This window comes from Melozone crissalis, unplaced genomic scaffold (genome assembly GCF_028551555.1).
Source record: "Melozone crissalis strain CALT ecotype California unplaced genomic scaffold, PUWL_Pcris_2 ptg000039l_1, whole genome shotgun sequence".
In the NCBI taxonomy this organism is placed as follows: domain Eukaryota; kingdom Metazoa; phylum Chordata; class Aves; order Passeriformes; family Passerellidae; genus Melozone; species Melozone crissalis.
In genome coordinates, this window is record NW_026535817.1 from 8,245,007 (window position 1) to 8,309,966 (window position 64,960).

A 64,960-nucleotide genomic window follows, 5' to 3' on the forward strand; every position below is an offset into this window, starting at 1 on the left:
CATGAACTTTCTTTGAAGGACACAATTTTTGCTTCAGAATAGCTCAGACTGTTCTGAGCTGCAGGTATTTTGAAAATAAAACCAGGTTTCCATACAAGGTTAAAACTATTCCCTGAGACCTCTCCCACATCAGATTGCAGGAGCTGGACACTACTGTGCTATCAATACAGTCAGTATATTTTTCAGGAGCAAAATACAAACATTGAGTTAGAACACTTAATATAAGTTTGCTAAGTACTTTTACTTCCTTTCTTGGTCATGGTTCTGAGAGTGTTTGTTTAAATGAGGAGGAAAATGAATAGATTCCCCAGACTTCCCTCCACTGCCAGCAAATACAGAGCTCACCGTCGTCCTTTGCATAACATGTGGTAAAAGGAGAAAAATTAGATTCCCCTGTTGAAATACTCGCTGTCTGTCACTACTTTGCTTTTTACTTTTCCTATAAATGGATACTTATGGCCACTTCAGTTTGTACTGACTCTTGTAGAGTCTTTGAGAAACATCTTAGGTCTAAATTCTGTGCTCTCATGAGCTGGCATTAATCCTGAGCTTTCCTAGCAGCCTGACAGCAATGCTGAGGAGGAGCAGGGACATGGCAGTGTGCTGTGGGACTGGCCTGAGGGTCCCAGCTTTTACTGGGGAGGCAGAAGTGTGCTATTGAGAAGAGAAGGATGCCACTGCAGCCTCCCCTCTCTGCTGGGCTGTGCAGCTGCCTGCATGGGCACATTAAAGGCTCTGTGAAGAGTGAACTGTGCACTGTGCTCTGTGGGTAACGATCTCGGCCCCAGCACTGACACATCAATTCCTTTCAAAGCACATTCAAACTCTTACATGCAAATAAAAAAGCTTCTTTCCTTAACTTCTGGGATATATACCTTCCAAGAAGGAATTTTAATGCAGTGTGCACATATTATTTCCTACGAGATTCATGGAGATACACTTTACAGAGATAAAAACAACAGTATTAACTATGCATTAACCTCATGTCCCTTTTGTATGAATTTCTGTGTCATCCCGGTGTGTCAGACATCTGTGAACGATTCTGCCAAAGCTCTGGAAGCTGGCTTGGAACTACCAGGCACCAGTGAAAGCATCTGTGCTCAGGACAGCAGGGTGAATGAATGGTGCTGCTCCTCTGCCTGTGGACCCCAGGCCATGCCAGCTGTTTGACAGGATGAATTGGAAGGCAGATCAATGAGATGCTCTGTGACAGAGGCCATGGCACACTCCCAAACCAGTTTTTCTCCTTTCACTCCCCAGCTTTTATGTACTGCTCATATTGCTTCAGTTATTTAACTTCTTTAATCTGATAAACATTAATAAAGAAGCAAGTTCTCCTCCCAGCACTGAATTTTTTAACAATTTCTTTAGGCAGTGAGCTTACAGTCTGTTCCTTTGGCAGGGTCAGACAGCTCAGATTACACAGCCACCTTCCTGCATTAGCACCCAGGGATTTATGGAGAAAGTTTCTATTCTGCTTTGTAGTCAGTGAAAATCAACAGGACTGGCAGCACAACCAGCTTTGTTGTAATGACCTGTTCTGAAGGGAACATTGTTGTTGATTACTCAAATGTTTTTACCTTTAATGGTTTTCTTTAAATTGCTTCATTTCATTGTGTTGTGTTTAGCTCACTGGAGCTCACTAATCTGCTCCACTGAGGAAAAAAAGTATCAGTTGTATTTTTCTCATTTTTGAAATAAAAACAGATTCAAACGACCCATTTTTCCAACAAGGAAGAACATAAATATTAACAAAGCTTATCTCATCATTTTGAAGGCATTTTCTTCTCTATTTACAGCTCCTTTTATTTGAGCTCCATGAACATTTGGGTGGGCAAAGCTGTGTTGGCATGAACAACACAGAGAGAGAATTTCAGGCCTGTAACAGAGAGTTGCTATCTCCGAATTAGATTCTTGATTAAATAAACCACATTTTGACAGCCTTAGAGTTGTCTTTTAAAGGTCAAGACATTCATCCAGAGAACAGAAACACCCTGTACAAAACACAAGGCCTGGTCCGTGTCCCAAGGACCTTTTTAAGCAGCACAGATCTGTGAACAGAAGACAGTGAGATCAAAAGGGGAGCAACAAACCAGAAGCAGCAGCATGGTCAGATAATGATGGCTGTTGCTATTGACTTGTGTCTGAGTGCTGCCAAAGAAGAGGGAGATGTGAACAGGACAGGGTATTTTGCTCTTGCACAAGAGTGTAAGGTATTTGCAAGTGCTGGTGAGAGTAAGAACAAAAGGGAATATGATGAAATGTGGTGAGGACACCAGACACACCAGAAAAGAACTTGACTCTAGAGCTGGAAGCTGCAAGGTCGACGTGCAGAGGGACATTTCTCCAATTTCTTCCAAAAGAAATTGAAACTAAGAGGGCAAAATTAGGCAAGGTAACAAAGTTATGCTGTCTCCACACTCTTCTTGCAAGTAGTGGGTAAGATGTTAGCAGGGGAAAAGGAGCAAGAGAGCAGACAGAGCCCAGCCTGAAGCAAGAGAGGTGCTTGCTCTGGGAGCATCAAAATAAACCCAGCTGCATTTTTTCTATTTGTATTTTTTGGCTGCCAAGTTTTTAATATTAATTATAAAATACCCATTTAATTTATTTCAAGGCAGCAAATAAGCACAAAACATTTTGCTTCAAATCTGCAAAAGATGTGGGATTTTCCTAAGGAAAACCAAGCCATGCAGTCCCAACACTGTTGATTAAAAGCACAACATCTTTCCTACTGAGATATGAAGGGACCAAACTGTCCTAGAGCTTTGAGCTACTTGGAATGAAAAGCAGCTGGAACGTGCAGGGACCCCTGAAGCAAGTAAGGCCTGTTAGCAAATGGAAACAATAGCACTGTGCATGTTTCAGCTCCATGCTCAGCTGGGCTGGATCTGTGGTAAAATCTACTTTCTGCAAGCTTTTGTGGCTGGAAAGCACTTGGGAGAACTTGCAGCGTTCACTTTCAATTTTACCAGCTTGTTTAAGAACAACTTGTATTTATTTCCTTTCCTTATTAGTAATGATAAACATCATAGAATTCCAGTTCCTGTTCCTTTTGTTTCTATAGACATATTTATATTCTTTTTTTGTTATACACTTTTCATTCTAAATAATTCAACCTCCAGCAAGCAATAGAATTACAAAATTACAGGAATGCTAAAATTTGTTTTACCTGGTTCCAATATTAAACTCCATGTATCAGTTAAAATGAATATTAGTCCATAGAAAATCAACATCTTTCAACCTCACAAAAAATTGAAAACCACCAAGAAGATTGATTTAGCTTTGTGTTGTTTTCTTCCTTTTGATGGTTTTCATTATGTACAGTTCTGTATTCCCTTACCTCCCCCGAGTACTTTTAAGTAGCAAAACAAGGTCAGACTTTTATTCACATACAGAGATCAAGAAATTACGAGTCAGACACGAAGTATTTAGAAGGAAGAGCTGTGATTTATCTCCTACAAACTAACAAAAATATTTTGCCTAAGACAGAAATGCTGGAAGGATAAATCAATCCACATCTGAAAGACAGAGAGCAGATTAAAAGAAGACATAAATGTATCAAAAGAGCTGCTCTGGTCAACTGGCAATGACATGTTTGGTTTCCTTTACACTGAAAGAACCTGTGGTGGCAAATGCTTCCTGATTTACTCTGGGTTTTCATGGCCTTTAAGTAAAAGCAGAGGAAAAGACGGGATTTAAGGGCCTGAAGTAGCTGTTTTCCTGTTAATACAGAATGCAGTCCTGTCAATACAAGTTTAATCAGCTGTGAGGTTTTCCTCACAAAACCCATAATTCAGCTGTCACAGAAAAAATAGATGTTGGTGGCTCTAATCAAAAGGCACACACTGCAAATTCTGATAACACAGCATGAATGAATCTGAAGTCTGTATAAATGTACTGAAGTCCAGTATTGCAATACTTCTCTGGCCATGCTTTTACCTGGTAATGTTACTATACTGGAAGTGTGTAGGCAGCATAAAATTCTCATAAAAACCAGAAACTCTTCTACATCTACTAACAAAGGAAAGCAAAATGGCAGAGATATGTCCCTCACTCACAAAATCCTGCTTTTCAGTCCATTTTGCACCTCTGTCACCCAGTCTCACATGGAAAGGAGGAAAACAGCAGGGAATATGTATGTGCTCAGTGCAGGATGAACTGAGGAGCCAGGCTGCAGCCTTCAAGCAGTCAGCTGTCCTCACAGGCTGGCCCATGCTGTGTCACTTTTCATTTCCTCAGGGGTGCTCGTATTTCTGTTTGAGCCATGAGAACACCACACAAACCTGTTTCCACATAAATATTTCACTCCGGAAATAAATAAAATTAAAATAAATTCAATAAGCTCAAATAAAAACTGGGGTTTTTTCAAGGTTCTAAAAAGAGACCAGGCTTAGAAGCCGGAAATCAGGAATGTCAGGCACAACTGGTAGTTCACAAGCAGCTGGAAGAAGTTTTAGGCTCATCAAGAGCCTCCTTAATATTGTTCCATATTGGAACACTTTAGCAAAATTATGTGCTTATTTCCATCCTGCTGCCCCCATATTCCTCACTCTTTCTGGCAGCTTTCTTCTCACACAGTTTGATTCTGCCCTGCTTTAAAATCTGCAGTGAATGCCTAAAAATGGGGTGCCACAGCAGTGCACAGGCAGGGCTGAACCAGCTACTTGTTTTTGGGGCTGAATGGCTGAGGTTCTCCTTCACCATGAACCCAGAGCAGCAGATTAGGCAGCCACCAGTGAGGTACACGCTGTTTTCAGATGCTCACAGCATCCATTTGGGAGCAGAAGTGCCAAATGAAGTCTGCCACATTGCTGACACAACTCCTCCTGCCTCTCCTAGGATCTGGTGTAAGCTGCCAGAAGTGAGTGTGTAACACTCATGGCTATAGAAAAATAGATTAAAAATCAGCTCCCTGTTGATTCAGAAGACTAAATGTAATACTAAAACCGAGGGACTCATTTGATGTCATTTCAGCTGTGACAGGGACTTTTTCTACAACCTAAGTGAAATCCCATAAACTTTCTATTTTGCTATAGCTACCTATAGTACAGTATGAGTGACAATTATTGCTATCCTCACTGATCTAATGGAGGGACAAAAATTAATAAAAAGCTCATAGATGATGCAAATGATATTTGGATTCCAACAAAAATGGATTTAATTCATCCCTTGTACTGGTTTTACAGCCTCACATGAAGTACCAACTATGCTACGGGCTGCAGAAACACATGGCCATGGAAAGCCCCTGCCTCAGAAACTTAACAGTGTGCAACCTGCCAGTGATGAAATGTAAGTAGCAATCTCAGAAATAGTGATAAGTACCACAGTTATTGTGATAAGTGATTGTGAAACCAAAAAATTCCCATAAAATTCTCATAAAACACAGAAACTCTTGTACAACATTAACAAAGGAAAGCAAAATAGCAGAGGTATGATGTCCCCCACACAATATCCTGCTTTTCAGTCTGTTTTTCACTTTTGTCACCCAGTCTCACATGGAACCAAATGTGAAAAGCTAGGTTCTTATCACAATTTGGACCCAGCAGCTCTTGTAATACTCACTAATTTCCTGAGAAATACAGCTTCACTTCTCCAGGAAGGCAGGGTGATGCTGACCCCATGCTATTTGATGGGAGAATCTAAAAATCCATTTCATTGTTTTGCTCTAATAGTTTTCTTCTTTTATTTACCAGAGAGAAACTAGTTACCACATATCAAAGGGTTTTGATAGCCCCAGGTACTCACATCAGCCAAAGCTTTAAAAAAAAAAGAGATGAGAAGGAATGAATAGGCATTTCATTTCCCCACAATGAACTGTGGGGAAAACCTCTCCATGAGCCTGCTGATGATTTGGGATCAGCAATGGTACATTGTGAATGCTCTCATTCAGATTCCCTTGGCCAAACAAACATCAACACCACAGATGTCTCTGGGGATAGGTATGAAAAGTGAAGGAGAACATGGAAGGATCCTGACTGTGCCATACCCCTCCAAAAAAAAATCAAATGGGATAGTCAGAAATGGACACACTCCTGTTTAACAACCTCTTTTCAGTCTGGCTGTTCTCATACATTTTCTTCTTGAGTATAATTAAAATTCTATACAAACCCTCCATATTCATTTAGCAGTGCTGCAGTGAGCCTTAGTTACAAACTAATCTCCTATACATTTTCCTTTCACATTGTTCAGAACAGTGAAAATTTAGTGGTTGTACCTTTAGGTTATAATATCAATGTTATACATAAATAAACTCTATCCACTGTATTTACTGTTCAATTTTTTTGTTGCTCTTCCACAATGAGAGATTAACATTTTCCTTCAATACCAGAATATGTCTGTGCATTCCTAAAATCTCCTAAAACCAACTTTTATGTCCACTGCATAATACTTCACCAGCTCTGCGGCCCTAAAATATTCCTCATGCAATCCATTAAAGAAGAAATTCGTGTGTTCACTACTAAGATTCCAAAATATCAGAACTAGAATAATAGCAGTTTAACAGGTATGAACCCTAAACTTAAACACTAAAAGATAAAATTAAAAAGAACCAAACAAAGCAAAAGATGTCTTGAAATTCCACATAAGATCCCCAAGACAGAGGAGAAGCAAGCATTGTTCCATTATTTAATAAGGAAATTGCAGATCATTTTGCCTGACATCAACGTCAGGGAAACTGATGGAGAGGCTGGTACAGGAAGAGATCAGTGTACAATGAAAGGATGATAGTACAATTAACGCCAGTCTACACTGAAAATTAGTTTTGTCAGGAATAAAAAAACCTGCCTATTTTCCCATGAGACCATGAATTAGTTTGATAAAGTAAATTCCTGTAAGATTTCATTAGGGCTTTGGCTCATAAGTCTACAGGGCTTTTGATGAAAGCCCCACCAATGTATACCATCAGTCTGGTCCACACTAAATGGACCCAAATCATACTGAATGATCTGAACAAAAAATACAAAATTATTGATGGAAAAAGCTGCAAATTACAAAAAGTTATAGAGATATAAATAACATGAAGGGCAGACCCTTAATATAGAGCAATTAAGAATACTTAGTGAGGTCTGGCCTATATTTTAACATAGAGAAATCTACGTTTTTCATTAAAGGGACAAATAAAATCTCATTTAAAAGATAGGAAATTATTTTTGAAAAGGAGTTACTGTGAAAGAAAGAAATAGTACTAATAGGTCCAAGCAGACACATTCCCAGGGCAAAGTGTAGGCAAAACTATTCTTATTACCCAAGGTGGAATCAACCATGACACACGAGTTGGTGCTACTACACCTCTCTGTGGTTTCAAAAAGATCATTACTGGGAGAATGTATTGAAGAAAGAGCTCCAGAAACCCGAGGGTTTTACTGAGAGAAATGATACTTCTTTGTGATGATAGGGGGCCTTCAGAAACTCCAGTTGTTAGATTAATGTGTGAGAAGTTCAACAGAGAATTGTGATATATGAGTACAGAAACAGAAGAGTGAATGCCCAAATTGCAGTGGTATGTACTTGAAAAAAATCTGACTAATTTTTCATTTATATCATTTGCCACTGAGTCTCCATCTCCAAACAACCACAACTAGAAAACAAGCCCCTTATAATTTGAGTCAATATTATCTGTTAGACTAGGTATAAACCAAACACTTCAATTTGAAATCACAATTACTAGTAAAAGTACTAGTAAGAGCAACTGCTAATTGAAAATTACTAAGTAATAGCTAAGAAGCTCTTTAAAAATAAGCTAAGTACCATTGTAAATGAAGAAAGAGTTTGATATGCCATTGATAAGGGCCTGGAATGAATCTGCCCTACATATTTCCTACTTACCCTCCATCTCCCAAGCAAAATCCACCAAACCCTATGCATCCGTTATTCACCTACATTTTCACCTACCTGCATCAAATCCAATTATTTCCCAGTGATCAAACCCTATCACAGACCAGTGTCCTTCAGCAACCCAGCACTCAGCTTGGCCAAGTACACATTGCATGACAGGCACAGAATTCAGCTTGATAAACTGGAGATGTATTGCAAGCACAGGACGAAATTAAAAATGTTCAAGAGCAAGAAAATGCAGTTAGGCAGAGGTGAACATACAGGCAGCACCTGTACATGGGAAGTGTATAAAAAAGGGAACAGAGAGTAAAGAAGTCAATAATATCAGGCTGTTGCCAAGAAGGCATGAGCAAGGGTGATGGTATTAACAGGAACAGAGCTTGCAAGAAACCCAAAATATTCCTTCCACTTAATTGGGATTTGAGCTGTGTTCAGATGGATTACTTATTCCTAGCTTGGTGAGATACTGCAGGAATGGGAGAGACGATCTAGGGAATGCCCAAAGAGAAAATTAATGATCAGAGGGCTGGAAAGCATGATGATCAAGGAAGAACTGAAAGATGTGGCGCTACTTAGCTTAAAGGAGAGAAGGCTGAGAAAAGAGACTTGCTAACAGCTTTCCAACTTATCCTGAGACTTGCAATAGGAATCAGAAAAAGTTAAAATTTGAGCAGACTGATAGATTTACATATCAAATGCTAATATGTCAAACTCAAATCCTAACTTACATTTTTCAGGAGATAAAGTCTGACAGTGCTTTCCAGACAAATATCCCTGCATTAAAAACAGCTTTGAGAAGGTGCTGCTTTCCTGACGTGAACAATAATTTTGCCTGGTACTTTGATTGACGCAAATGCTCAGTCACATTTAAATCAAAATAGGAGGAAGCTACTGTTTTCCATGGCTTCCTGTAGGACATATGCATTGTTATCCCAGAGGAGAGGGCAGGTTATGCAATTGCTGAGCAGCTCTGGGGAAACATTTCCAGCAATTATTTGGAAAGGACTGAGAGAATAAATTTATAAGACATTCTCATCATTTAGTGTTTTCATCACTAAATAACTATTAGATGTTAAATGAATTGAATTTTGGTTATTATTTCACTCTCCTTATGCAACAGAATGGAAGGAGAATGGAAACTAGCCACACTAGTATTAGGATTCTTCCACTGCATATGTGTGCAAGTGCTGGCTAATAAAGAAGTGGAATAGTTTCCTCTGCCTTATCATATTCTAGCCTCACTGGCCATATAGTACAGTCCTAAACTTGATTTAGGAGCCAAAATGGACCAACTGTTTTCCAGATTTAAGAGATGGTAGAAAGACAGCCAATTCCCACTTCATAGCAAAGCTAAATGCTGCTCCAATTCATCTAATGAATAAGTCAGGCAAGTTAACAATGTTGACATCTGAAACGTTTTTTTTTTCTCTTTTCAAGGGAAATGAAATAGAATTATATTACTTTCAAATAAATTTAAATAAATATAGAGTTCTTTGAGCATAAATTATCACATAAATACTTTTCCTCTGGTTACATACTTCCTTATTATTATTTCTAATTATCCTGAGTTAGCAGAATTTCTAATTTATGTGCCTTGAGCATACAGACAACAACCCCACTTTTTTATCTCCTTACATGACAATATTTGCAAAACATCAGATGAAAGATTTCAGCCAAATAATTTTTCCATCCACTAGTCCTGCAATAGCATGGCCTACTGACGGAAAAGCTTCCTGGCTTCAACACTGAGCTGCTCTCAGGCAGCTTCTAAACTTGAACTGGACATTTTTATTTGTGTGACATTACTACAAGCCCTTCTCAGGTTTAGAGCTACTCCACATCAATTCTATCCTCTGAGCTCTGGAAACAAACTGGAAAGCTGGGAAAGAGCTAAGATACACGGAGCTTTTTCAGAGCATTTTGGAAGCCAAAATTATGGAAGACTTTTTCCACTTTGACCATTCATTCTTTGTTATGCTTGGCCTTCATCCCCTCCTGTCACCCTGAAAATGAAAACAACATGTTCATTATTATTCATGGAAATTCATTGGATACGAGGAAGGCATCCCTTTTTCTCCCCCAGCTGTTCAGTTTTTATTTCTTTTGGGAAAGACTATGCTATTCTTTGCTTGGGTAGCAATCCTTTGAGCTTCTGCTTTGCCACTGAGTTCAGCACTGACCACCAGGAAGATGCTCATTTGCATTGGCTTCACTGATTCTTATCTGCAGGCTGAACAGGGGCCCCAGCAGCAGCAGCCACAGTCCCAGTTCCTTGTGGCACCGAGGACAGGGATGCTGGATGCACCTCAGCTGGCCTGGTATTTAACAGTACATGTTTACAGTGCTCTGTGGTGCAACCTCTGTTCCTGACTGGGGCCTACTGGATGTTACCACAGGATAAATGCTTATTTCTATTAGTGCTACTCCTAATTACATGAAATGAGATGCTATCTATTGCAGCTGACATAATTGCATTGACCATTACCTTGTTATTCTCCTATGAGACAGAGAGAAAATACTGTCCTACTTTTTAAATACTAGTAATTAAATTATATATTTGTATTTCTCCTTTTGTAAACAAACTCTTTCTGCTCTTAACAAAGAAGATATTTCCATGTGTTTGGTTCTTCTGCAATTGCTTTTTGAGACTGGATGAGCAGTACCATGATCAATATTTCATATGAGACCATTCAGGGAATGGCATTTCAGTTACTTATAAAATCTGCATTCTATAATTGCATGTTTTACATTGCTATTATACTTAAGCATTTTAACACAGTGTCATTTTCCAAAACTTCTGCCTAGCTTACGAGCTTTAACTGCCATGTTTACTGTAACCTCAGAACTCTTTTTCTGAAATGGTTAATGCAGAAATTTATGATTTACACAACGGATTTATTTTATTCTTTTTCCTAACATACCACTCTTTCCAGGTTTTGGCACTAAACATCTGCTTCATTTATTGCCATGTTGTCTGTTTATGCAGTTTGCTTGGTAATTCTGCATTTCCCTGCTGAAGGCAAAGATTTGTCTTTGCCTTGAAGAGCAGCTTGACTTGTGCTGCACGTAACTGGCTTATGCTTTACCTCCACATTTGCTCTCTGGTCACCATGTACAACATTTCCCCTGAGATCCTCTTTACAGCAGAGTAATGTTCATGTAAAACCTCCCTTTCTGTGTGCCTCATATTACACACAAACTCTGACAGCCAAAAGATACACGTGTCCAAGTCAGTGCTACACAGAGATGTGACACAAAGACATAGAAGATAAAACTTTTCCCTCGAGCTCATGGATAGGCTCTGAATTCCTTTGCTGTGAAGTTCCTGCTGCAGCCCCTTCTCAAGCTGCAGAACCCCACCTCTCTACATACAGGAGACATCTCTGTATCAGAAGTCTACATACACCTGAAAGGGGGTTAAGAGCAGCAGAAAATATTTCATACAATAGCTCTCAATTGACTACAGAGGAGAATAATTTGCAGGACTCTCTAGATTCCCCTCCCCGGACACATTCTGCTATTTGTTATCTTACCTTCAAAGACACTGCACGTGCGGCAGCACAGGAAGCCATAGATATGCATTAGCCTTTGTGAAAGGTGCATTGTGTACGCAGAGGATAGATTGCTATGAACATGTGCACGAGCACGTCATAGAATTGAACTACAATAGATGAAAGTGGTGCTCAGTGTTAACCAAAATTGCAGTCCCAGCTGTATAATTTTGAGAAAGTAGGAGCTGTGCGTTGAGCATCCTCAAAGCTAGGCTGTGCTTATTCAGAGTCTAAAAGGGATCTAACAGCCGCACTGTAGGCATGAACGACTGTAAAACCAGGGGTTTAGTATTAGCATCCAGGCTGAGGTCTGTCAGAGATCACACACTAACACCCGACAGCGGAACCCTCTAAAGCGACACTCGATCTGTCAAAAAGACACTTTTTCGAAGCAGGCGGGGCCGCGGTGGAGGTGGAGCCGGCTCTGCCCGCTGCGGGACCGGCGGCCGGGCCGGAGATGCGCTGGGGTGCGGCGGGCCGGGCTTCCTGCTGCCCGCACACCTGGGAGCGGAGCGGGGGCGGGGAGCTCGGGGTACCGCAGCTGTAAAGTGGGCCGGGCCGGGCCGGGCCGGGCCGGCAGCCGCGGCGGGAGGCGGCAGGGCGGCGGCGGGAGCATGGAGCGCTGCTCTCCCCCCGCGCCGGAGCAGGAAGCGGTGGAAGCGTGGCTGGACGATCACGGCGACTTCACCCGCTCTTACTTTGTTAGAAAAGCTACAAGGTAAGACCGGAGCGGCGGTGGATAGAGGCAGTTCCTTTTTTTACAGGAAAACCTCGCTCTCTTCCATTTCACTTTGCTGCCTCCAAAGAAAATAAAAAGAAGCGACTCCTACCCCACCCCCGCCGCCCCCGCTCTCGAAAGAGCAAGAACTGAAACCACCATGCAGCAGCTCCGTCCGGCTGCCACCGAAGGGCACATGCGGCGCTTCCCGGCCGGCTCTCGCCTTCAGCCCCCGGTTCGCGGCCGCTCTGCGGCGGGGAGCGCCCGCCCGGCACCGCGAGCTGCTCAGGGAAGCTGCCCCAGCCCCAGAGCTCCCCGTTCTGGGCTTTTAGTTATTTATTTTGTGTTCTTCTCGGTTCAAAACAGACATGGTTAACTTCTCATGAGTAGTGAGCAACTAGGCATTTCCCCGCCCTGCGAAGTAGGTAGAAGCCTCAAAGAGCATCTGATGTCTTTGGGGAGGGCGGGTATTGTCAGTGCTCAGTCATCTCAAAACAAAGGGCTGCTCTTCCAGTGCTCCGTCTCCCTGTGAGTTCATCACCTTTTTTGACATAAGGGCGGCCCCCGCAGCGAGGGCCACGGGTTAAGCGCTGCTGAGCCGAGGGCAGATTATTCGAGACCGGAGCTCCGCCCGAGGAGGGGGCTCAGGAGCCCGTCCAGCGGGGAGAGCGCCTCTGGGACGCTGCGCCTTCCCCCGGGAGGGAGGCGGGAGTGCAGCCCGGGCAGGGCGGCGGGCAGGGAGGGGATCGCTGCCCGGATGAGCGGGGTGCAGCCCGGGCAGGGCGGCGGGCAGGCAGAGATCGCTGCCCGGGGAGCGGGCGCGCTGCCGGCAGGGGGCGGCGCGGGGCCGGCGGGCGCCGCCGCTGCTCGGGGGCGGCCGCTCCTCGCTCGCCCCTTCTCGGTGCCGGTTCTTACGAAGAACCCAATATTGAGGACCTGAAGAGCTCGTCTGGGCATTTCCCCCCCTTGACTTGACATGCTGCCTTTTGGAGATAAGACGAGGTATTTGCTCACTGTTGTCACACACTTCAAGAGCGGGACTTCAAGTTGATTAGGAGTAAATTCGGCTATTTTTAGAAGTGGAGTCAGGTTTCCATTTTGAATATTTTCCGATAAACAAAGCCGTGGGGGTGCAGAGCCCGGGCGATCTGCACTCCCACGGTATATCTTAGCGGGAGCTCGGGTTAGTAAGTCCTGCGGTTGGCTCCTCGGACACGGCGTCTCCGCGGGCTCGCTGCGCTCCCGCTCCCGAGCCGCTCACACCATCTGCTCGCCGCTGCTGATTTGCTTCTTCCCCGAGTCACTTGGCGGGGATGGGTGCATTCTGAATGAGGTTTTGCTGCTGCTGCTCCTCTCTGCATGGGATGGGGCGGTAAGAAGAGAAATCCCCATTAATAATTGACTCGCAGAGAGCTAGAAAGCTTCAGGGGTCACCTGCTCGCTTGTGACCATCTGTTAGGCAGTCCCCTTTCTGCTGCTGCTGCTCTCTTAGGTTTATTCAACCGGGGGGGAAAAACCTTTAAAATGTTTTTTAAATGTTGACTTTTTTTTTTTTAAGGCTGTACATTGGTGCAGGATGCATAGATGGAAGTCGTTAACCTTGATGTTTGCTCTCCCGAGCACCAGTGCATGGCGTGGCAATGAAGGGCAGCTTGTTTGCCGAGGAAATAGGGTGCTAGCAGCTTTGAGAAGTAACATTTTCCTAGTTCAGCCTATCACGCTTCCTTTGGAAACTGGATGTAGTATTGAACAAATAGGAATGCTAATTAATAGTAACCACTGTGTCAGATTTGTTTTCCCCACGGGCAGGATGGGTGAGCTTTTTTTTTTTTTTTCCACTGAGGCACAGTTTTGCGTTTGTGCCGTTCTGAGAGAGGCAGTACTTCAGACAAAACAATTCAGTGAGTCTCCGAGATGATAATGCCTCTGCAGTTAGAGAGGGGTTTGCAGAAACACTGTGGACTTTTGAGCCCTCGCTTGGCAACAATTCTGTGATGTTTCTGAAATGACGGAAACATTGCAATTGTCTCAAAACTCTCTTCTCTGCTGTCTTGCATAGAATGTTCTTTGTCCTTATTGTATAAATAGAAAACTATATATAATAAGGAATATCTCTGTTATATGTAAGTTTGTATTTAGAAAGACTAATGACAAATTACTTCACTGTATGTTGATACAAAGATGGTAACATGTAGAGCGGAGTGGTTTGAAAGAACAGCCGTACTTTTTAAAGAGGTTTAGTGTTCCACTTGGTAGTGTTATTTGGGGCTTGAAAAAAGAAAATCCTAGCATCTAATACTGTGCTTTGTTTTAGCTGAATCTTTGCAGCGCAGCAAACACTGAACAAAGACTATGCTGTTAATGTTTTGCTACTTAGCATTATATTTACTCTCTCGAGTAAAGCAGGGTTCCCTGAACTAGTTTCAACACTTTTCTAATCATAATTTACTGCTTCTCTTTTTTTTGTTTTGTTTCATAATATGCCAAAGTTCTCACAGGTCCTGGAAGCAATAGACCAAGAAGTTAGTTAATCTGGTGTTTTGCAGAGCATTGAGGCATATTCAGCTGCATGTTGTGAGGCACAATTGCTAAGGGATAAAGATAGTTTCTGTATCTGTTTCTCAAATATTTCTACATAGGAATAGATCACCTGCTCCATCACTTTTGACTGCATAATACAAGCTGTTTCCACTCACATTAATGAGCTTTGAATTAGAACCTAATTTAGAAACTTTATAATGAGTTTGAATAGTTAATATATTTTTTCTGCAATTAATTAATTCCCACAGTGGTTGATATAGTAGTTCTGTTGGTAATTTCCAGACACAAAGAAGTTTTAATTAAGTGTCTATAAAATACCTAGAAGATGTATGCTTTGTGATTTTTTTTAAGTATGGGGTTAGGGTTATCATCTCATATAATTGAATAGTTGCCTCCTGATCCAGTTTGCATAGGGCAGTTTTATATTAGTATCCATTGTTGTGGTTTGAATAAAAATTGTATATTCTGGCGAGGTGGCACTTTAAAAGATGTCACTTTATGAACATATTGTGAATAGAAAGAAACAACTGTTGGAGTCACTGTGCTCCCCAGCCCATGTGCTGGCTTCTTGGAGAGAAGGGCTGCAGGTTGTCAGCTTAACAAGTGTGCACCTGTGTTTCTCTCTCCCCTCCGATGTGTTGCAGAAGATGAGCACATTCCAAGGGCTCACACCTTGTATTTTGATCTGCAATGCCTCGAGGCTGGCAGTGGCTGCAGGAAGGCCACATCCCGGCCTCCTTCCAGGCTGGGCTCCCTTTATGGATATTGTCCGATAAAACTGCGCTGATTGACTTCCGCGGGAGCAGTGCGAGGCTGCAATCCTACACGCCTGTAATCCAGGTGAATAGCTGGAGTCCTCCCTCCTCTGAGGAGGTGAATGAACTGGGATCCCATGAGTAGGAAGGTATGAAATCAGGTATTTATTACTTTATTTTGTACCAGGCAGGTGAGTGGCATGTGGAGGCAATATAAATAGCTGTTATCTGTGAGGTGCTGTTCCAAGATGATCAAAGTGCAGCACAACAAAGGGGAAGTGTGTCACCGGCACACTCGGGGACGGGATGAATTTGGTTCACTCAGTGAGGCTGTGGTGGCTGACAAAGCTTCTGGCTGCAGAGTTTGGCACTGCACACCTAAGGGTCAAGAGTTTTTAAGTGCCTTGCTCCTATGAAGTTGAAGCTTTTTTTCTTTTTTCCCTAGGTCTTTTTATTTTCCCCTTCCCAAAGTTTTAGAATTGCTTATCGTATTCCAGCTTCCCAGAAGCAGAAACATTTTCAAGTAAGGTGATTCTGCTTTGCTGCTGCAACTATGGTTGTTCTAACTAGATGATATAAAGGCATCATCTGCTGGGGTTTGGGCTAAATTCATTAGCTTTTTTGTCTTTCTGAAGTTTTGTCTTTTTACGTTCCTTTAAAAAAAAAATGCATGCTTTGCCATGCTATAGCATCACACTTACTTCAACCCGCTATGGAATATTTTTGTACTTCTGACTTCCTGTTTGTCCCTGTTTTAAAAATATGGGAGTGATTCTTAGTGCTCTTTGCTCTCAGAAGCAGCAGACTGCCAAAACAGCAAAAGTAATTTTTTTTTTCTCTCAATTGGAGATAACTGTATTCTTACAGGCAGAATTTTACCTGATTCCCTAAATGTATGGTGTGCCGAAGATAAATTATTGAACCAAATCCTACAAGCCCTTCAGTTGAAATAAGATTATTTTGTTATAAATACATCTTGTCTTATTAGCAGGTTTGAGAAATATTTACAAATGAATTAAGGTGAGGTTGTATTTGGAAAAAGAAATGTTCTTAACAGTATGGTACTTCACAGTACTTCCCCGAGGATTCCAAGACTGGTGTTTTCTGGGAAACTGTGCTAAAATTCAGATATCACATTACTTGAATATATCAATTACATTTATTACTTGGAGGAAACTCAAGCACAGTTTTTTGGGACTCTTTTTTTTTTTCTTCTTGATGGCTGGTGGACCATCAATTTCGAGTGTGCTGCCTGCGGTACTGCATTAGTCAGGACATTTGCCTTCTAGTCTCTGTCTAGAGGGCTTTTAAAATGTCTTTCAGTGTGAGCCAGCTATCTGAAGTTCAAGCTCCTAAATATTATGTGTCATATGTGTTCATTGCATTGGTACTGCGTGTTTGCTTATTTTTTCTAATTGAATGAAATTTCTGATTTTCAAAGATAAAGCTATTGGATGTTTTCTGCACTGAAATGTGCTGTAGCCTGTGTTTTTTCTTTAAAAGGTGTTGCATACCAAAAAAAGTAATAGTCCTAAAAATGCACAGGTATGAACTCCTATAAGCACTCCTAACATAAGCTTGGTGAGTAGACAGTGGGCTTTGAAGTTCCATGATTGAAGGACCCCAGTAGCTTTCGTGGAGGCACAGAATCCTGTGCCAGATAGTTGGGATATGCTTCAAGGGGACTGGATTTTCTAAGTTACCCAGTGTAAAGCATTAATGAGAGGGCTGCAGACCCACTGATTCTTGGGACCACAGCTTGAAACCCACAGGAAGCAGTGGTGTTAATGCAGGGGGTCAGAATATTTTCTCCCACTTACTTGGTTTTATTGGATGTTTACCAAGCTTTTCTGAGATCTAAGTACAGGAAAAAAAATCAATTTCTGTTTGGGTCTTGGAAAGTTTTCTTGTTGGTATAATGATGCTCATAGTTACCCCACTTATAAATAATGTATCAATATCCTTCCTTATGCCTTTCATGATAACAGCAAAGCTTTAAGATGCTCCCCAGATATTTTAACTACTGATTCAGGAAGCTGAGGAATGTTACCAGTATTCACCTAGTTGCAAATGTGATTGACTACATCTGGCATTTGTTGTTGGAAATAAAGTGAGGTGAAAGCTGGAGTATTTTGGAAACAATCTTTAAAACAGCAATTACTGTAGACTGAAGAAATTGTCATTTGAGAAATGATAAGAAACCACTTACTAGCAATTTACATCTTAAATTCCCCCAAAGCTCTAAACTGAACTACTACACAGTATCTTTGGTATGGTGATGAACAAGTCAGCAGAAACTGTGAGTGGCTACAAGGAGAATGTGCTTTCACTCAGTTCCACTTGCCCTGTGCAATAAAGAAACAAATGGGTGTGCAGATTAATTAAAATACACTAGTGAGTCTTAGACTATGGGTAGAAAATAAGATGGGGCAAACCACTCTGACAGTTTTTGCCTCTTTCTGTTTCAGGCTAACCATTACCATATTACAGTACTTTTGATCTTTTGATCTCCTCTGCAGGAGACTCAAGAAAGTTCGACAGCTTTCTTTGATTTCTAAGTTATGGAGGACCACAGAGGTTCTGTATCGGGTATCTGCTGAAGAACCCTCATGTAAAGAGGATATAGGCAATACATTCTTGACGTGAATGAATATGCTACCACCTACTTTCATTTTCACCCTTAACTTGTTTTGGTTTTGTCATGGAAAAATATAGTTAATAAAAGCACAGTATAGAAAAGAATTACTGGAAAAGAAACATACATAAATTTATATAGAGTGCTTTCTCATTTATACGATTGACTTGAAGAAAACTATATTTTAGAAAAGGCATTAAATACAGAAGGAGCTATTTGTAAACTGCCAGAAAAGAAGCCCTACTCAAATAGCCCTCATGTATAACACAATGAGTATAATTTCACATTGGGTTTGGCATTGAAAATATCGCCACAAAGTATATTTGCTTTGTAAAAGATATGTATTTTCCCACTTATTTGTGCATTATATGCACTCACCCCAGCAGAGAGAGCCATCCCAGAGCCTCTGAACTTCAGTCATACTTAAACTCTGGTTTAGGAATTCAGGTGGAAATTAACCAGTGCTGAAGATTTATGTGAGGTCTCCAAGCACATGTTAACTTAGCTCTTAATCCATTTTTCACTGAAATTACTGGTATTGTCTTACTGCTTTCCCAACAAAACCATTAGGTACCTAGTTATTGTTATTTTTTTTTCTTTTTTATGGGCTGGGAACAAGAAGCAAACATAGGGAGGAGAAATAAAGGTCAGGTTTTAGAATTTTAACTTTAATCCCTGAGGATTTATTCTGTCTTTCTTTATAGCGCAAGTAGAAAGTCTCTTTTGTGGAAGAAAGCTTTCTTGTAAAAAGTGAAGCTTGAAGTTAGGTTATTAAAGAAAGCTTGAAAATAGCCAAGAATAGCCTATCAGTGTTAGTTTTCCAGTTTGAATTCTTTTGCTACAAGTAATAAAGCCACCTCTGCCTTCTATTTTTTTAAAAATGAGCATTCAGACAAGATGAAAATTTCATCGTTCTAAAAAGTTATTTCAGTCTCTCATGAGCATGGTTTGAATCAAGCATTAATGTTCTAAATTAAGACCTGTATTCAAACAGAAGTCATTTGTGCCAATTGAAATGTTTAAAGCTAAATGTATGCTAATATATTTGACCAAGTTGTGCTAAAAAACTGGCACTGTTGTATTTCATATTCCAGAACTACTTGCCTACCACTGTGAGAAATGACACCTCCAGTAACTGTAATTGGGAGGGGTTTAAGGAAAAACATCTAGTGTTTTGTTAATCTACTATTTTAGTCAGTTTGAAAACATTCCTTTTACAGTTTACAGTCTGTTTGCTGTTTTCATCTAATGAGGCCTTATACAATTTCTTTAAATCTTTCCATTGCTAGAAAAGAGACAAAAGCACTTAGAAAGTGATTGTGAAATTGGAAATACTAGAAAGAAAATGGGAAGGCAAGTATAATAACCAAGCAGCTTTGTATTTCAAACTCCTTTGCTAAAACTGAATAGTTTTGGAGTTTTGGCTAATGCTTTAAATGATTTCTGTGACTAAATTATGTCAAGATGCTGGAGAGAATTATTAAGACATCTAGTGGTTATTTAATGGAAGGCAATTGATAAAACAGTTGTGAAGTTTAGCTTGAAATATTATTGATTTCAGCATTGTCAGGATTAGGCTACAGGAATTCAGACACTTGAAAGCTGGCATTTTCTGGTAGGCAAGTTTGTAATCCCCCTCCTGAGGTGTTACCAATAACTGCTGCTTTGAATGAAAAATTAGCAGAACAGTTTGGAGAAGCTAAAACAACTACTAAAACATCATACATGGTAAATATGAGTGGTTTGTGAGTGACAGGGAAAACCGGGAATTATTTGCTGTTTCACTGAAAACTACTTATTACTGTGCTCTGTTATGGAACTGCGAGTGTTATGCATTCTTTGTGCAAGGTAAGTAGCACTCAGTTTCTACTGTTGTTGTTGCAACTCAGCGTTATTTATCTTTGCATTCTGTTTTTTGTATGTTTCCACCAAAGGTGCCAAGTAGTTGTGCTGAATGGTCACGTTGGTGTGTTCTTACATAGGCTATATGTAAGCAAGACAATTGCAACCTGGCTGTTAAACATCTCCACTAGGTTGGGTTGTTGTTTTTTGGGTTTTTTTGAGAAGTCTGCTGTGTACTTTGAAGATGACCACAATGAAGCAAAGATGGGTACAATAAATTATTTAATGTTCCTGGTGTATGAGTAGCATAGTGATTAGTGTTGTGTCAGTATGGTTTGATGCATACGGCACGGGAAATGCAGCCAAGTCCTCTTCAGCTCTGCACATGCCTTCCTGCATGACCTGGCTCAAGACATGTTGCTTCCTTGTGTCTGTGTTTTCTCAACCATTGATATTTTTTTTGTTTGTTTGTTTTATTGCCTATTAATACCGAAAACTTCTTGCTTTAGGGACAGGTCTATCTGTGCAGCAATTAACAATTCAGGGCCAAAGTCTTAATTCTTCTGAAGCTTGCAAGGTCTCATGTACTGCAGATTACTTGTTCTTGTATATAAGCAGTGACAGAGAGGGGAGGATCACACAATCTTTTTTCTTTTTTCTTCAATGTTTTGCCTGCCATTGCATTTTTATCCCCTTCTTAGCACTATCACTTAAAAATTCCTCTCCAGTTTTGTCATCTGCTGATGAAGTCACCAGCCAAATTCAGCAGTCACTACTGTCATGCTTCGTAGAGGAAAGATTGGATTTGGCTGATAGGAATGACTAAAAACTGCTAACTTCATATTCTACTATTCCTGTTCATGAGCTGTGGAATAAATTATGTCTTTCTTGAGTGAAGGTTCATATTAAAGGGTCACAGTGCAGTAAAGGATGCATTCCAGTTGTGAGGCATGTGGGTCCTGTAGCTCTTCAGCTCAGTAATTACCATGCTGGGATAGAGACTGGCACTGAGTTTAACTGCATGGATCACTGTGGATCAGTATCTGCTCCTGAAACCTCTAAACTACAGCCAGAGTCTTGTCCTTACAATCAGCTCTTGACAATGCCGGTGCTTACTGAAGACTCTTTCTACAAATAGTCCCAAGTGTTGGTTTCTTCCTGCAGTCCTTCCAAATAACATCTCAATTGTACATGGAACTCGGTGCTAATTTCCAGGAGCGTCACTCGTGGCTCAGGACGTGTCTAGTGTCAGATATCTGCTGAGCTAATTCTGTGCTCTGAGAGTACTTGTGTTAGCCATAATACCCTTCTTGTCATGCATTGTTAAATAGGCCTGAGTGTCAACAAGCGGACGCATGTCAAGGCACCGAGCGATTTTAAATAGAGTTAGAATACGTCAGCTCATGCGAAATGCTGGTTCTTCCACCCCTGTGTGTAACTGGGTGAGTAAAAGGAGCTAAATAGTTTCCTTGTTAGAAGAGGCATTTGGTAAAGGTCACTGAACACTGTTCTTTTTCCAGTTGAATTTGAATGGCTTTCCTGTTGCCCAAAGTAAAATACTTAACAGGCTTGAGGTTGAAAGCCATGCTTTAACCGGTTTAGTTAAGGATTTGTTGTTGGTGTTAATCTAAAGAGCTTTCTGAGAATCATGCAGTATGTTGGCAAATTATTGAACCATCACCCAAGAGAAATCAAAGGACATGAGTATGTTACTCAAAATTATGCAGCTCCACATACAGCTCTGTTCAATGTTTAGAGTGCTTCATAAACAGTGCTGATACTCAACAAGTAGTTCAGTTCTTGTTAAACATTATTCCTTTCATGTGAAAGGTATTACAGCTGTGTTCCACATCCCTCAATAACCTCCATAAGAAATGGAGGTTATTTTACACAGTAAAAAGACAAGACGGTAAAAAATTAAGGCTGTCACGGCCACAGTTTGAGAACAGGTATTAGCATTCAGAGTACATTGTTCTTACTGATTGCTATTGCTACACCATTAAGGCCTGGGGAAATCATAACACAACACTGCAGAATAAACAAAATGACAGGTTTCTGCTGATAAATTAAATTTCTGCTGTAGTTTTTTCTTTTTATGCATGAAGGGTAACGGATTCTTTCTCTGCCTTGCATCTTGTATCAACACATCAGTGTATGTAAATTCAGTGTACATCAAGAGAAGGGAAAAGGATAGCTTTTTATATTCTCCTTTCCTCAGGAGTCAGTAGGCAGTGAATCAGATTGCTCTGCAAATTGCAGTTGCCCAACAACAGCACAGGTTCATTTCCAAACATGCCTTCAAACATGTGCATTTTCAATTACACGGCTTCTGAGCCTCATCAGTCGTTGGAGAACCCCTTCCATCTGGTACCATGTCATTACTGCTACTTTTCAATCTTACCTTCCATTAATGCCAGTCCTCAGTGCTCAGAAAGGAAGTCAGCACACACGTGAATCTGGGTCAAGTCAGCAATCTTCTTTAAAACTATCAATTTTCTATACCTACCTACTTCTGTCTGAGGTTTAAATGCCTCCAGCTGGCATTTGCAAGTTCCTTTCTGCAGCATTAGTGCTGGCTGATAGTTTTGTTTCAGAGAAGCTAAAATTTCCAGGTTGTTTTTTATTTTGAGGTGATCAGAGTAAAACAAAAAGGGCCCACCAATAATGCACCTGCTAACAAGAGTTAGCTGCACTGATTTTAGAGGTTGTACTGTATTTACATACAGATTTTCGTATCTTTAGCTTTTTAATTTTCTTAAGGATATTTTGGGTCATTTTAATTGAAAATGTTTCTTCTTTCTTATTCAGTCTAATAAATGAAAATTCTAAGTGTAACCAAATGCTAGCTTCTTATTTTGGCTCTCAGTGAAACAACTTTTGCACATGAGACACTGTCCTATGCAAATCATATTATGCATTGCAGTAATGAATGGTCACAGTTCCCACATTTAATGTTTATCCTGTTTAAGTAATGGAAAGTAATATTGTTGAAGTCAAATTTGTTATGATATATTAGTTGTTCTTTGCTTCACTGCAAGAAACACTTGCATGAGGTTACCGCACAAAAATAGGTATCACTGCTTTAACTAAAGGAGGATCATTGGTTTTTAAGAATTCAGGTTTTTTTTATAGCATTTTTTGGTTTTTTCAATTTTTTTATAGCATTTTGTTTTCCTACAGTTGAGGTCTCCGAATGGTGATGGAAGAAACTCTTTCAAGCCTTCCTAACAGAAATCAAATGAGTTTCCTTTTGTGGACGGCTTGCTATTAAAAATAATATTGTTGAACTTTAGATTTTAATTGATCACTTTGCTGTGAGTTAAGGGCCAATTGTGCTTGCAGTATTGCATCTTACAGCAAAGATAAAGGTGTGCTCTAAGGAAAATTAGACTATGGTACAGTGCTTTTCATATGTAATGTACACTGATGTGTGTAACTGATCAGCAGCTGACTAACCTGACTCACTTCCATGGCTTCATTCAGCTTCACTCTTCAAATTCCTGTGGTCTGCTGAGTAAATAAAAAATATCCCAAATTTAAAACATGACCACCATGAAAGGTTTCCAAAAGATCAGACTTGTTAATAGGATTTTTGCTGTTCTGAGGCTCAAATGTTATGTAATACAGCAAAAACCCATTTCTTCTGAGATTAGGGCATTTGCTGTGAGGAATCCTTGACACTAAGCAAATAAAATAAAAAGCCCTGTATTTAAAAAAAAAACCCAACCAAACAAAAGACAAAAAAAGCCTGAAAGAAAAACCCCCCAGATTTTGGATGAGAAAATGATATTGTGATAAAAAAGTAGACTCATGTTATGATATGCTGTATTTAGTGAGGACATTTTTAGGGTTGGCTTTCTAGTACTAAGTTAATTTGAGAAGCACAGTTAAATACTAGAAATGCATGGCATTTTTTGATTGGTGGTGAACACTTAAAAATACAGTTTTAGGGTTATTCAGTATTTGGGGTTGAGTTAGACAATGAGTGTCATCTGCAAGGAAAGGAAATAGGAGAGATGTATGAGAGTAGTCTGTTCTTATTTTGAAGGGGGTTGAATTGGTAATAATAAAGTTTCTTTGATGTTTTTTAAGCAAAGCTTTTATGCTTTGAGTCCAACTAGTATTTTTTATTAACTTGGAGGGCAAGGAGGTTAACTTTAAAAACAGTATATTGCAACAGAAAAATTGGAAGGACTGCTGGTGATTGCAGGTGATTGACTGAGAGAATTAAAGTTTGAAATTCTTTTTAGAGGTTAAAACCAGAAAGTTCTGTCTTCAAATGAATATATATATATAATCTTATACAGAAATCCAAATCTTGGGAATGGAAAAGACTGGAACATTTCGGTCACAAAATGATGGTGCAAACTTCTGATCTGTACTCTGAAAGCCAAAGCATAAGTGGTCGTTCTCTGCCCTATTCTGGTATTTCCTCTAGGCAAAAATAGCTTTTTGACGGGGCAGAAAATGTTACTGCTTAATCTGGGCTAAGTGCTGCATAAAATTGGAGAATATTGATGTAGAGGAGTCTAAAGGTGCATCAGTATCCTCTGTATGAAAAGGTTTAGTTATCCTCTCACAGTGCTAGCTTCCAGTATGTGCTGGAGGATTTTCAATTCATGTCATTTGCTGTATTTTTGGTTTTGTTTGACAGAGAAATGGTTAATGCATGGTTTGCTGAGAGAGTTCACACCATCCCAGTCTGCAAGGAGGGAAACAAGTCCCAGAGTGAGGCCTGTGCCTGTCACCAGCCTGCCTGTGCCGAGACCACCAACTCTGGGACACCAGCGAGGAAAATCTCCGCTTCTGAATTTGACAGACCCTTAAGGCCTATTTTTGTCAAGGACTCAGTAGGAGCAGTGAGCTTCCTCTCTGGCTCTGACAAGAAGGAACAGATGCCTCTGCAATCTCCAAGGATTGAGACCAGAGCAGGGGATCAGTGCTCCAGACTATTAGAACTTGTGAAAGATATTTCTAGTCACTTAGATGTCACAGCTCTTTGCCATAAGATCTTCCTACACATCCACGAGCTGATCGCAGCCGATCGCTACTCCCTGTTCCTGGTGTGTGAGGACAGCTCCAACGAGAAGTTCCTCGTGAGCAGGCTCTTTGATGTGGCAGAAGGATCCACCCTGGAAGAAGCTTCCAACAACTGCATTCGCCTGGAGTGGAACAAGGGCATTGTGGGTCACGTGGCAGCCATAGGGCAGCCTCTCAACATCAAGAATGCCTATGAGGTAAGCCAAGGAAATTGGTCTTCAGCAGCTCTTGAAAAAGTAGAAGCTGCTACATCATCATTTTAGTGCCTGTATTTGGTGCTGTATTGACTTGAAGTGGTCGAGATGCAAACTTGACACTGGTTTTGGTTATAACACATGTATTATAGAGACATGAAGCTGGGACTAAAGAAATCAGTTCTGTTGAGGTCATTATTCAGTTTTCAATACTGAGGTGAAAAAATGAAACAAGCAATCTCTAATAAAAACAAAACCACAAACCACATTTATGACTGTTCTTCTTGGGCACAGATCTTTTAGTGTATTACTGCAATTTCTTCTTGATGATAAAAGGTAAACTAGGGATGGTTAATCCGTGAGCATATTTATTATAATGATGGTCTAGGCTCAAAAACAAGGCTTCTCCTAGGGCTTGAGTTTTTTGTTGTTTATAGCAACAGTCTTAATCTATTGGCACTCATGTTCCACACAAATGCTTTTCTGTTGTTACCACACTGATAGGAACAACTTTATATAACTATTGACTGGTAATGGAACCTTTGTTATCCTGGGTTACAGTCAAATAAAATATTAAACTTTTCTTAATTCATAAACCAAGGAAGGAAAAGAACTGGTCTTTAAGCTAGTAGTCTAAAAATAGCATTTTTTTTCTTGTATCAGGATCCAAGATTCAATGCAGAAGTTGACCAGATCACAGGGTATAAGACTCAGAGCATTCTCTGTATGCCAATAAAGAATCACAGGGAAGAGGTAAGTTGTAGTCTTGGGATCACTTCATGTAACACTGTTTCCGGTCATGCTGATGCTTTAAACTTTCATTAGCTGGCAGTCATCATCTTCCAACCATTTTTTTTTTTAACAAGACTGCTTATGTTTGTTTAGACTGTAATTTTATCTTATCTAGTTGAGTAATGTAAGCCAAAGGCAACTGTCAGGAAGAGTTTAATTCCCAAATGCAGCAGTAGAATATATATATATTTAACTCCAGAAGTGCTGTTCCTACTTCCTGTACTCAGTATCTTTCAGCATTGAAGTTCTCTGCACACTTACTGGTCTATCTCAAATTGTGATTAAGTTACTGTACTTCAGCTTAGCTTGTATCTATATTGCTTAATTCAGAGGGCACAAACTGGATTTTATCATTTTCTAAAAACCTGATTATTTTTACACTCTCTTAACATGGTTCCTAATTTATTACTTATGAGCTAAGAGCCTGACATCAGGCATTGAAAAACACAGTGTCAATGTGATTCAGAAAAGTCATCCTCAAGTCATAACTTAAATCACTCCTAATTTGAAACAATGTGAATCTGCTCACTGAACTCTTGCCCATATTTCCTCTCCATGCTGCATCTCATGGGAGCTCTCTCATCCTGTCTCATCCTATTGCAGTAGGAAGAATTTTTCCTATGGGCTAACAACACCTTCTTACCCTGACTATTTGAAGAGTGAATTCAGTGAAGTCCATGAAAGCCAATGAATGGGGAAAAGAGGAGATGCACTCTTTGGGAGTAAGGAAAGTCTGGTTGGATTTTCTTTGATCCTCACTGTAGTGGCCTTTAATCAGTTCTAGAATACTCATAAAATATAAGGCCCTCCACACAGTGTGTCAGAGCTTTGAAATGGCGATTTCTCTCCTGGAATTCATTTATTTTTCAGAGTGTTCATAGTTTGCTTCCAGAAAGCTCAAGCTCCCAAAAAGAAATGTTGCCAAGATTGATTTGAAGGCATCATACCTTTTTTCTGCTCTTCCATCTTTCACTCCTCCTCTAGAGTGTCACCTTGACTTCTACTGCATTGAACCTTATAAAGGTTCAATGCAGTATTATAAATTTATACTTATAAAGTAAGTTTATTAAACTCCTGCATTAACTTGTTTATTGAATCTTATTCTAGCCAACCCAGATGATCAGCCGGTATTTCCTTTCTTTACATTCTGCAAATTTCAGCTTAAATTTTTTGTTCCATTCTTCCAAGGACAGCACTTGATCCTTTTCTCCTCCCATTTCTGCTTAAAAGTCTTTCTCTTTCCACCTGGCAGCAGTCACTGCTGGCCCTGGGCCAGAAGATGAACAAAGCAGATGCCATGTGAAGAACTGTCAGGGATCAGTGGTCCATGTCAGGCTGAAGCAAGGCTTCCAATTTCACCCAAGCCATGCCATTTTCTTTTTGTCAAATGGAAAGAGATGGTATGCCCCACAGAACTGGGTACAGAAATGAGCTACAAAGCCTTGCTGCCTGGGGAGTGTGGAAGTGCTCAGTTCTCACCAGGTGCTGGTGGTGGGTGGGGAAGGCATGAGAGCTGCGGTCTGTTTGTCCAGTCCACCATGACTGAAGGGCTGAATAAACCTGCAATGGGCCGTGTCTTCGGCCAGCTTCCTCCTCCTGAGTGCATCAGCAAGCGGAAATGAGGCAGGAATTTGTTTATTTTGACAAGTTCAGCCAACCTGAAGTTTGAGGAGTCTTATACTCACAAGCAATAACTTGAAGGTGTTAAACTGTAAGGTTTCTCACAGGGAAGGATGGCAGTTACTAATTTTTTTCAGAGTTCTACAGTCTCTACCAGAAGGTTTCTCTCATTCTCACTGTAACAAATGACTGACATGTTTTTGGAGAGACACTGGAGTCAGTCAATCAGTCCTTAATTTTCCATTTGCATCCTGCTGCTTTTTCTGTTTAAAAATCCCCCAAACAACAGAACCAGAACATTGGTTCCTCCCTATTAAAAAATAAATAGATAAAATTTAAAAATTCCCAAAGCCTCTCTAGAAATATTGAGGCTTGTGAATGCTGCCTTAGCCCAGGATGTTAGCAATCACAGTTAAAAGATGATTCTGGAAGACATCCAAAAATAAATACTGAGAAAGAGGAGCAACTGGGGCTTTCCGTTTGTTTGTTTAGTATTTGTGCTATTTTTTTAAAACAAAAGAGTCAGTAATTGAGAGGAGGAAAATCTCATGCTGATTACTAAATCCTCTGGGCCTGCTGAAGTACGGAGATTTTTCCAGTAGATGTTTTTCACATTTGCCTCTATTTCCACGAGGCATGTGAGAAACCAAAGTCTCATTTAAAAATAACAGCTAGTAAGAAATTCCATAAATGAAAACAATTTGATTCACAGAAGAGCTCAGGGAAAGGACCCAGGAATTAGTAACAATGAGACACATTGCAGTGCAGGAAGAGGACTTTACCTTTGATACAGTTTTGTAGACACTTGTAAACAAACAGTCATTTTGACAAGATTGGATAGGGAATAGATGTCCTTAGTCCATTCCTCAGCTTAAACCAACTTGTGGAGCTTTTCAGCAGGTTTGGGATACCTAGAGAATGGATGGTTTCTGAAGCACAGAGCCACCACAACTACCACACAACATCTCCAGGAGTGACACAATTTTCTGTTATTGCTGGTTTTCTTGTTGTTTTTGTTTTTTTTTTTTTTTTCTTTGAGCTGGGCATAGTAATTCTCACAAAGGCAATCTCAGTTTATATTCTACTCAAATCGGTGGGTTTTTCTCGTGTGGAGCTTTCAGCTGACTTAACTGAGACGTCTCTCTCATGCTGTGAGCATGTAAGACTGAATTTCCTAGTAATTGTCTAGGGAAATGTTGGCGGTTTTTTTCTGGCAATGTTTACTCAGTTGTTTGGTTTGTTGCTTACTGGGACCTATCTCCTGTCACGGGGAAGCTTTTCCCAAAAAATCAGGGGTCCTGCTACTTACAACAGCCTTTGAAAATCCCCTGTTAAATTTTATGGTGTAAAATGGGACTGGGTATGTCACCTTTAGCCAGCTAAGTCATCTTCTCCCTCAGAAAGCCCTTCAGATAGCACATCCCAATCATTGTAGGACACAGCAGGTCTAGCCAAGCTGACTTTAAACAAACTCAGTTCCAGCAGCAATCTTGCTGCAGGATTATGGAGATCAGTAATTTGCTTCTTGGATGGATTTTCAGCTTATGCTGAGAGACCCATTATAGTAGCCAGACTGCTGCAAAGCGTGGAGGCTGCTGCTGGCACGAGCGATAGAAAGGGATGTGAAAGTTTTGTTGATAAAAAATGAAAGTCTGTAAATACAGTTCTGTCACTGCAGGATAATTTTATAAGTTTGAATCCAACCTCTACAAAACCAGGAGAGCCAAGTAAAGTCAACACTGCTTTGTCTTCTGTAGTGGGTATCTTCTCTTATCAAAAATGTTATTTTTCTCATTTCTGTTACTATTCTTTGGCTTTAATGTAACTTTCTTTCATGTGCCAGCAAAGTAAATAAAATATATATCTCCTTAAGAAGCATTAGTAATTACATCAGAAGTCAGCTGAAGTAAGAACCTGCTGAAAAAGGCACCACCTGCCTTTAGAGCTCGAACAGCTTTCACACAGTTAGGACTGTGATTTTAATGTGCAAAATATTGCAGCATGAAACCATCCATAGAAAATCCAGAGCACAGCCATGTGCATTAAAGCCATCAGTTGTCACCTGCTGGGCACTCAAGGTAGCCTGCTACTTTCAGAGGCAGGACTCAGCTATTGCAAGAAAACAGTAAAAATTTAGTTATCTGATAATTAGAAGAAATCTCTCCTTGTAATGTGGATCAGGATTTATTAAATCGGAAAAGTAGCACAGCTAGAAAAGAAAGGTTACAGAACAGGTAGAGCACTGGAAGAAGATCACCTGTGTTATCAGCAAGAATACAATCAGGAAAGCTGTGTTCAGATGTGGTAAAACACAGGTGGGTATTGAATCAGCAATTGCTGAAAGGTTTGTTCTTCTTTGGAATAGAAAGTAAGGGAACAATTCCATCATCAAAATTGCTTTTTGTCTTTGTGGTCTATGTCTGTATTGTGTGATCTGTATGGAAAAGAGCAAAGTACTGAGTTTCTGATCCAAGGGGAATTTCCTTCTGCTCACCCCTTAAGCTCTTTCAACAGAGCAAACCTGGAAGAAGGCTCTTGTTGGGAACTGCAGGACTCCTCTAGACAGACTGTGTTCTATAACCCCACCTGCCTAGTCCAAACTGGAGGGAAAGCTCAGGAAAAGGAGCTTGTAGTACTCCACAGTACACTGCTCACTTCAGTGATTAGGCCATCAACTCACAAGTGTCAAAGCATAAGCAGATCCTAATGACTTCAGTCCTTCCCTTAGCCTTGGTTTTCTTCGGTCCAGAGTAATATCTTAAAGCTTTTTTAGTTCCCTGTCTAGCGGAGCCTAGAGCACTTGATCACCTTTGATTCAGTTTTTCTGCTGATGCAATCATAACTCCCAGCTGGAGATCAGATTTGGCCTATTATTTGTGATTTGTGTACAATAAGTTTTAAAAATGAGGATTTGAGTTTCATGCTGTGCTTAGAGTTCTCTAAAATGCAAGCGTATGTTCTCCATAGCCCCAAATGCTACCACATGATTGACTTTTGTCCTAATTACATAATTACTTTAGTAACAGGAGCAGATCCTCTCGAGTTTCCTACATCTTCTCCTAATTACCTGGTTGCAGGCAAGACTCCAATGGCATAAAAATGCCCCACTGAAGTTTTTCTCATTACTGTCTCTGCATCATATTCTATGGAATTCTGAAAAGTGCACTGAAATTTTAACTGACACAAATGAAGGCAGAATTTGGGACAGTTTAATTTTTAAAACTGTTCATTTTGTCTGAAAAAGAAATGGGCACAACACAAAGTTGTCTGGAAGCTTAGAATGCCACTGAAACAGCAACTAAAATGAGAAACATTTGTATATGCATAAAATTTTCATCCTAATCAAGTCAACATGGATTTTTAGGTTTTTTTCTCCTCATTACATCCTTCCCCTTCCGTTCAAATCCTTTACTGAAAGACTTTATCAAAGATCTAAAACTGACCATTGCTCTTGGAACACCTGCCTTTGTTCATGTATCTGAAACCTGGAATGCTGATGAAAGGAGCCTAAATAGTCTTTTTTTTCTGTATTAATATGGTCCTTTTACTGTTTTCTTATAGCTTTTTTCAAAGCACTGCAGACTTTCCTTTCATGGAGGGGATGTATTTAAACAACCAACATGAAAGCACTCACCTTTTGGGTGAAAAGCCTCTGACCTTGCTAAAGTTGTCTTAGCTCATGCTGGATCAAAACTGGAAAAAAAAAAAAATTAAATCCGCACCCAGGAGAGACAGTAGCATGAGAAGAGGCCTAAGCATTAACCTCTGCACATGTAGGTGAACATAAAAGCATAATAACTTTTTCATTCAAAGTCTGCCAGAGGAGCATACAGGCTGGTGGTACACAGTTATTACAGAAAGGAAGTCCACTGGGTAAGAAATATTCCTTACTGAAGTAAGAGGTTGACTGTGGGAAAATTGGGGTTGTATGGAATGGAGCTGACAGCTGAACTTTATTTCAGACAGACATTTTTGAGCCCACAGTTGGCAGTGATTCATGTTAAAGAACAATGGCCTTACTTACAGCATCAGAATTTTGGGAATGCTGGACTGAGAGATAGTAAATTGTCCTCTTTTCCATTACCAAAATAAAACCACATGTCTTCCATCAGTTCAGCAGTTACAGCTTCACCATGAATGGTTAAACGCAACTTTTTAAACATGCTCACCACACAGTTTTCCTTTGATAGTGTATATCCTAAAAAAGCAAGATTAAAAAAAACTCATTAGCATTTTGCATTGGTTTTACACTAATGACACTTCAAACAAAAAAAGTTCTTTGCCGCTTTTTCTATCAGTTGTTGTAATCATGCTAAAAATCTGAAAATATCTAAAAGCTTTGAGTTATACTTTGTCAGATTAGTAATACTTTGTCTCAAAAGAAATGAAAACACAGAATTATATTAGGGAAAGGCTAAGGTCTTCAAATACTGTAATCTAGGAAATGTTTCTGCATGAGAGAGTAACATTCATTATCCAACAATTTGATTCAATAGTGAACCAAGCGAATACCTACAATGATCATTTATTATCTTACATAATTATGCCTGGAAATGGAATTCAGTGACAGACCCCTAAAATTAGCTAATTTCTCCATTTTTAATACACTAGGTTGTTGGTGTGGCTCAAGCAATCAACAAGAAATCTGGAATTGACGGCACTTTCACTGAACAAGATGAAAAGGTATAAAAACTGCATGTTTGTCTCTTCTGTTTTCATAGGGGAAGAGACAAATTCCTGCTACTCAGAAATTTTTAAGTTATTTAAAATTAAACATCTGTGAGAATGTGAACGTTCCTGGAAATACTGCAGACTTTTTTCTTTATGAGGCCATGAGAAATGTGGCTGTGAAATAATTTAATTTCTGGATCACATGTCATGTATCTCTGAAACACAGGCCTACTCTACTGAAATGCATTGTAAAACACTTTGATAAATTTCAATGGACATAATTTTTAATTACTTGGTTCTAACTCTCCTGGCAAGCCCAAGAAACACAATTTGAACAATGACATTTATGGAGTGACTGTCTTTTAAATACCATGTCACATCTCAGTATAGCATTTGCAGGAAAAAAAAAAAAGCTTCAGATAAATTATGAATATATGAGAGAATCAGGAGAGCAGACAATAGAATGGATTCCTAATTCTCCCAGTGTGGTTGCATTCCAAAAATTTCCAGGCTTCACGTTCAGATTGGCAGGGCAAAGCCCAGGCTGTGCTCAGGCTGAAGAAGCTGACTTAACAATCAGCAATAAAAGAATCAGAATTTATTCTTTCTCTTTGGAAAATTCCCCTTTCAAGTAAAATGTACACTGAGTATTTGTAGGATATTAGAATTAATCCCATTCTGAATGAGGAAAAACCTGTGGGTTTGCTATGTTAGAAAATCTTTCTTTCCACTTCACTGAAGGGACTGAATTCCCTCAGAGAGGCTGGTTTTCTGTGGTCAGTTTTTCTTGCTAAAATATGCATTGCTGCACAATTATTTTTTCCTTGAAGCTGCTTTTCAGATGACCCCTACTTGTACCAAGATAATGATCTTCAGATTTTAGCTAAATAAAAGGAGAAGGGATTCTTGAGGAAATAAGAAATTATGAGTAGCTGAAAAAACCCCAGATCCTGAACGTGCGGTTGCCAAAACCAACAAAAATATCAATTAATACTTCAGAGTGCAAACAAAACGTTGCAGTAGCTTATCTTTGAATAGAGTTCAAATGCTGTGGGACATTATCTCTGTGAGATGTGGATGTTCATTTGTCTCCAGGATTTTGCAGCATATTTGGCGTTCTGTGGAATCGTTCTTCACAACGCGCAGTTGTACGAGACGTCTCTGCTCGAGAATAGGCGCAATCAGGTACGGCCAACAGGTTTGTCCAGGGATACACAAATCAGGAGGGTTTGCAAGTAATCAGCACCTCCTCTTCCTGTTTGTGATGTGGTAGTTATTCCTTGGCTGCTGTTAATCCCAGTGACTGAATGCTGGGTGGCTCTGATAAAGCTCTCCTGGGCTGCACTGGGAAGAGGCTGGGTGCATTCCAGCTGGGCTGTCTAGGGGAAGCAGGTAGAGCCAAATGTCAGAAAATTGGTTCCATGTTAATATACTTTATATTGCCTGTAGTTATCCTGTGGTTCACCGTATGTATTTAACAACCAGAGGTGTCAGACTCCAGAAATTACAGGGAGGAATATCCCTGTGGAATAGCAGAGGGCATACAGACTGTTCCTTTAGTATAACAGTCACTAACCATGTTTTCAGTAATGATCAACTGGAAAACTGAATTTCCTTCTGATTGCTATAGCTCTACTTTGCTGCCAACTTGGTTTTGATGGGTTATTAATGCCATGGCCTTTATGGGTGAATATGCTTGCCCTGTATCACGTGATGTTTCAGAGAAAAGACTAGTCAGCAGTTCTTTTAAAATTTTCCTAGTAGGTCTGAGTTTCCAACTATCAGTGTCTGTAAATTGGTACAAATTTGGACAGTTTATTAAATGCTTTCGTGTTTCTTGTGAGGAAAAAAAAATGAGCATATATGAGCAGCTAAATCTTTCAACAGCAGCTTTGAAAAACAGCACAGTGTATCTAAATGATTAAGTTAATTAGGATCTGTTAGAATTACAACCAAGAATAACTGTGTTCAGAAGTCTTAAAAACTCAGTGGTTTGAGAATGTGCACATGAGCCATAGGAAAATAGGTTTCCTAAGAGCAAGGAATTGTTGTCTGGATTTCACAGGTTTCATTTGACCTATTAATGCCTGAATCTATTCTGCTTCTCTGACTGAAAATATCAGACAGCTGATAGTCTGATATTTATATTTCTGATATTATAAAAAGTGTCAAACTGGCTAATACTGACTGTTACCTTGAAATCTGTGAGAGCCAAAACTTACTTATGGTCACAGACATAAACATTGACTTCCTGATTCAGGGAAGAGGAGAAGACTTAAAGACATTAGTAACAATAGTGATTGCATAAATCAAAATTAGTCAAATCCTCACAAATTACCTTTTCTTCAGGTGCTTCTTGACCTTGCCAGCCTGATTTTTGAAGAGCAGCAGTCGTTGGAGGTGATCCTGAAGAAGATAGCAGCCACTATAATATCCTTCATGCAGGTGCAGAAGTGTACCATCTTCATAGTGGATGAAGATTGTCCAGTGAGTATGTTTATTCTGTCTGAAGGCAGAAGTGTTTATTCCCTGGGAGTGGGGTTGGCTTCCTTCCATTCTCATATGTTATCTTGTCATTTCATTTTCTATCTTTTCCGTTGTGGCATCTGCTCAGGTTGGGTGTTGACATGAGAGGTTCTGGCTTTTATGTAATTATAGAATTTCTGTTCTGATATATCAGTTTGGCACAGCTTGTAAATCTTCTCTGGGTCATGAGTAGAGATTCAAGACACTTCTGTGATACCTAAAGTTGTATCAAAAGATACCCTTATGGTAGGATCCAGTATGCTTGATGACAGATGTGGATGAAGCTAAATTTTACACTTGTCTGTAGTACAGAATAGGCCTTGATAACTGCAACAAGGTTTTAATGAGTAATACTGTTCTAAATAATGACAACCTTATACACCTGTGTATTCAAGCATCCTCTTGATATTCCAGGATACATTTTCTAGTGTCTTTCACATGGAATCTGATGAATTAGAGGATTCAGCTGAAAATCTGAAGAGGTAAACCAATTAATTCTGACTTTTGTTCATCCTAGGAGAATTCTGAAGAAACTTAGGCTTTTAATATTCTTTTCATAATAACAGAATTATTTCTGCTGGATCCCATGTATTACTGCTATTTTTATAGAGCAGCTTTTCCCCTGAAGTGGGCAGAGACCAACTCTCTTGCCTTAAAAAGGTGCCACTGAGCAGAGCAGGAGTAGGGCTTGATCAATTCACTTTGCTAGTCTAAAAACATATTTGTATTTCAAGGCTAAGCTATGGAAATGCACAGAGGAGCTGCCCTAAAACTGATTTCAAAGAAATCTGTGTGGATGACTATGTTATAAAGGAGACATATGCAAATTAGTAGATAATAACCAAAATAATGCTTTTAATCAATTATTTTAATCATTATCCTCAACTCATAGATAAGGAAAATTACTCAAAGAACATGTCTGACTAAATCAAGACTGGAGTCCTAAAGTTCTAACGCTCACTCATCTTTGGGAAACCCCTAAGGAGTTCAACTGGGAGGAAAAAAAAGAGATAAAGAGCTGAATTAAAATACCCAGATAAAATACTTCCCAAAGTTAGCCTGAACCTCTCTAGTGAAGTTTGAAAATTACTCAAACAGTTGTTTCAAATCCTGTTAGAAAGAGAGACAGTTGTATATAAAATACTCTACTACAGCTATTTTGTGCAGGGAGGAAACAGATTTTGAGCCCCTTTGATGTTGTTTTGCAGTAAATATTTATCATATTAAGTTTAATTCTCTATATTAGAGAATGATGTCCAAAGTGTGTGATTTGAGCAACTAAAAGCTGTTGAGCTGTGTTACAGTTTTAGACAGTGTTCCACCAGAAAGTCCACAGGTACAACAACCTGGTAAGATCACAGGTGAAAAAGAAAATTCCTCTCTAGTCCTCTTCTTCTCTATAAGAAGGGAGCCTTCCTCCTCATTACCCCTTTTATGGTGACTAGTTAATGGACTTAAAATATTATTTACTGCTTGCATGGGCTGTCAGGAACTTTTCTCACATCTGATAGGGAAGAGGAGTCTTGGAGGCTTAGCTGCCTATCGGATTCTTGTTCACGAGACAGCACAATGAAATGCCTAGGACTGCATTCAGTCAACCACTGCAGTTAGAACTTCTGCTATGCTTGAAGGGCACAATTTCAGGCAAGAGCAGAAATACAATGACATGGATTAGATGGGAAGTATTACTTTACATAATATAACATTTCAGGCTTGTTATGCAATCAAGGACACTGAATCAAGCTCCAAATCAGATTGTTTTTCAGAATTGTGAGGCATTGCCTTGTATGTGTGAAATAACAAAAGAGTAATTCCTGTCCTCCAGCCCTGGAACATCCTTACACCAGGAGGATAACGAAAATCGAGCCAAGTGTTGGAGGGAAACTACAGGAGCTTGATGGGAATAGGTTTATAAGTAGGGTATATGTCCTCCTTCAAGGCAGGCAAAGGGTCCAAGAGAATTAAAATACCTTAAATAAATCATGGCTAAAAAAGTGGAGATGATTGATTCTGTAAAGATGCTTTATGGCCTGATTTGGAATAGACAGTTCTATTTCAGTAACAGAACCTCCATGTGACTGTCTTTACTTTTAGAACAAATTTGAAATTAACTTAGCAGCAGAAAATTCACAAGTGACACCAGATGCACTCTCTTGAACTAATATGTGAATTTCACCCAACATTGGTTTTTCAGGAGTACCAGATTTGTGAATGCAGTTTGTTTTCAAATAGTTCTGTTCATTTCTGTATAAACCCAGCTGTTCATTCTTTATCCTTCATCTGTGTAAACTGTAGGGAATTGTTTATTTCTTCAGTTTGGTGTTCAGTGTTAATGTTGTTGAACACTAAAAAATGGTGGAAAACATGCACCAATCCATGCTGCACTTTTGTGATGACAGCTGGATTAGGATACAGGATTTGAACTCAACTCCATTATATATCTACTGGTTGTATCTATATATCCTTCTCTCATATAGGAAAGATATTCCTATTACCTGCTTAGCCTAATGAAATTACTCACTTTTATGCAAAGCACATAATAATAATAATAATAATGTTGTATCCTTCAGGGACTATGACACAAACAAAATCAATTACATGTACGCTCAGTATGTGAAGAATACGATGGAGCCGCTCAACATCCCAGATGTCTGCAAAGACAGAAGATTTCCATGGACAGTACGTAAAATAAGCTTAAGTTTGAAATTCAGAAATGTAAAATGTTTTTCTGTTTAACTTTTAAACCTTTTTTGCTTTCCTCTTATTTCTGTCAGGGTGACTCCAGTTAAAATGGTGTGAACTCAGAGTGAGTGTTGGGAGGCTCTCAGAAGTTCCTTCCTTTTTATCCTTTCCTTTCCCTTCTCATTCTGGCAAAGATGAATATTATACATGCAAGTTCTTTGCTGCAGTTGAGATGGATCAACTTCACTTTTCTCTGGGAGCTTTTGCCTAATACTTGCTCAAGTGTGAGCTGGTGATGCAGTGGATGACTGAGCACAGGGATACTGGACAGTGAGGAGGGAAGTCACTTGGCAAGGCTCAGGTTCCAGTGAGGTTTCCTTTGTGGTCATCATCAGCAAAAAGCAAATTTTTAATTACGTATTTTCCCATATTTTCAATGCACAAATTAGAAATATGTCTGCTCTTCCTGTTTAAGCCTGTTGACAAGAGGGGAGAGGAGCTACTGTGGTCCAGCAGATGGCTTTTTACCAAAATTTGTTCTGAGATACACAACAAAATGATCAGAAAAGACAGTGCTCAGTGTGATTGTTCCAGTAAGTGGAAAGGAGGGGCAGGCTCCTGGTGGGGAGCTGGGTTGTTTCCCTTTCTTTTCCTGTGCAAGGCTTCTTGGATGTTCTGGAGTGGGTTTCTCTGACAGATTGAGCAACACAGGAATTGAGTTCTCAGACTAAGCCTGTCTTATCAGCAGGACTGGAAGTACAGACAGAATCCAATGGATATACTTTATGGATTAATAACGAGATGATGATTTTGAAGACATTTAAAAATAAAATTGATACCTTGAGAATCATCCAAACAACTGTTTGTTGGAAACAGGCTGTCCAGTAGACTTAGAGTTATTTTGATTCTTTTCTTTTTCCTGGAATTCACCTTAAGTATTAAAAGAGGACTAGTGCTTTTAGAAGGAATCTGGAAATGTTTTTCAGCAACACAGACACTGCTCGTGCACTACTGCAGAAGCAGGGCAGTAGGATAAATGTTTTGAAAGCTGATGCACCCTGACATGAGGGAAATCCCAGGTGTTGCCAGTGCCCTAGAAACCTTGGCTTGCCTCTTTCTTTGGAGGACATTCAACAGCACACTTACTCACCTCATGAAAATCCTGCCAAGATACTCTCTATAGCCCTTGCACAGCAGCAGAGCTGTGCAAATATATATATAAAAAAAAGATAACCTTTTGATCAGAAATATTAGTGTGTGCCCATTTCTTTTGGTGCCACACACAATTGGAGGTCAGACCAAATGTACTGCTCAAGAACTGCCACATTATTCCCAGGGCAGTCAGAGCAGAGCTGTGCCCTTTTCTCCCCAGGTGTTTGAAAAGGAGGCATTACCTCTTTGTTCTATCCTTCCTCTTCCCAAATGAGTTCATCTCCTTCTCTTGGAGCATGGGACATGCTGCAAAGTCCCGGGAAGAGTGCAGAACGCTGACTCAGCTGTAGTAGTTTTCCTGCCTGCTGTTTGTGGGCAAACTCATTGATCACCTGGTTGCTCTTCAAAGGAAGATGTAAGCCTAGAGTAGTTGTAGAGCCCAGCTCTACAGCTTTTTCACTTCAGCCACCTGAAAAGCAGCTTTTAAAATGGTAACTGTATTTTTCTGTTTGTTTAACAGAATGACAATGCAGAAAATCTAAGTCGGAACATAAAGAGTTTGCTGTGTACACCAATAAAAAATGGGAAAAAGAATAAAGTGATAGGTAGGTATCTTAACAAAAATAACGCTGTACATTTTGTAGATAAATTTATGTGCTCCACGATAAAATCACAGCAACGTGCAATCTGAAGCCAGGAGAGAAGATCCTTAATTATCATGTTCTCAACTAGTAAGTCTGTTGCAACCATGAATATAAATTGCTCACCTAACAAGCTGCTAAAGAGTAGAAAATGAGTGTCAGCGTATGGGATCAGTAAGCCCCACAAACAGAAAATAAAATGTACTCATTCTTAGACAGGAGAATGGATCCAATTTCATCAGCTTTAAAAAAATTGACGAGTAAATATTAAGAGTTCCAAGAATGACTTTTTAATGATCTTGAAATAATTTTCTTTGAGAATGATGGCAAAACTGCATGGCCCAATTTATAGAGTAAATTTGATGTCTTTTTTGTGAAGACAGATTTAGCTTTTTAACATCTGAAGCAGTACAAGAAACCTCATCTTTATCTAATGGAGTTCTCTGAAATTTCTTTTGCTATTAGCTTCTTTCATGAGTTCTTTTATTACTTTAAATATTCCAACAATCCCTAGAAGACTAAAATGAAGACTGAACTGTAGAGCTTTAATTAGGGATATTTCACCATGCTGCGAGCTATTGATAAAACAGTTGCATCTGCTTTTTTTTTCTATTGAGATTGTCTATTGAAGTTCAAACTGAAAGTTTCAGTCAGGCCACCCATTTAGGTGGGCTTTTCAAATCTGAGTCATTCTCATCGGGAAATGTTCTTTGAAGTATTTTATGGTTTCACAACTGCTTCATGTTCAATTATTTAATAGGGCAAGGTCAAGAAGTTTTCTTTGGGATAGTACCCAGAAGTTCCTTTACAATACTACAAAGCATGTATGACTATTATTATAAGTCTGGTTTCTTTTTAAAATTATTTTTAAGATTAGGATGCCCCAAACCAGAATTTAGGAAGTGGGATGGGGGTAAGAAAAACTGTCCACATGAAACCCAAGCAAATCTTACTAGCAAGAAAGATGAAAAGAACTTTATTCTCCTGACCTGTACATTTCCCAGGTATGTGATAAAAGCTTTACAGAATCCTGCTGTGATTTTATAACTCTGTCCCAGTGAAAGACTTTGCAGTTCCTTAATTTGTAATCAATGGACCTCTCAGTACTTTGGGGAAACTTTTGAAAGAGGTTAAAGAGTTTTAAGTAATACACAGTATATTTACTGCAGTTCTCTATTTTTTAAAGAGACATTTATGTGCAAATACTGTGTCCTTTAAGAATTCATTTACTTTTGTGGCATATTCACTGTCTTAATCTTGCATCACGGTTGCTATGGAAATAATTATAATTTCATAAGCTGTACTAAACAGAAATCTGAAGGTCAGCTTCGTGGGATTTTCCTGAAGAGTTTTGTAAATCAGCTTCTTTTTTCCCAGGGAAAGTTAATCTCGTTTCTTATTTGAATGAATTCTTTTCTAATGGGATTATGTGATTCAGTGATCCATTCCTTTCAATCTCATTCCATGAAGGTTCAGAATTCTGTTTGCAATATTCAGATACCCCAATCCCTGCCATTACACTCAATGGTTACAGTCTTGGTCTCTTTAGAGGAGACTCTGATGCCAAGTTCCTCAAACAGAATACAATTTGGAAACAGGACAATGTTCCATTGTCACCAGACATCAAAACTTGTGAGGCTAACATTCTTCTAAAACCACAGTTTGTGTGTGCTGCATTTTTCCTTGGTTTTATTATCAGCTGTAACAGGGAAGATGCACACATGGTTAAGTTTTTTCAGAATTTTTAATTTGCAGCTGGGCTATCTTGGCACTTGGCCAGGAAAATGCAACTTTTTGCTCATGGCAGTGAGAAAGCATTTGGAGTCTGTTAAGACAATACTCATTGCCAAAGAAAACATATTCTTGTAATTCAGCTGCTTTAATTAATATTGTGATCTTAGCAGGTAAAACTGAGGGCGGGTGTGTTTCTGAATTTCTCCCTGCTCACAGTGGTGTCGGGGATTTAAACTGCAGCAAGGTGTGGTAGAAGCTACCTGTCAGACTTCTTCAATGACATGTGTGCAGAAAGGCCCAGAAATTCTTAACACAAAATTAACAAATGTAAATATCAGCACATTTGAACCTAAGTTGAATTGAGTCAGATGTTTCTCAAGGAGTTCAGTAGTGTTTGCAAGAGGCTGTAATTCAACCACATCTTCAAAAAAAGGTTGAGTGTACTTCAGCTTTGAACCTCATATTGGGTATTCCCTGTTTAGCTCATTTACTTGAAAAAAATCCTAGTACTGGCTCAAATGAGGAAGTGAAAACTCTGTGTACCACTGTTCTGACTTTGATAAATGTTCTTTTGGCATGGTTGCAAAAATTTAATTAGCCTCCAAAGGACAAATTGTCTTTAGGGATTATATCAATCTAGAATAGTATTAATAATAAAAGTTAGGATGAAAACGACCCTTGAATTTGACAGGACAATCAAACCTCTAAAGCCCTACATTTTTGGTTTACAAATCCTAATAAGTACTTTTGAATTTATTATGAATATATAAAATTTTAACATTTATTTTATAATACATTGAAACTGCACTCTGGGGGGAAAAAAAAGGAAAATCCTACAAAATTCCTATGTGTCACATGTTGGTGGTTTATACTGTAGGATTATCTGGCCTAAACTTAATTCCTGATGGTGATATGTTCTCTGTATTACTTCCTTTCTTTTCTGTGTCCTGACATAGGAGTTTGCCAGCTTGTGAATAAGATGGAAGACAACTCGGGGAAAATCAAGGCTTTCAACAGAAATGATGAGGAGTTTCTGGAAGCATTTGTCATTTTTTGTGGCCTGGGGATCCAGAACACACAGATGTATGAGGCTGTAGAAAGAGCCATGGCCAAGCAGATGGTGACACTAGAGGTGAGCCTAAATCTAGGTGGTCCTTAATTAGCCCCAAACAGATCCTAATGTTCCCCAGACCCTCTCTGTTCTGCATGTAAGAGCAGCTACTCCCAGGGACACTCAACAGAGATTGTTATCCCTCAGGAGAGCAGCATTTGGACTGTTGAGTTGCTCAGGAATTTTCTGCTTGTTTCTGACTCTGCCAGCAGACTCTTTATTTGGTACTGTGTCCTCACTTTACTGCTGAGATTGAGTGAGGAGCTGGAGGCTCTTGCTCTCCATGAGGCTGCACGCTGGCAGCACAGTGGGTGCGTTCTGCTGTGTAGGAAGGGAGAAATGGTTTGGCAAATTAAGGGGTTTCCTCTTCTTGTCTGAAGGTTTTGGTGATGATTTTGGCTCAGTCCTTCAGACAAAGCAGTGTGAGGAGTTAACTGCAGCATTATTGTAGGCTCTCAGCAATTTCCTCAGACTCCATCAAACCATATCAAGATGAACATCATCTGGTCACAGCCTTTAAATTGGTTCCTGTTAAGCTTCACAGCTGAAGAGGGCTTTAGTCTGAGAAACTGAATTACTCAGGGGTCATAACTTGAAGCTGAAAGTGAAAAATGTGTAGACTTTGGATCTCCTAACATCCATTATGTAAACAGAGTGTTTGCAGAGCTCCTAAAATGGGATTATGTGCCCTGTGGCCTCTAACAGAAACACTACACTTCTCAAATAAACCTGTATTAGGTCATGTTAAATAAAAAGCTTGTAAAACTATTGTCCAAATAATTTGCTTATATGGCAAATTAGCAATTCTGTCTCCAACTATAGCACTTCATAGATGCTGTAAGAAGTTCCGGATTATAGGTTAGTGTATTAAATGGGTTCTTTAAAAAAAAATAAAACTCTGTAACATTTTCATGTCGTATGTTCTCAATAGTTAAAAATCTGAGCTTTTTTTTAAAATTTAAAATTAATGTATTGTCTTTCAGACTTTTGGGCCAAGTTTCAGTTAGGGTAAAACTTTCTTTCATGTCTGAATAAACTCTTGAAAGAATTTTTGAACTCTTGAAAGAATACTATGGCTATAATGTCAGGCTCATAATAAGAGCTGCTTTGTGCATTATTTGCCTTTGAAAATGGGCCATGAAAAATTTTCAAAGAGAAAATCAGATTCTTTGCTCTTTCATAGAAGCTATTTATGTTTTCTTGGCCTAATTATCTCAAGAAGATTCTGTGCTGTGGGAGATTTGTGAAAGATGCAGATATCTCCCCATATGCATTCAGAGAGCTTCCCTAAAACTGGCTCAGGCCCTGCATGGACAGAAAATTTCATCATCAAATGCAGTGGAACGCTGGAAAGTCTGCTCTATGAAAAGTACCTTGTTATCTCATGGCTTTTTTCTCTGTACTAAGGGCTGCTTTTTCTTCCTGTAGGTTCTCTCATACCATGCTTCTGCTGCTGAGGAGGAAACGAGGGAGCTGCAGGTAACAGTGGTAATTGCATTTTTTACTATTACTTTAGAAATATTGCTTTAGTAGAACAACCAAGAGCAGTCTCGTACATAGATGTCAACCTTAAAGGGGCAGAAGCATATGTTGCAGAAATAAAAATGACATTGAAGCCCATACTGATGGGTTCCTGAGCTGAACCTCATAAAAGGGAAATATTATAGTGTCTACAGTGAGAGACAAAAGCTGGCCAGAGCACTGTGAGACCCAGACCTGTGCTAACTGATTTTTCTCAGGAGTTTGAGACAGTCACTGGTGCAATGTCAGTATCAAACTCATAATGATTAAGTATTCCAGAAGCAAAATGTTGAGAACTCTTCTTTCTGCAGCTAAGTCTGAGTGCTGTATATCTTACAGGTTTGGTACCTTTCAAATATCCCAAGTATGGCTGCAGCTTTATGGCCTTACATATAAATTCTGTATTTAATTTTTAATGCAATGATTTTAAATTTCTTTCTAGTTGCTTTTCTGTGCAGTGTCCTATTCTGCTCATGTTTAATTCTGTGTTTTGAAGCCACTGCCTAAGGAATAACTACAGCTAGGATTTCAAGTGCATTTCAAAGCACAGCATGTGCTTAGGTTCTCCAAGCCCTCAGCAGCTATTCCAGGGAAATAGCATCACCCCTGCTGCATGAAAACAAACAGGAGGGATGGAGAGGAAGGCAGGCATAGGGGACCATGAGCTGGGTAGCATGGGATGGTCTGGCCAAATGACACAACAAGGTGCGGGAATAAGGATACTTCTAGAATGGTGTCACACGGATTTTTGAACCTCAGTCCTACCACACTGCTGCTCATCAATAAAGGGCCATGACAAGACCAGAGTGCAACTCCTCTCCTAAGGTTTCCTCCTCAGGGCTTGTGATGAAACCTTTGTGGTTCCACTGTTACTGCTCGATGAAACTGGACCACAGCAAACCTAGAACTGGGGCAGTGTCCACTGGCATGGCTTAACTGTCCACAGCTTCCTAGCACAGTCCTGGCCTGTGTCAGCCACTGCTTCTAAGGTGATACCAGAGCACAAGCATGGGCCTTTTATTTGCACTCATTACATTTTTAGTTTAGTTTTTATTTTCTGCACTCATATTGTCATATAAAGATGGCCAAAATAATGTGAATTATTTTCTGGATATACCTTTTGCTTCTAAATAATCTGAACATATATACTTATCAGGCAGTTGGACTAGAAGATGGTTGTAGGGCTTTTTCAACTGGCACTATTCTATTCTATTCTTATCTGCCTTATGGAGTAGGCTGCAGTCAAATTTTTTACTTTAATCATCATTTCCAAATACTACAGAACTGTTCTATTGTATCAGTCACCTCCTTTGAGCCTGGGTACTGTCTACAACCTGTGCTTTATCATCCAAAGCAGATGAAACAAAGCAAATCTCTCTGTAGTTGCCACACATTGGTCCCACATTTTCCATTGACTTCTTTTTGCTGCCAATGTATTTACAGAAACCATAGCTCAATAAATTGAAATTAAAATAGCTGATGAACTTTCATACTGTAGAACAGGAGGCAGAAGGCTCTAGTGGCTTCATTAAGTGAAAAAGGAAATAGTTAATCTGGTTAAACAACACTATAAACTGTCATAGAGTGCAGGGTTTTTATATTTCAGCTGAAATGAAACTTACTCTTGTGGCTGTAAAAGGCAGAAGATCAAGGAAGGGAAAGATAAATTATGAATGAAGTGAGGTGTTCTTTTGAGCTCCTTCTGTGTCCTTGCAGCCCCTTTCCTCGTGAAACCCCAGCCTGCAGCTGCAGTTTTTCAAAATTATGTCAGTAGCTTTGCTGAACAGTTGCATTATTTACCACTGAGCATGCAGGCCTTTCATGTGCTCACAGCTGAAATCCCACATGAATCCAAACAGGGACATAAAATTAGTGGCAGAAGAAATGTGCAAAAAGGGTGCATTTTTTTCCCTGTGTCGATACTCTTTTTCATAATCTTCTGTGACTTCCTGATTCTGACACACAAGGGAGAGGGCAGTGAACTGAAATGGAACAGAGGCTGGCAGACACAATTCCACGGATTTGCATGTTACATGTACTAATGTTGTAGATTATGACAAATGCTTCCTTTTCAGTTCCTCACCTTCTGGGACACAGCTGCCCACACTGGAGAAATGTTTTCCCCCAGAATTACAAAGAGAAAGATAAACACAAAGGTTTATTTCCTTCACCATTTCAGATTTACCTGATTTTCTTTGGACCACACTCATACTGAGGTGAAATAGCTCTACAGCAGTAGCACTGAGAACCCCACCTTTTATTCTACTGCAGAAAATGATACTACATTTTGTTCTATAGTATAAGATTTAGCATTTATTTTGTTAGTATGAGAGTTAATATAAGACTTAGCATAATCTCAACCTGGTATTTTGAAGGGAAACAGATATAAATACTCAGTATTTTGCAACTAGAAGTGGGATGTAATACATGGAGATATTACCGACAATGAAAAACTCGGATTTAAAAATATGCAGGATAGCAGGTATATTGTGTACCTTGTAGTTTCAAATTTCACATTGAAGGTTTATGGTTGTATGCAAACTGCACCAAAACCGCTGACCACAGGTTTTAAAGATTACTGATCACAAATGAACTCTCATTTTTTAGGTTTCTAGCCCTGAGAAAGCCCTGCCAGTGGATGTGTTCTGACTCCCATCATGCTGAATGTGGATTCTGTTAGCAAAACTGTTTTACTGACATCTCTTTCCTCACCATTTTTAGAAAAATGCCAACAGTTACGGATTTGTCTGTCTGCGTATCCATAAAAACAAACATGTAACTCCACTGCCTTATTTTCTCCTTCTCCCAATTTCATCAATACTTTTGGTTACAATTTGCCTCTGGTGATTTAGACAACCAGACTGACCAGGTAATTCTACCCTTGTTTTCCTGATCTATGGAAAAGTGCTTGTTAAATCCAAGGTAATGTTAAACAAGGGAGGCATGGAGAAGTAAATGTGAAGCAATCCTCAGTTTTCAGTATCACATGAAGGTAAAATTGAGTGTCTCTTTTTAATTAGTCTGTTGAAGAAGCAGGTATTTGTTCTGCTCTCTGCCCTAGCACTAAGCTGTGTTCTCTCATTCTTCTCCAGGCTGCTGTAGTGCCATCTGCACAAACTCTCAACCTGACTGACTTCTACTTCAGCGACTTTGAGCTGTCAGACTTTGAAACAACACTATGCACAATTCGAATGTTCACAGACCTCAACCTGGTGCAAAATTTCCAAATGAAACACGAGGTACGGTTGCTGCCAAATACAGGCCCACAGAAAGAGGCACCTTAATTATTAGGAATTCAGAGTAATGAGATGATCTCACTGTAAATAGAATTGGACATGTGTATTAAGGAGTAATTAGCAAACCAGGAAGGCATATGAAGAATTGGGGTCTGTCCTGAGATTGGTTTTACTGAAGGATAAATCATTTTACAGTCTATGATTAATGGACTGGAAAACAGAATACTGAGGAGAGAGAGGATAGCAACTTCTCAGGAAGTGAAAAACTCTTACAAAGAGGACAATAACATTGTTCACTATGTCCATATGAGGTAGTAATTATCTTAGTCTTTCCCTACAAAATAACAGATTACAGATTAGGAGGAATTTCATGGATATGGAGATAGTAAAGATTGAAGCAGATGATAACATAGATGGGCTGTGAGAATTTCCCTAAAGGTTTTTACCAACACATCTGTCAAAGGTGATCAAGACAAGTAAAATAGAAAAATCTCTTCAGTCTCTTCCACTCAGTGCACACAACATCTATTTGTAGAAATCTTCATTTCTAAATACCTTATTTTTGCTTTATAACATTTTCAACAAACCCATCAAAATTTATATCAAAATGCAAGATCAATTTGTAGGGCTTCATAGGCCCTACAACATTTCTTTAACATTAGTTAAAGAAAGCATATATTTATTGTCTAGATCAGCAGTTTATAGACCAATTTAGATTAGTAGTGTCCAAGGGCCAAAAGTGCTGTATTATCCAATCTGATCCCTTGAACGTCCTAGTACTTAGCTTCACCTCTGTACTAAGGTGAACAACCTTAATCCCAATATCAAATTACTACCTGACCTTCATACTGTCACTTCCTTACAAAAAAAAGGTAGGAAGAAAGTGTGTGTATATGTGTGTGTGTGTGTATATATATATATATATATATATATATATAAAATTATATAACCCATAATTTCTGATACTGTTGAATAAAACATCCAGGACATGCTTTCCTCCAGCATAAAAAAGAAAATACCCTGCAATGTAGTAATCTTTCTATCATACTTATTTGCTTTCCAAAGTCCAGTTCTGCTTGGGTTTTGGCAAACTGATAGGAGGGAAAAGCTGTCTGTTTATTTTCAAAACAGATCTTAAGAAGATTCAATAACTAAATAAATTTTCTCCATCAAATATGTCACGATAATCAAGGATTTTTTCTCCCAGGTATCTCAACATACAGTTTCTGAATTAACAGCAGTGCTTCTGACATTAACATTTAGCCCTTAGCAATAAAACCCCAAACCCACAAGTATGACACACTCAAACAGGTGCTGTACTAGCGGGTGTAAGCCTGTTCTTATCAACGTTCACAGTTACAAGCGTGTTACAGTTGAACTTGAAATTGAGTTAAATGGATTTATTTTTTTTTTAGTAAGAGAGTTTTCAAGTGGGATTAAGAAAGTTTGAATGTATTAGAAATCTGTTCTTATGAAAACACATTTATGTGATGCTGTTTCTTAAAGGTTCTCTGCAGGTGGATTTTAAGTGTGAAGAAAAACTATCGGAAAAATGTTGCTTATCACAACTGGAGACATGCCTTCAACACAGCACAGTGCATGTTTGCTGCTCTGAAATCTGGGAAAATTCAGGTACATTTCCAGTTCCTCTATTAAGACAAATTCTCTAATGATGCACAGCTCTGACTGTCAGGTCAGTAAGATGTTCATCATTCCATGGTATTGTCAGTGGAATCTTCTGCTGAAGACTTCTGGCTATGAGGGCTTGGTTTGTGAAACTGCTGCTGTGGTTTTTGGTTCCCTGTTTCAGTTAAATCCTCTGGAAGCGGTTATTGGGATGTTCCCAACGGGAATATCTCTAATAAGGCATGTACATGGTTATGTCCTTTTAAAGTTAATGCTTATGCTACAAGCAAGTCAAAAAAGTAGAGAGAAAAAAGGCTGACCCATTTTCAGGATGTTTCCTTAAAATTTTCAACAGGAATTTTTAAAGTTCAAATGCAAAGCTGAGTACAGCTTTAGATACATAACAGTACATAAAAACATAGAAAAAAATATTTAAATGGTCCTTCCAAAGCTTTTGAACAAATTTTCAACCTTTCACTTAAAAAGACACCTAATAATTTAAAAAACAATGTAATCGTTCTGATTAGGGCTACATGATTCTCTAAATAAATAAAATACTGATTCTAAATTCTTGCAAAACAGGCTATATGTTTTGGTTTTATATTCTTTTAGGAAACAGAATGTTTCTGTTCATTCTGAATAAACATGTCTTTAATACATTTGTATGTCAAAATCCAATACCAGTAAGGAAGAGGCTTTTCTTTCCTCTACAAACTTTATCTCACTAATGAAAATGACAAAAGGTGCTGAAAGAGACCAAGGCAAGGACATCCATCTTCCCTCCCTGTTGGAATGCATGTGGTAGTTTAGCTCTGTGTGCGGTCCAGCAATCTCTGATGATCCTGATAGTTTGCCTGCTATTTTTGGAATCCTGACAGTCTCCACTGCAATTTCCATAAATTGTTTATTCTTAACTACACTGAATTCACTCCCTGCTGATTCTCATGTCCTAGATTCTGGAGTCTGAACACCATTGAACATAATTCAATTTTTTTCTAGTTTGAGGGGAAAGGCAAGCACTGGGAGATGCATCTTCCTAGCAGAAACATAAAATCAATCATTTCCAAACTGAGTTGTCTTTTGTGTACTAAGAGCAGTTCTCATTATTCAGAAAGCAGATGTAAAACACATTGTAGTAAATAAATCCACAACTCACTTGTGGCATTACTTTTTGCATATAGAGCAAACTGACTGACTTAGAAACGCTGGCTTTGCTGATAGCAACTCTGAGCCACGATCTGGATCACAGGGGAGTGAACAACTCTTACATACAAAGGTAAGTGGGTCTGAGAGAAGTTAAATAAAAACAAGTGAGTGAACAAACACAAGCACGGAGCTAAATTAGGTACGCCCTGACAGCTTTGATGCTGTGGGGCTGTGCAAAGGAGCAGTAAGCGTAAGAACAGGCAGAACCATTCACAACTTCTTTGAAGTAGATGCACCGCCTCTGTTGCTGACTAACCATGATGGCAGATTAAGTGAACTCTTTGCTGTGCAGGGACAACGTTTTCCTGCTCCCAAAGTCCCCTCCCTGATTTCCCATCAAGTGACAGCAAAAGGCTGCAGCTTCCAAGTGGCAGTGTGTAGGAAACGTGCAGCTTTTCAGATCACTCCCTGCCCTACTCAGCTGCTCACTTCTTGTCCAGGCCCACACAGCACTGAGGTCTGCACCCCTCTGGTACAGAGGGGTCTCCCCATTGTTTTGAACTCAGATTGTTTTACTCTTGGTTTAGCCAGGTTTTTCCAGAATTCTAAGTTGTTTAGAATAAGTGACATAGTTAAAATCACATTAAAAATGTATGGTTGTTTTGCATTGATTGTGGGTTATCTGTACTCTTTAACTTTGATCCAATCTGGAATTACAGAAAGGCCTTTACAATACAAAAAGGCAAAATATATTTAAAACACTGAAAAAATATTTTTACTAAACAAAATATTTTGGCTTAAAATTATCAGAATGAAATATCAGAACAAGACTAAAATTTTCCCCATATTTTCATTTTTAACTAAAGCTACTTAAAATTTATTAGTAGTTTGAAATCTGCCCAACCAAGTGAATTTGGTATCACTTCAAATAACAACATATGAGTCTTCAGCTGATTTCAAGTGTGGCTTAAGGTGATTCCTGTGATATGGCAGTGTGTCCTGGGAAAGAGATGGGCAAAAGATACCCAGAAATGTGCATCATCTTCTGGCAGAGCTGGAGAATGGTCTTGAAGTGACCTGTGAAGAAGTGGTCTGCCATTCTCGCTATGTGTAAAGTACGATCGTAAGGGAGGAAAAACTTGTTTAGGTACAGAATACTGAAAGGCAGAAAAAAAGTAAGCTGAAGCAGAACTCTTGCATTTCAGATGTATGTGTTTGGAGTAACACTGACTGATATGTAAAGGAAAAAAAACCAAACTCCACAACATTAGAATAGTGATCTTTTTCTAGCTTGGTAATAGAGGATTCCAGCAGTAACTGTAGCCTCACAGCGATTGGAACTAGTTAGCTATTTTTTGCTTTATTTATTTAAAAATAAATTTCCTGGAAGACATCTGGAGATGCGTCATCTCCTCTCAAAAATGTCCTGGGAAAGTGTCATAGACAGCAAAATCTAACATTTACACATGCTGTAAAGCTGAGATGGCTATAGCTTAATAATTCCTTTCTCAACAGCAAGTTCCATGATTTTTTTTTTAAACCTAAATACAAAAGTTATTGCTAGGAACAGATCCCTTTGTTTTTTCCTTTGAAGCAGGGAGGGTGGATATTCAGTGTGTGATTTTTTTTCTTAAGCAGGAGAGTTTCAAAAATTGAAATGGTCCTGGCAGTAGAAGTTACAGAAAGGAAACTGCTTGAAAGCCTTTTGGTATTTATGCAGGGGGGTTATTTTCTTTTTGATCCAATCCCACATGCAGAGTAGGAAGCACAGAAAGTGCATAACCAAACCCCTATGCTCAGAAAGCCACGGTGTCCTTTGGCCTGGAGTGGGGGTTTGACTGAAGTGCCTCTACAGAAGTCAGCTGAATTTATTTCCAGCCCCAGTTAGGGTCTGCGAGTACTAAGCAAGCTCTAGCTTGGAGCAATACTTGGGAAGATAACCTAAGAGATTTCTCACATATTTCTCTCTCCAGTCAGGATGAACTCTGGGACACAGAATATGCATCCCACTTCATTCAGTGGGAATTTCACCCAGCATGTGTTGGCACCATCCTGTGGTTTGTTTCCTTAAAGAAACACAAGAGTACATTTGCTCTACGCCCCTTTTGTGGTGGTCTCAGAGGAGGTGCTGGGCAGCCAGCCCATATTCCTCAGGGGCTTGCATCCTTTAATCTTCCTTTCTGGGGTTTTGTTTGTCTTTCCATCTTTCTCTCCGCATTTTTGTGCTTCTTAAATCCCCAGAGTCTTCTCTTATGACTTTTATTTGAGCCTCTGTGCACTCACTCACACAGGGGCCCAATCCTGCAGCCATTAAGTCTTGTGAATGGTCTTTAACCATACAGAAAATCTCATGGAATTATATGCAAAAAGAGCTACTGACATGATTAAACATTTGTAAATCAGATTATAGTTGGAGTAATAGATCCAGGATCATCAGCAAAATAGACTTCCAAAAAAATCCAGATTGAGTTGAAGAGACTACATGAGCAATGTGGGACCAAGGGTTGAAAATTAAGACAGAGCAGCAAAAACCAAGAACTGTATTATGCAACAAGGAACAGGGAGAAATTGGAAATCCTCAAGAGAGGAGTTTCTCTATTTTGACTAAAGCTACTCAAATGCTACTCAAATGCTACTCAGTTTAGAAAATAGAATTTGCTATTTTAGATGCTGTTAAGTTTTGCACTAAGGTATTTTTAAGTTCTGTACCTACACAATTTGGTTTCCCGCTGGATTTTTTTCACTGCCTGTAGAACAGTCAGCATCACTGTTGGCCTCTAAGCAGTTTCCCTTTTGGATTTTACCCTGGGCAAAGGGTAGGTAACAATGTTGCAGTAGTTTGGTCATGACAACAGTGGTGATGAAACACCAGTATAGTTACTAACACAAGGAAATTACTTGATCAACATTTTGGGCCCAGCACCATATTGCACTGAGGTCTGCAGGAATTTTTCCAGTGGTATCAGTGGGTTTCCTATTAGGTTTGCATATTACTTACAAGCTCAGCAGCTGAGCTGACTAAATATGACAGGTGGGTGAAGAACATTTGGTTTAAGAATATTTAAGAACATGTTGCAGAAACCAAAAATGTCTCCTAAACTGTGCTTGTGAATGAACTCTTCGTGTTGCCTTTGCTTTCTATAGAGGAACTTTCACTCCTTATGTAACCTTTTATTACATTGTCGCTCCTCGCATGCAGCTGGTCTCTACAGGTAGAGAAGGCAGAACACCAGAGCTGTAAGTGCTCTGACAAAGGAACAGCATTATCTTTTTATCCATATTCCTACAAGGTGAATGTTAAAAGGGAAGTTTTATCTGGATCACTAGTATGTTTGTCTAATTTGACTTCTCCATCTCTTTCCTCCTCAGAAGCGAACATCCACTGGCTCAGCTGTATTGCCACTCAATCATGGAGCATCATCATTTTGATCAATGCCTTATGATCCTGAATAGTCCAGTGAGTGCCACGTTGCTGTGTATGCTGAAGGAAACTATTTTACTTTCTATTTTTAGCTTCTGGATAGAATCCCACCCTTATATGTTCTAAAGTGCTCTTTATTCCTTTTTGGGTAAAGAAAGCAAATGCAGCAACAGGGAAATCACAGTTCTGTTGCTGAGTGCTACCAAAGCCTTCCAAGTGCTGCCTGATAAGGGAAGCCTTGCTAACATCCTTCTGAGTACCTGCTTCCTTGCACCAAAGGAAACAAAAGGCTTTGTGCCATTTTCAGGACCTCTTAGGAACCATCAAACAAACCCCAGTCCTTCTTCTCGTTTCAAAAACATTCCAGCCTACACATACACAAAGCAGCCCTGATGAGACCAAACCAAACACTGCTTGTGTTGACATTCCAAAGTGAAGCCAAACCTAAGTTTAGTAAATATGCAAATAATACTACATTCTTCTTGTTAGATGCTGTTAACTAATTCTCAGGACCAGTTATTTAGCATTCACAATCCTTCCAAAGGACTGCTCCTTCTGTGTCACAGGTTGTGGTACTTCTGGCATCCTTTGTAGTATAGAGATCCTTTCCTATTCAGGTAGGCAAATATGGAAAAACAATTGAGGTGAGTTCCATTTCACCTGCTCCGTACTGCTTTGGTTTAGTAGGGGGCTGTTGAGTTCATACTTTTACTTAATAACTTATTTATGCTGCTTCATAAAAGGAAAATATTTTCATTTACTAGAGGTGTATGGGCAGGTATGGGAATAATTCCTCTGCTTCAGGGAGGGGAAGGATGAGGAAAGAGAAGCTGTGATACAGCCAGTGACAAATTTAATTTTAATGAATAAAATGGACTTAAAGGCTTTGATGTTGCTCTGCTTGCAGTTTCATTTTGTAATAGTCAGTGATGATGAGTGATGATGTTGCTGCTGTGCAGCTTTCTGCTATTACTTGGGAAGACTGTAAGTTTTATTTTTAAACTAGGCAATCTTCAAGAGGAAGGAGGGTAAAAGAATGACCTCAGATATCAGCAAGTAACTCATAATGATTTGGTGACTTAGAGATATTTAAGCAAACTGGTGTGCTGTTGCCCTTTTTACTGATAGCAATGGTTTTGGGTTTTTTTGTAAAGGGAAATCAGATTCTCAGCAGCCTTTCCATTGAAGAATACAAGGCTACACTGAAAATGATAAAACAAGCCATTCTTGCCACAGACCTGGCACTCTACATCAAGTAAGTCAGAAGAAACTTTGGCTGAATAATCACTGCTGGATATTAGCATCATGTCAGTGTCCTGCAAAATCTTTTGCTTTAACTTCTTTTTAAGGAGGAGAGGAGAATTTTTTGAACTTCTAAGGAAGAAGCAGTTTAATATGGAAGATCCCTCACAAAAGGAGCTATTTCTGTAAGTAAAAGCAGAATAATCATGAAATCAGTTAATATTACCGGGTAGCCAATTTCCCATGCCATGTTGCTGTGAACTTGATTAAACCTAGCAGGTCTTTTTGCCCTGGGCCTGTACAAGCTGGCATTGGCACACAGATCACTGAACTCCCTGGGTCTGAACTACTAAGTGTGCAACCTGTATAAGAAACTTTGTTAAATAGCATGTGGCGTTAGATCTGTAACTTTGCTCTAATTTCACTTGTTTTCTGACTTGATGTTCCTTGGAATTCTATATTCTATTTTACCAGTCACTTGACTTGGTGGCTACATACATTTCACAGAGAGTAATTTATCCCTTTCTTTCTTGTTCTGCAGAGCAATGCTGATGACTGCTTGTGACTTATCAGCCATAACCAAACCATGGCCAGTTCAGCAACGGGTATGTGTTTAATTTTTAAGGTTTCCTAAATGCAAACTGCATTAAAGTTTGTTTCCTCCACCCAGTCCTTACTGCAAAGGCAGTGGTGGAATCCTGAACTGGAGTCTCATGATGTGTGTGGGGGCTAATATGATAGGAGAGATAGGAACTACTTGTTTGTAGGTAGCAAACAAACTTTTACAGCTCTCAATGAGTGAAATCTCTTACAGATTGCTGAGCTTGTGGCTACTGAGTTCTTTGATCAAGGAGATAAAGAGCGGAAGGAACTCAACATAGAACCCACAGTAAGTGGCACCTCTTGCTCAATGTGTTTTGGAAACAGCACTTAAAATTTCTCCCACTGACCACCCTGCAGGACTGGCTCCTTCCCTGGCCTCCTAGAAGCCAGTTTTGTTCTGTGGTTCCAAAACACCAATAGTGTGTCATTATTTCTGAACCAGAAGAACAGACAGGATTATTGCCTTTAAGTCAGTATTACTAACTGGCTAGGAAATGCATTCCTAAATTGGTACCTATATGTAACTATCCAAACCCAGTAAGTTTGCCTGGATATTTGGGCTCTGTCAAACCAAAGCCAGTCTCCTGAGGGAAGTCATGCAGTCCAATTCCCTTCCTTCTAACACCTGTAATGACACTCCACTGTGCTGAGCTTGCTGTGCTCTTTAAGGTGCTGCTGTTTAATTCCAGACTCTCTTTGGTTTTGGTTGGGTTTTATATTGAATGCATTTAAACACAGAACTTGTTCTCTTATTATCTGCAGGATCTAATGAACAGAGAGAAGAAAAACAAAATTCCCAGCATGCAGGTTGGATTCATAGATGCTGTTTGTTTGCAGCTGTATGAGGTATGGTGCCTAAGGAAGAACAGAAAATATCTGAAACCAGAGCTGCTCACTGGTAGACATAGATTTACCATTAGAATAAAAATCAAATTAAAAACTAGCCCCTTAGTTAGAAAATATTTTTTATATTACACATGGTTCATTATTCTGTTGAAGAAATTACTATTTTAGTATTTATAATTTGTCTGATTAATATGTTTTGTCACAATTTTTTTAAACCTAGTTAAAATGCTGTGCTCTCTGCAATTGATGTTATGTCCTTGGGTTATATTCTGGATTATCAGGGAAAGTCACAAAACTAATGCTTTGACCTCTAGGGAAAGAATGGTATCCAGGTAGTGCATTGATAGAAAGTGTTTACAAGTTTTTAAGAATTCAGAATTTGTTATACAAAAGGTGATATGCTATGTATAGGAAATTGACCCAATTTTACCAATTTTAACACTTCCCAACCCATTCAGTTCTTTCTCTCTCATCACACACCAAAGCATTGCATGAGATAATCCACTGAAATGCTTTTTTGTCCTGGTCACAAACTGTATGAGAAGCTGCTTGGTCAAATACAGTGTGAAAAACAACATAATGATTTCTGGGGTTTTTTTAACCCAGTACAACATTGGAGCAAAGGTCTGTTTATTTGACCTGTACCGAGTATTTTAGAGAAACTAAGGTGAGAAAAAGAAAGGAGGTGAACAGAAAACCGAATACTTAAGAACCTTCCAGTGCAAGGAACAGGATGATTACTTGAATTTTTTCCTCTGACACAATTAGCTTTTCTGAAAAGAACACACATTCACCAGTTCAAAGGAAACAGGGATAGAGAAAGGGAGCTACTAGCTGCTGTCCCTGAAAATCAAGTGCTTCTGTGCTGTAGAAAATGTCAGGAAACAAAGGCAGCCTTTGCTTTGAAGCCTCAGAAAACTGTCTCCAGGAGGAGGTAGGCCATTGAAACATGACTGAGTGTCTCTGCAAAGATACAGATTGGACAAACAGAAAACTTTAACAGAACACCTGAGCAGACTTGAATGCCCACAGTTCTAGAGCCTGAACATCTATATTTCTTCCTACTAGAGGAGAGCTTTACCTTTCTATTTATGAAAAGATCAGAAAAATTGGAATCATTTACTCTAAAATGTGCACTGCTGCTTATATCTACAGTTACCAAGTGATCCTAGTCCAAACTGTACCCAGCTCTTGTGTTAACTAACCAGTGCATTTAATGATCTACAAGTCTTCCTCTAAGTTCAGAAATCTGAAAAAAATATGAGATGTGTTTCATTCTCCATTTTTAAATTAAAAATTGAATACAATTTGTTTTCCACGTTTTCAATGCATTTCAGGCCCTAACACACGTGTCAGAGGCCTGCTCCCCTTTGCTGGATGGCTGCAGAAAAAACAGGCAGAAATGGCAAGCCTTGGCTGAGCAGCAAGAGAACCTGATTAATGGAGAAAGCAACCAAGGCAAACGGAACTGATGTGCTGATTTCACCACCATAAGCTCAAGTTCACGTAGGAAACACAGTAATAAGAGAGTACTGCATTTTGCTAAACACTGTATGAATTTGGCTTATGTTTTGCCACTGCTGTATTATTTTTTCCACATTTCAAGATATAGCATGACTGTGTAGATGCCAAGATTATCTGAAGACAATATGTTTCTCTTCTTACATCTGACTGAGATGGAAGACGACCTGCAGGGGTGGATTTTGCTACCCCAGCCCACAAGAAGGTACTGGTGCAGGCACTGACTGTGCCCGAGAGCCTGTTGCTTTACAGATGTACATAGTTGTTTAGTGATCATGTTGTGGCCAGTATCTGAAAGACTACTGCATTTTGCACCTTTTCTCTCCCTCCTCCCATCTTGCTGTTTTATATTATAAAAATATTGAGCAGTCTTGCCTGGTCTATTTCCAGAGGTTCAGAGGAAAGACTGAGACTCACTCTGGGGAGCCTATTCCAAACAAACTATTGCTAACCTCTCTCAGACAGCAGAACTGGGCTCTGAGGTGAAAAACCCCCAAATCTGTGCACCCAGTAGAGTTTGGTTTTTTTCCATATTAGATGGATATCTTAGCAAATGTGTTATTGCAGCTGAAGAAATGTCTAAGACCCCTGTGAATGACTAGGCAGCCAGAGTCTCAGGTGTGGTAGAGGTGTCCCAGCTCTCCATGCCCAATGGGAACTTCTTGAAGACAGATGAAATATCCCAACATAATTGACAGGCTGCCATGGAAAGCTGCAAGAAGCACACAGAGAAATGGAAACAAAGCAGGATTGGTTTTGTACGCTGGTTTTAACTTCATTTGGGAGTTGATTTTAACATCATCTAACCAACAGACTGGATCACAGGCAGAAGAGAATGACTGCAAGAGGTGAAAAGCTGAATCAGAATGATGCAGGAAGGGCACACTCCTGGTGACCACCAATGACTGATTCTTCAGGCCAGTGTTACTATGAAATGGCTGTGACCACTTTGAAGAAAGTTTTATGTTAACATCTCTTAAAAATCATTTTAACATTAGTTTAGAATGATTAATCATAGTGTCTCGAAGAAATAGAAAAATAATAATACCAAAAGCAAAAATGGCCAAGAGTGCTATTTGCCATTTGTATGTGAGGCATTAATGTTCTGTAAAGTAAGAAATCAATTAACTTGCACTAGTAAAATATAAAATTGGTGCATTATCTAAGTGAAGATAATTAATAGAAATGGTTTTGAATTGGAAACAATTATAGAAAATATACACATTGGACAAATTCCAAAAGAGGAATACAAGGAGGGTACTATTATTTAGATGGACAGGATAAGGAGATACATGCCAGTAGTCTAAAATGCATTAGCAGCACACATAACTTTGGCTGCACAGAGACACACAAAATGTTCCAGTTTTTTAATCTGTAATCATTATTTTTTAGTTAAAATCATCATTTGGCAAAAGCAGCACATTTGGCACTGGACTTTTAAGTGTGGGAATTTAGTTCTATCACAATATTCCAGGAAATTCTAGTTAGAAACTGCAATAAATTCTTCTTCCCAGGAGATTGTCAACCCAAGTTGTAAGATCTGGTCAAAAAGGGAAAACTCACCCTTTCAATTTCTTCATTTAGACAAACAATGCCAGAAGCTAAGAAAAGATGAAGCAAATGTTTCAAAATGTTTGATGATACTAAGTTAGAGTTGATATTTTTTTTAATATAGAAAAGGTATTCTGACAGTCAGCAATATTTCTGACACACTAAATTATTTGTCACTGATTAAGTCCTATCTCAGACTTGTCTAGTGAGGACCAATAATAAATGATTGCACTGTGAATTTGAAAACATTTCAGTACAGAAGTACTTCTCCTTATTCTGTCCCAACAAATTAAAAAAAAAAAAGGATGGATTGCAACACTCACTCAGAATTCCAGGACTGCTGTTTTGCAGTACTCTGTATATGTATTTCTGTGCATACACAGTATGCAGGTGACAGCAGCCTGGCCCTGCCAACACACGCCCCTCCATCCCCCAAAAAGGTTTTAGGTACTTCTGGATAAATAGAAAACTTTGCTTCAGGATTTGCATAGCCCTTGTATAGTCTTTTTCTTGAGTGCTTGAGATACTGAAATATAATTATTATACTGAAGGGATACATATTTAATATAAATAGGAATAAAATATATGTATATAAAGGTGTATTCTTGCTGTTGGTTTGGACTTGTAACTCATGGTGACAACACAGCAGATAACTATGATGATATCACAGTGTAGTGATGTAACTTTGACATGAATATTCCAGTATTTCCTTGCTATATTTTGTGTTCAGTAAAGCTTTATTATAACTAAATTTATAAATGCTATGAAGGAGTGCTGGATTCATACCTTTGACTTGAAAAGAAGGGCATGATGTTACATTTTTTTTAAAGGTTCACTTAAAATGAACAGTTATACAGTATGTGCATATATTTAATTATATATCTGTACACATTTATCCCATAGAATCTTTCCCACCATAAATGTTGGAACACACATATAAATACAGTTCCTAGTAAATAAACATTTAAATATCATAACACACCTGTATCTGTATATATTTAAACAAAACCAAAGCCTTTAAACTACTGGTTTAAGTACCTTAAAAGCATAGAGTGCTGTATTTCATGAGATTCAAAGCCTTTACATAGTGTTTTATTCTGCCTGAAGGCAAAATCCAAGTGTGTCATGGCTTTGTGTGACTCAATTGCAGAAACTGCTCCCTCCTTTCATAATGTAGATAGGGGACAATATGGGAAAAAAATCCAAACCTAACCTGGCTCCAGCAGGTTTCCTTCAAGTTCACTGTCTGCAGAATTGAACCTTTTGAAAGGCAGCTGGTGGATTACAGCTATGCAGCTCTCATTTATTTCATCATGAGCTGTGTCTCTCATTATTTCAGTCTGATCTCAAAGACATGATACTGTCTAGCTGTAACAATCAGAGTGGCTTACACAAGAAACCAGCTGAAATGGAGTTTATTCCTTTGACGGTTCAGCCTGAAGTCCACTGAAACCATTGTCGCATTTGAGATTTCAATTTCTAGGCACAAGAATTTGTTCCACAAATTCTTATTACGTCTCTCAGTGAGGACAACTGAGTCAGTATCCTACTTGATCTCAGACACAAACATAATTTCTTTCAAACTCATTCCACAGCACAGTTTAATTCTTGAAGTACTCTTTATTTCTGGATTTGTTCTGAAAAAATTTACTTGTGTTAACACACACAAAATTACTGATTAACCCTACCTCTTCTAATTCCAAGTAACTGAATTTTCCAAGGAGTTAGCCACAAATGCAATATTAGCTGAGGGCCTAGGTTTTCTATTCTATCATGCAGTTAAAGAAAGTGTGGGGGGGAATAAAGTGATGCTGACTTTGGAGATGGTGTGAATTTTTAATTAAGAAGCAGTTTATACTTAAGAGCAGATTGTTTATCTCTTCACTGTGCACATATACAAGTGAGCTACTGATAAAAGGAAACAATTTCACTGATGATCAGCTGATTTCTCCTCGGAAGAGAGAACCAAAGCCTCTTTATATGCATCACCCTCTGACAATTTGCATGCATCTTTTGATTTCCAACCCCATACATTTTACCTGGTAGTGGTATGAACTGACAAATTCAGGGCACTTAACTAATTCATACATAAAGTTTGTCAAAATTAGCAGGTAATTGATTTTCCAGCTCATTATACAGAAAGATAATGAAGAATCAGGTCTAGGCCCTTAAAATTAGAGGAGTGATCCAGCTGCTGGCCCTTCCAGTCATGCATAAAAACATGGCAAAGACTTTTTATGGAAAATATTTTCCTTGCTTATAATAAATTCACATGTTTTTAAAGGTTTTTATAAAGACCTCATATTTCAAGCAAATTAGTATAGTAGTATTAATTCTGAGTCTTATCTCTGTGATGCTGCAGGTTTTTTCTTCATGTTAAATTACATGCAGTTTACATTCCACAAGGTTTCAGCTTTATTTCCCAGTTCCCTGCTGTACTTTTTCAGGGGCTTGCACTAATTTAAAACATAAGCTTGAACAGCAGAACGAGTTTGGGCAGAGTATGGTAAATAATGAGGGCTGAGTTTTTTTGGTTTGGACTTTGATAAGAAGAAGAAACACCACAGACTCTGTGCTGGTAATTAGTGACACCTGCTAAATGCAGCAAATTGTGACAGCAGGATATTTCATCTTGGTCATTGCGAGGTGAATGCTAAGTTTCTTCTCCACAGAAGGAAGGTTGTTTGCATACAGAAACTCAAATCTGAGTACCAGTGTTTGTAAATGTGTATTTATGTGACAATGCTCTGTAATTGCTGGTTCCCACTAACTCCCACAGCACGAGCTTGGCATGCTCAGATGCCCACCTGAAGTCAGTATTGTGATTCCCATTTACCTCAGGGGAGCTGGGTTGTGCTGTATAGAAAGTGAAAGAATGGGTCAAATCCATCTTTTCTTACCTGTAAAGAGGGACCAAACCCTTATCCTTGGTGACAGCTGCCTCACTTGCTCTTTGCTGGTTCAGCTATTGCCACCGATGCCCAAGGTACCTTACAGACGTAACTGAAGTTAGAATTTGAGTCCTCTTTGTGTTCACATGGCAGACACCTGCATGTGTCTCTTAAAGAATGTAGTTTGAAATGCACTGTAAATAGTTTTAACATACATTCCTATTATAGTTTAATAAAACCCTTAATCACAGTCACTAGTCACTGAGTTTGTCCCTTTGTATTCTTCTATCTTTTAAAAATACCTGAACAAATATATAGTTTCTGGGCACAGTATTTTTGTACTAGGTTAAGGGGTTTCTCTGTATATTATGTTTGCCTTTAAAAACTATTAAAGTCTTCTGAATGTCATGTGTTCTCTCTTGCTTCTGTCCATTGACTTAGAACAAAGCTAGTTACATTACTTAAAAGAATCATTAGCCCTACTTACCGTACAGCTAGAGAACATAAGGGTCAGCTAATTTTCTGTGGTCAGACTGCTGCTTATAACTTATTTCTTCATTCTTCTCTTTGTACTGTTTTCATGCTTTCTAAAATAAAAAGGATTATGTCAAATTTTACTGTTTGTTATATTACTGAGGTGTAATTTTTAATGCCTGATTCAAATCATTGCTTCTGTAAATTTGTATTTCATAGCAACTTTTCTAGGTCCTAGAAATCCTGAAGAGAAAATTATCCGTTAATATCAAGATACTTCTGAGTACTACTGAGATCAGCCAGCAGTAAAGTAGTTCTTGTTTCAAAACCACAAAAAATTCATTCAGTGCCACTGACCACTAGAGAGCACTGGAGCTGCACCTCCTGAGAGCTGTCAGAAACCCGTTCATTTCTGAGAGAAAGCAGAACCAGCAAATACAAGAGTTACACAGAGGTATCCCTGATCCTCTGCCCCCACAGATCAGTTCCTGGGGGATACCAATTGCAAGACTGATAGAAATAGTCAGCCCAGTGACTCCAACCAAACTGTGGAAAAAGTTTTTTTTCTACAACCAAAGCCTCATCTTGCACAAACTGCTGATCCTAGAAGTAATTCTGGACCAGTGGGCTTCCTGGCATTTTCTCTTCTTTGCCTATTAGGTCCTTCACAGCAACACTTCTGGCTCGACGTTTTTTAGCTCTAGGCAAAACCAAGAACTATGTACACCCCTGACAAACAGCAGGCTCATTCAAGAAGTTATGAAGGGCCAGATTTAGCTCAGCACAAAACACGAGCACTGTTTGCTCGAACCAACTGCAGCTTATGAGTGAAACTGCACAAGTGCCCGTGCAGATCTGCAAACATCAGGTCACCATTTGCTGCTGGGACTACAACATTTCCACCCCCTCACAGCCCAGTCTGCTGCTGCTCAGCCTTCCTGGCCTGCTGGAGGATTGAACTCCCTGCTGAGAAGTGGCAATGGTTGCAGCAGGAGCACTGGGATCCGTTCCTTACCCAGCCCTGGAGCGAGGGCATTTTTATTGAAGAGGTGAACAAACACCACACAAAGTCTTTCCTTTCTTGCACAGATGTAATGCCTCAGTAACAAATGGAAAAGACAAAAGCTCTTTCCTCCAGCCACGTTTTCAGCAGCAGGTGGTGACAGCTCTTGCATTCCACAATCCCATGAAACCTCACCCTTTAAGACTTGTAGGAAAAATCTCACATGAGTGAGTTTGTTCCCACAGGAAGCTTTAGGAACAGACCTATGGAATCTGACAGTCACTGTGCTTTAGAACAGCACCATTTCTTAGCACACACAGAACTTTAGAACCACTTCATTTGAAAAATACCCCAGGTCACTGGCATAATACGCCAGTTCATAATGGCTGAAAAATCCACAGTTTACACAGGTTTCTCTTGTGTACCACCATCAAATTCTGGGAGTAAAATCCATGGTTCAGTCATACCAAGGGTTTACATGTGATACATTTGCATAGAAGCATTCAGGACACTTTTATTGTAGTAGTTAATAAAGTCACTGGCAATTTATTTTATGATATATAGAGCTTCTTAATGAAAGGAAAGTTCATTTTACAGATAAGTAGAGGGCTTAACTTGGTCAAGGTCACATGGAAAGTCCATTTCTGAGCTGGAAAGAGCACCAGAAACTGGGTGTCAGTTCTGCTTTTACATAAGACACACGATGCCCAAACTAAGAAAGGAATTTTAATCTGAAACCATCTTTTCCTTTTGCAAATACAAATATTTAAATATCTTAGCCATACAGGGTGCTCCCTTGCTAGAGAGCAAGATATATAACATTGCACTTCAGAAGAACTCTGAAGCTCACTATTTTACAGATTAAATTAGATTCAATATATCCACAAAAAACTTTTGTGGGGTTGGGAGCTATATTATAACCAAGAGAAAAAGTTCATAGTAAATAAAAAAGTTATGTTGAAATGAGCTAAAAGTGCAGTTCAGATTTTGGAGAAACTGAAATGACTGATGCAGACTTTCAATACTGTACATTCTGAACTCACTGGACTATAACTTGACCCCACTCTATGATCACATTTCATATTCTATAAAAAAGAAATTGGGTAATACAGGAGTATTCAGATATAAATTTAAATACCCTTAGAAAAGCCAGACAAAAAGCCCCACAGGACAACTGGCATATCAGTCTCTGTGTGGCAAGTGTCAAATACTCAGAGATTCATTTCACCTTTTCTGGAAAAGCACACTCACTTTTATTAGCAGGTGTTCACTGTCGCCCTTTTTCACTGAAACAAGGCCAGATTCCATTATTCTATGCAATCCTAGGATTCATTTTAGCATACAGAAACTGACAAAGTAAATACCAGGGTTGTTACTCCTTTAATCCTGAATTTTGCTTCCAGATTTTTTCAGCCTGGATCTTATTAACTCCTGCACTTCAGTTCTCTCCAATTAAAAACTCTCAAAAATGCAGCACTTTATGGATCAGAGCCATTACACAGGAATTAGAAAGCAGTGGATACAGACAGTTAAGAGCAAGCTTTAAAACCCACAGCCCACTACTAACTAATCACACAAATGGATCTGTACTCACTGGAAATTTCTAGGCAATCCTCAAACGCTCAATTCTCGTGCTGAACAGATTTCAAATTAGCAGCACCCAGGAGATTCTCCTTGAACCAAAATAAAAGCAGAAATTCAGCCAACAGGCAGCTGGAGCAGGACAACATGTAGCTCAAGCAGGATCTAATCCTGCTGCAATGCAACACTCAACTGCAATATGTACTTTGAAATTATTTATCCAAGACATGGCATTAGTTAGGCTCCATCAAGCTCCTGGT

The 64,960-nt window shown here is 39.2% G+C and overlaps 1 protein-coding gene across 4 annotated transcripts; it reads left to right on the forward strand.

Annotated features, from left to right (window-relative positions):
- The first annotated feature begins 12,020 nt into the window (after positions 1–12,020).
- On the forward strand, positions 12,021–59,545 carry PDE5A (phosphodiesterase 5A). 4 transcript variants are annotated; one of them, XM_054283810.1, is made up of 21 exons: positions 12,021–12,102; positions 24,530–25,112; positions 25,773–25,862; positions 32,133–32,204; positions 33,288–33,377; positions 34,542–34,679; positions 35,133–35,200; positions 37,289–37,397; positions 39,073–39,157; positions 41,884–42,059; positions 43,467–43,526; positions 46,652–46,798; positions 48,302–48,427; positions 49,603–49,697; positions 52,937–53,024; positions 54,143–54,243; positions 54,338–54,415; positions 54,772–54,835; positions 55,045–55,119; positions 55,596–55,679; positions 57,017–59,545. In XM_054283810.1, the coding sequence occupies exons 2-21, from the start codon at positions 24,534–24,536 to the stop codon at positions 57,149–57,151; spliced, it is 2,460 nt and encodes an 819-aa protein (XP_054139785.1). In that variant the 5' UTR covers positions 12,021–12,102; positions 24,530–24,533; the 3' UTR covers positions 57,152–59,545. The 4 variants fall into 4 exon arrangements, with proteins under 4 accessions (XP_054139785.1, XP_054139786.1, XP_054139787.1 ...); XM_054283811.1 differs by having other exon boundaries at positions 43,467–43,517; XM_054283812.1 differs by lacking the exon at positions 12,021–12,102 and adding an exon at positions 13,059–13,104.
- Positions 59,546–64,960: the final 5,415 nt, after the last annotated feature.

Coding starts and splice junctions, on each gene's coding strand:
- PDE5A (XM_054283812.1), top strand. CDS start 13,079: ATGCTGCCTTTTGGAGATAAGACGAG. Junction 25,113..25,772: donor ACATCAAGAATGCCTATGAG/GTAAGCCAAGGA, acceptor TTCTTGTATCAG/GATCCAAGATTCAATGCAGA. Junction 54,244..54,337: donor GACCTGGCACTCTACATCAA/GTAAGTCAGAAG, acceptor CTTCTTTTTAAG/GAGGAGAGGAGAATTTTTTG.